Genomic DNA, 72089 nt, shown 5'->3' on the forward strand with positions numbered 1-72089 from the left:
CTTAAATTTTTTTTGGCAGGCATCCCAGCCCTGGGTGTCACTGGGATTAACTTTTCACCTAGATATATTGTCACTGGGATTAACTTTTCACCTAGATATATCTCCACCTCTAGAATGGCTGGTAACGTTCTCTGTGGCATGGTTAAAATAAAAGGGTTTCTTTCAGTCTGTGTTCAGGGGAGTTGTAGCACTGTGACCTTTAACAAATTGCTTTACTTCTTCATAACTTGGTTTCTTCAGCAATAAAACAAGATAATGCCTGTTTCTCTCCTATGTTAGAAGGATACTATGAAGATAAATGAAAGAGTCTTTGTAAAGTGCTTTAAATTTGTAGAAAGAAAAACACTATACAGATTTAAGGTATGTTTACACACACACACACACACACACACACACACACACACACATACACACACACATATGTGAAATCCTCAGTCATAAATTATATTGCCGGTACACCTTATATCAAAATAGCTTCCTGACTCTAGATTTCTGTATTTACCAGCTGCTGTTATGTGTCTCTTGCTAGCCCTCCTAAGGGTTTTTTATGCCCATTAACTTGGCATGTAGATCATCACTTTTATGGGTGGATGGATAAGTTGTAATCTACCAACTCTATAGTTTTTTTGTTTTTCTTTTAGGTGAGAGCAGGAATAATTGAAGCTGTCCACTTCAAGAAGAGCACCCTTACTCTTCTACAAATTTCATTATAACTTTGCTCTCTGTCAACGGTTCACTTTCTAAACTGTGACAACATATACATGTCAGCTTGCTCACTTCTCAATGTTGCATAGATGCTCGTTGATATTTCACATAAGACAATGGCTATTCAGAGCCATCTGGTCCAAAAAAAACTGTGGCCTACTAGTTTTCCTAGGCCCATTAAAAGTTTAGATTATATAGTCTCAACTGGACCCTCACTACAGCAAGACAATTGTTTTACATCAAATATTAGAATCACAACCTACTCTTTACAGAAGCTTTTGCAACTTTTTTTTTTTTAAATCTCTGCTCAAATGTGTCACAACTCTCCCCTGTCAGTTTAGGAATGAATAAATGCATCTAAGAATAATTTACAGAAATGATAATTAAATACATGAAAAAATAAGTAAATCACCAAGTGAAATAGTAAGGAGGGAGATCATAAGAGCATGGGACACAGAAAGTTATCAGGTATGACCTGAATACAGATCCAGGAAAAGGAAATTGAGAGGTTAGTGATCAAATATGTAGGGGAAGGATCAGCAACAGTTTAAAAAAATAGAATGAAGAGAGTCTCAAAGAGAACAGGACTATTAAACATGTTAAAGGCTGAAGCGAGGACAAGAGGAATGAAGATGGAACATAGGCCAGTTGTGCATTTAAGATATATACATGTATATATATATATATATATATACATATATATATATATATATATATATATATATATATATGTGTGTGTGTATATATATATATATATATATATATATATACATATATATATATCTCAACAACTGTGGAAAGAGCAGTTTTAGTTGAATGATGAGGTCAGAAATCAAACTGTAGAGAGATAACAGAAAAGTAACAGGAAAAGTGGAAGCAGCTATTGTAGATGGTCTCCTCAAGTTTAGCAACAAAAGAGAGGAAAGACATAGAATTATAGATGTAAGCAGTGATCAAGTAAGATTTTTTTCCTAAGATGAAGGAGATATGGACATGTATTTATAGACAGAATGCAAGCAGACAGCGAAGGAGAGATTGAAGATAAGCAAGAAAATGAGAATAATAAAGGGGATAATCTGTTGGAGAAACGGGATAAAATAGAATAACTTGCACATGTAGATGGGATTGCCTTAGTAAGGAGAAGGGCCAACTTTTCACATAAGAAAAAAAGTGAAAAAGGATATAATACCAAGAGGTATCTGAGCGAAGTGAAATGATGTGAGGAAAAGAGGGAACTCTCAGTGAATAGTCAAAAAAACCAAATTTGCCAGTCAAACATAAAACAAGGTTCTCAGCTTGGAGTGGTCTCCTCACCCAAGTCACTCACTTCATCACTAACTCCAGGTATTTTCACTGGCGTCCCCATTCTTGGAACTCTCTCCTCCTCCTCTTTGCTTCCCGAATTTCCTGGCTTCCTTCAAGTCTCAACTAGAGTACCAGCTTCCAAAAGGAGCCTTTTTCAGTTCTTCTTCATCATAACGACCTCCCTTCGTAGATTATCCCCAAGATACTCTGTAGATATCTAGCTTATACATAACTGCATGCTGTCTCCCCCATTAGAGTGTGAGCTTCTTGAAAGGAAAGATTGTTTTTTAAAGATGTTTTTGTTCTTTTTTCTCTTTCTTCTTGTTCCAGTGATATATTGCCTGGAACATATTAGGTGCTTAAGAACTTGTTGACTTGATCTAATTTGAAGTCAAACAGAATAAATCTGATTCATTTCCTACATGACAGTCCTTCAAATATTTGAACATAGCTATCATCCCTTCCCCCATCCAACAACACTGAGACTAAATATTCTGGGTTAAATATTCGCATTTCTTGCCATTGTTCCTCATGGGACTAGGATTCAAGTCTCTTTTCCATACTGGTTATGACACTCTCCAACATATCCTTCCTAAATTTTGCTGCCCAGAACTGAACACAAAACTCCAGATCAGATCTAAAGAAGACTGAGATTTTCACCCCCCTTGTTTCCAGAAGCTATACCCTGCTTAATAAAGCCCAAGATCACCTTAGCTCACATTGCTCATATTGATTTTGTAGTCCTCTAAAACTCACAGACTTTTTTTTTTTTTCAGAACGGCTGCTCTGTCTAAACATACTTTACCTGCAAAAGGATAGGTTTGGACTAGAATTATCTTTAAGATTCCTTCCCGTCATGAATCCTGTAATCCAGGTGGAGCAAAATGCACATTCAGGCAAAGAGATAGAAAAGCTTAAAATGTGATCAGGGAGACAATGAGCAAATCAGATTAAATCTGAGTGGGAAATTTATACAGGGAATTAATAAGAGATAAGTACAGGACAGGTATTGTAGAGGGACTAGAAGAGCAGAATATGTTGCCTGAACTTTATTTTATAAACACTAGGGAACTCTTGGAGACTTTAACAGGATCAAAGCGGTATGCTGCACACAAGATATCTTAATGAATGTTTGCCCAATGATTGAATGGCATATTTTAGGATGATCATCTTGGCTCACTCGTGGAGGATGGGTTATAATAAGGAGAGCAGTTCGAAGGCTATTACAAGCAATTCCTATATTAATGAATATCTGTATGCTATTTCAACTTGAATGATATGTGACATTCACCTTTAGATAAGGTGCAACCACAAAATACTTAACCTTTAAGGGACTTATCTTAGTGAAGCCATATGCTTTAGTGTCACGGTTATATCACTACTCAATAAATTCATTATGGAATAAATTACCAGTTAAAACAGTGACCTTTAATCTAAGTAATAAGCAGTTCCTCCTTAACAAACAGTTCGTCCTTAACAGCTCATGTTATGAATATATTCCAAGAAATTCAAGGAATGAGGAATGCACCAAGTCCCTCAGTTGCCTCAAAGCTTTCTTTACTTATTCCACACATCTTTAATAGAAGCAGTGTCATACTGTTTGCATCCCCCCATTGTCTTCCACATTTTGATGTATTCGCCTCAACACCTGAAGAAAATTATTTTTTCTTCCAAATTGGAAAGTTTTTTTTTTAAAGGATCTTTTTTTTTTTTGGCGGGGGGGGGGGGGGATATGGTGGAGTTGTTTTCATTCCATATTTTCATATTTTATCCCAGCTCGGAAAATATTTTTCATCAGCTTATCTGGCGAAATCTTCCAGTCCCACCCCCAACCCTGGCCTTTAGATCTGTGATTCTTGAGGAAAAGAAATTTAAAAAGAAAAACAAAATCTCCTGAACATCCCTTATTTTGTTGTTTTAAGCACTCAGCGGGGAAGGAGGGTTCAGGGAGGATACTGAGGAGGAGGGTTAACTACCTCTTACAACTAACGAGAGCAGCTCAGGCACTATTTCCTGCAAAACAAGTCCCTATGTCTAACCTTGCTGAAGAATTTCTACCTCCTTTTAGTCATCACCCTGAAATCCCTCCTTTTCCCAACTATACAAATCTCTCGTCTTTCCCTCTCCTAACGTCAGTTTTTTTCCTGTTTTTTTTTTTTTTTGTTTTTCTCATTCCAATTTTATAATTGCCAGAACCCCCCAACCCCTTTCCCCCCACCGCTTCACGCTCACCCTTTTATGCCCTCCCTCACTTCTCATTCATAAATGATACCCCTTCTTCATACTATAAGGACAACATTCGGTCAGGATGAACTTAGAAATGCAGGAGATTGTCGGTAGCTGTAAGCCTCCTCGGCTTCCCCCGACTGCCTCTCAGGAGAATGACACTCCCCAAACATTCTCTCCCAGTCAAACTACCCTCTTCCTTTTCCACTCCTCCCAGAAGAGCTGCTGCTGCGGTGGCAGCCTGCGATTCCCCGCGGGAAGACGTCCTGTAAGAAGAGCAGCAGCTGGGAAACAGCTGGACCAGAGAGAAGGCTCGGAGCATTAGGATCCTGGGAGCTGGCCAGCCGGCCCCGCCCCTAGGTCCGCCTTGGCAATGCTGCTGCTTTCTCTTCGGTCTCCCTCGCCCCTTCTCCCGTCCCTCCAGCCTTCACTCCCTGCCTTTCTTTGGCTCTTTCAACTCTGAGCTCAGCCCAGGGAGCCACAAGCGGAGACGCAAACGAGGTGGCGGTGGAGGCGAGCAGCCTGGAGGGCAGCGCTCGCCTTCAGGGAAAACCCGACTCCCTGTGCTGGAAACCGTGATCTAGAGGCAAGAGTCAGGAGAAACTGCCAAGCGACGGAGGCGGCGGCAGCCAGAGGGCATCTCCTAGGATCTGCCTTTTCCAAATACCGGAGCACAACGCAGGGGAATTGTTGGATTTCTCCAAAGTGGGCTGGAAGGCTTGTAAGGGTCTCCATTTGGGGAGTCCCTGTAGCTGTTGTGGGTTTTTCCCTGTCTTCCCACCCTCTCTCTGGAAGCAGTTTTAGCAGAGTGGGGTGACTGGATCCGTGTGGGCTAAGGGGGATGGGATAGCATGACGTATGGGACAGAAACGAAACCCAGACGTTTGGAAAAAAGGCTAGCGAAGCGTCGGGGTCCCAAGCTCTCGAACCCTCTTCACATTTATGGCGCCCAAGATTGAACCGGTCCCTCCTGCGTCCTGCAGACAGTCTGGGATGCTTGCGATGCCCAGGAAAGGAAATTGATGGTGCCCTTCAGTTCCTCTGAAATGAGTTTGCTTTGACTTCCCTTCCCCCAATCTCCAGGAACTCAGTGCTGTCTGGGATACTCCCATCCTGACCTGCCTAAGGTAAGATGATTTTGAGGAAGGATCACTTTCCTTTCCTCCACTCCCATCCTTGGAAAAAGATAACAAAGAGGCTTTTTTTTTCCCCGGGAAGAATTTTAAATGTAAGAGACAGGATGGTTCAGGAAACTCTTCGTGTAAATGACTTTTGCAGTGTAGAGACTTGTTGGCGACTGAAACTTGGTTAAGTTCTCCACCCCCCAAGAAAGGCAAAGGGAGATATTTCTTTCACACTGGTTTATAGTACCCTCTCGTGGTCATCCAGCAGTATACATGGTAAGCCTACAGGTGAGGGGAATGAAATGTTCCCATGTCTGTGACTGCTCACAACATTGTTGAGAGGGGGGGGAGGGAGAGGGGGAGAGAGAGAGAGAGAGAGAGAGAGAGAGAGAGAGAGAGAGAGAGAGAGAGAGAGAGAGAGAGAGAGAGAGAGAGAGAGAGAGAGAAGAGACGAGAGAGAGAGAGAGAGAGAGAGAGAGAGAGAGAGAGAGAGAGAGAGAGAGAGAGAGAAATAACTTGTTTATTAAGAAGAGGGCAGCTTTGGAGTTGTTTGGGGCCATAAAACAGCACTACTGTAAACCATTAGCTAATATTTAGTTACCTGAACTTTCATTTTATTTACCATTCAGTTTGATATATTTAGCAAATCTCTAGTACTGAGAACCTAGTCCATATAAGCATTCTGCTAGGAATTGTGTGCCCCTGAGGGGGTAAGGAAGAAGAATGAGATAAGGAATATACCACACCAATTATTTCATTTCAATAATTTCATTTTACTTTTATATGGAGACTCTGTAAATTATAGTCAATCACAACAATCCAGCTACAATATTAATTGGATCAGACAATTTTATAGATTACAAGCAGGTATCAGCTAACTTACTGCATACCTATTGTGTATATGGGAGGAAGATTATTATGAGTGGATGCATTATAATGTAAAACCGGGGTAGAATTCCAGTAGCAACATTTTAAAAGCATACATATTGAAATTATTCTTAAATTTCTCAGAAGCTATTCCCTGGAATGAATTCATTGAAAAAGAAAATTGTAATTTTTTTCAACATATAATTGCATATATTTCCAATGTATTTGTAGCTTCAGAAAACATTTTTGTTTTGTTTCTTCCCTCAGAAAGGATTGCCGTGCACCAGGAAGAGAAAAGAAAAAAAAAGAAAAATAGCTACTTTATTGAAAGAAATTCTTTCTCTCTCCTTTGGTTGATTGGCTTCATGATGGGCAGAGGAGAGATTCCCAGGTGACTGAAGAGAAAAAAAAAATGTTATGGTTTCCAGGTTGTAACATACTGATACAGAAAATTTTAATAAAAGAAGACATAAAAATGCATGATTTTTGTCATAATATATGGACAACAACAGATCTTCAGACAGCAGTCAACAGAGGCTAGAAAACCTGCAGTTATGCCAACTAAGAAGGACTTGTGAAAATCATTCAGAGCTGTTTGTTTCTCTGAAAGTGGGAGAAGAGAGATTTCATAGGATGAAAGCTATAAAATCAGGAAGGAAAGGAGCAGTAATTCCAAGTAGCAAGTTCACTATAGGAAATTCAGTACTTTACTTGAATTGGTGAAAAAGGAAAAAAAAAATCAAATTAGCATCATTAATGGAATAATGGCTTCAAAATTGTACTTTGGAACACTTTTATTATTTTCTTTTTTTAAAAGTATGTGCTTTCAGCTAGTTATACAAATTCAAGTCTTGTGGCATAGAGGAAGTAATTAACTCTTTATATATGTTGTTGCAAGATTTAATGACTTTAAGGTTCCTTGAGTTTTAGTGGTACTATAACTGTGTCGGGCACACAGATAGAGAATATAAGTTCTCACTTCTCCGGACTTCACTTACTTTGGATGAGTTTTGCATCAGCTGAATCTCACAGCAGAAGATTTAATTTTTTTTTTATCAAGGCCTTAAATGTGCATTTTTGTAGTCAGATCAGTCAATGTAATGAGCAATATGCTTGACATGTATGCCTGAAGGAGAGAAACAGCCTAATGGATCATGGCGCTAATGTTTACAAGACATTTCTTATTTCTGTTACTGTTAGTGATGTTTGTTCATGCCAGTTTTGAAGAATCTATAAGCAATTATTCTGAATGGGCTGGTTTTGCAGATGATATTGATCAATATAAGACACAGCAAGTTCACGATTTCAATTACAACCAAAAACTGAAAAAAGGGAGTTTCCATCCAAGTTTATATTTTGATGCTAGAGACATCCAAGCACTGAGGCAAAAGTCTCGCACAAGCCATTTGCATCTTTTTAGAGTTATCAGAAGTGCAGTTACAGTGATGCTGTCCAATCCAACTTACTACCTACCTCCACCCAAGCATGCTGATTTTGCTGCAAAGTGGAATGAAATTTATGGTAATAATCTCCCTCCCCTAGCATTCTATTGTTTGTTGTGCCCAGATGACAAAGCTGCCTTTGAATTTGTCTTAGAATACATGGATAGGATGGCTGGCTACAAAGACTGGCTAGTTGAGAATGCTCCAGGGGATGAGGTGCCACTTGGCCACTCCTTAACAGGTTTTGCCACTGCCTTTGACTTCCTATACAATGTAATTGATAATCACAGGAGACAAAAGTACCTGGACAAGATATGGGCTGTCACTGAGGAAATGTATGAATATTCTAAGGTTCGTGCATGGGGGAAAACAACTTCTCCACAACCATCAAGCCACAAATATGTTGGCACTACTCACTGGTGCCCTGGTGACTGGAGTGGATAAAGGATCTCAAGCAAATATATGGAAACAGGTGGTAGTGGATGTGATGGAAAAGACCATGTTTCTGCTTAACCACATTGTGGATGGCTCTTTGGATGAAGGTGTAGCCTATGGAAGTTATACTGCCAAGTCTGTCACACAGTATGTTTTCCTGGCCCAGCGTCACTTTAATATCAATAATCTTGAGAACAACTGGTTAAAAATGCACTTTTGGTTTTATTTTGCTACACTCTTACCAGGTTTTCAGAGAACTGTGGGTATAGCAGATTCCAACTACAACTGGTTTTATGGGCCAGAGAGCCAGCTAGTATTCTTGGATAAGTTTGTGTTAAAGAATGGAGCTGGCAATTGGCTAGCTCAGCAAATTAGAAAGCACCGACCTAAAGATGGTCCAATGGTTCCTTCCACTGCCCAGCGGTGGAGTACTCTTCACACTGAATATATCTGGTATGATCCAGAGCTCACTCCACAACCTCCTGCTGACTATGGTACTGCTAAATTGCATGTATTCCCTAACTGGGGGGTAGTCACTTATGGAGCTGGCCTGCCAAACACACAAACCAACACTTTTGTGTCTTTTAAATCTGGGAAACTGGGTGGTCGAGCAGTCTATGACATAGTTCACTTTCAGCCATATTCCTGGATTGATGGCTGGCGAAGCTTCAACCCAGGTCATGAACACCCTGACCAAAACTCTTTTACTTTTGCTCCAAATGGGCAAGTATTTGTTTCTGAGGCCCTCTATGGGCCCAAATTAAGCCACCTCAATAATGTTCTTGTGTTTGCCCCATCACCCTCAAGCCAATGCAATCAGCCTTGGGAGGGCCAGCTTGGGGAATGTGCCCAGTGGCTCAGGTGGGCAAGTGAAGAAGTTGGTGATGCTTCTGGAGAAATTATAACAGCCTCCCAGCAAGGGGAAATGATGTTTGTGAGTGGGGAAGCTGTAACTGCTTATTCTTCTACTATGAAACTTAAAAGTGTGTATCGTGCTTTGCTTCTCTTAAATTCCCAAACCTTGCTCGTTGTGGATCACATTGAGAAGGAAGAGGAATCTCCAATTAATTCCGTCAGTGCCTTTTTTCATAATCTGGATATTGATTTTAAATATGTCCCATACAAGTTTATGAACCAGTATAATGGAGCCATGATGGATGTCTGGGATGCCCATTATAAAATGTTTTGGTTTGATGATCATGGCAATAGTCCCATAGCAACAATACAGGAAGCTGAACAAGCTGCTGAGTTCAAGAAACGCTGGACTCAGTATGTAAATGTGACATTTCAAATGGAAACCACCATAAGCAGAATTGCTTATGTGTTTCATGGACCCTATGTCAATGTTTCCAACTGTAGATTTATTGATAATTCTAAATCTGGACTTCAGATTTCACTAAATGTCAACAACAGTGACCATGTTGTTTCCATTGTAACAGATTACCGAAATCTCAAGATCCGGTTCAATTATCTGGGATTCGGTGGCTTTGCTAATGTAGCAGATCGAGACCAAATTATCCATTTTGGTTTAGGCACTGAAACTAGAGAAATGCCAATAAGGAATAGTAGTGTTGCTTTTCCCTTTGGTTTTAAAATTAATATGATAGTGGGGTTGATTCTGGGTGTGAGTTTGATGATTTTAGCCTTTCAGTGGAGATTTTACCTTTCATTTAGTAAACTAATGCGTTGGATCTTAATCATGGTTATAACACTGTGGTTCATTGAATTGCTGGATGTGTGGAGTACTTGTACACAGCCTATCTGTGCCAAATGGAGCAATGACATGATGAGCACAGAGGCCAAGACAAGCAAGAGAACCAAGCATTCTGAAGGACACCCCGTTGCTCTGCCAGATGTTGTCATTACCTCACTCCCTAGTTCAGGAGCTGAAATCCTAAAGCAGCTCTTTTTCAACAGCACTGACTTTCTGTACATTAGAGTCCCTACAACCTACCTTGATATCCCTGAGACTGAATTTGAAATAGATTCATTTGTAGATGCCTGTGAATGGAGGGTGTCAGATATCCAGGGTGGTCATTTCCGTTTGCTCAGAGGCTGGCTTCAATCTTTAGTCCAGGACACAAAACTTCATTTACAAAACATTCATCTGCATGAACCCAGTAGAAATAAACTCACTCAATACTCTACAGTTAACAAAGACAAAAAAAGAAAATTAAAAAGGAGAGAGTCTTTGCTGGAACAAAGAAGTAGAATAAAAGGCACTTTAGAAAGAGATGCTGAATACATTAGAGACCTAAGGAGACACCTTGTCTTTTACCCAAGTGCACGTCCTGTACTCAGTTTAAGCAGTGGAAGCTGGACATTAAAGCTTCATTTCTTTCAAGAAGTTATAGGGCCTTCCATGAGGGCATTGTATATTGTAAGGGACCCTCGGGCATGGATCCACTCAATGCTGTACAATAGCAAACCAAGCCTTTATTCCTTAAAGAATGTACCTGAGCACTTAGCCATGCTCTTTAAGGTACAAAGACATAAAGACAGATGCAACTTGAATTCAGGCTATGCTTTTGAATATGAGTCATTGAGGAAAGAGTTATCAGATCCCAAATCAAGTCCAGTGTCCTTACTGGCTCATTTATGGCTAGCAAACACAGCAGCAGCACTGAGAATCAATAAGGATTTGCTGCCAATCAACTATCAGTTGGTCAGGTTTGAAGATATTGTGAATTTCCCACAGAAGACAACTGAAAGAATTTTTGCCTTTCTTGGTATTCCTTTGTCTCCTGCTAGTTTAAACCAAATATTGTTTGCTACTTCCACAAACCTTTTTTATCTTCCTTATGAAGGGGAAATATCACCAACTAATATTAATATTTGGAAACAAAACATGCCTACTGGAGAAATTAAGCTGATTGAGGACATCTGCTGGACAATTATGGATCTTCTAGGATATCCAAAGTTTACGGACTGAATGCTGCAGGTCGGCAGTCATTTGCACTAATGATTTCCAACCCAACTTGTGGATAAGAATTAGAAGAGTTTGTTTATTCTTGTAAAGTATGTATGTGTGTGTGTGTGTGTGTGTGTGTGTGTGTGTGTGTGTACAGTCTGTTACTTGCACAGAGAGATTATTTTAAAAACAGACACCATATTTGGCCTCACAAGATTTATTTTTTACTTTAAAACAACTTTTGCTGCCTTTGTGTCAGAAACTTGACCAGCTAAATATTTTTTTTTATTTGTTTTGTTTTGAAGGGGTGATTGGGTGGGGGTGGGGAGATGTAAGGGAAGAGAAAAATGGGAGATTCAAAAAGATTTCTTCAGTTCTAATACAGATCCTCTATCCCTGGATCTCAGAAATTCCTAGAATCCTTGGTGTTGCTGCTTTACCCAAACTTTACTTACTTTCAAGATGGGCTAGAAAAAAAAATCCTCACCTTCTTTCAAAGGGCCCTCTGATGTGTTTGTCATACACAATAGAGCATATTCTCCTCTTACTGCTTCTAAGATTTAACGAGTGGGGAGGTAGTGAAAGCTTCAATTAGATATGACTGGATGCCATTGTCAAGTTTTACAGTCGTATAAACTAATGTGCTTTAGAAAGATGGGAAAGTAGTCACAAGAAATGTCCCCTTAGACTTTGTCTCAGAAGTAATAGGAATTGTTAGCTTTTGAACAATAGATATGATGGCTATGACCTTCTGATTGTTACATTTTAGAATTACTATTGAGTCAAAATGCCCTTGTTATTTTCTTTGCCTCCTGAAAATCACAAATATTCTTTGTTACATCTTATCATTCCTGCTTTCTCTGATATCATGGGTCCAAATGAGTAGCACTATCTATTTGAACTACTATCCTTGTCTCTTTCAATGCTCACTTTTGCACGAGTCCAATTTAGATTTAGAATCAGTTTTTTTGTGGGTTAATATAACACTTGAGTAATTGATTTCATCCATAATAATTATTTTATTTTTTTCCCTTTAAATACACAGTGATATTTTGTCAGTGTGTCTTTCTAATGGTAACATCATTTTAAAACTGCCTAACTTATCTTGCTCAGCATTCTTTTGAACATGTGTACATACTGTAAATGTCTGCAGATGTGCAAATCAAATTGGAGATGATGTCAGAGACATCTGTTTCCTTTGCCATCTGCATTTTATTACAAATGTAGTCATCATGAAATATGCTTCATTTTATTTTTGTAGGATTTGAAGTCAGAATGTTGTGCTATTATAATATGCTGGTGGAGTAATTACAGTGTACTGGATGAAAACCATTAGGTAATGTCAAGACGATGAGAATTTCTGTACAGATTGCAACCCTTTCCTGATGTTTAAATCTGTGGTTTTCCCCAAGCCTTGCAACACTTGTGACCCAGATAAAAGTGACTTTTTCTCAGTCTTTTGTTATTATGTCAAAATGTGCCTCCAGCGTGATAAAGCTGTTGATATTGTTGCATTCCAGCTCAACTTAACTTGAGTGTTGTTTTTCTTTGATTATAGAAAGGTTGAACAGAAGGTGGTTCTCCACTTCCTTTCTGAAAATTTGCCCAACAAAATGTCAAACTAAGTAAAAATTATACCATTTTTTTAATGAGGTTTAGCAGTCATTGGACTGGGCTTGAAACAGTTTATGCCAAAAGAAGATTTTATCCAACTCAGTATTATGATTAGGCATGCCCTTTTGATTTTCTTATGGGTAGGGTAAAAATCAGTGTCAAATAAAGTAAAATATGTGAATAAAGTCTTTGTTCAGTCTTCTGGAGACCTGAACTCTAACTAGTTGTTTGATACTGACCAAGTAACTCAACCTTTCCATGCCTAATTCCTTACCTGTGGAAGGTGAGCTTTGCATTAAATGACTTCTAATGTCTCTTCCAGGTATAATATTTAGTGATTCAATAATCATAGACTTTTCTACCACCTGAAAACAATTGATTTTGTTTCTTGCCTCTCTGTACTCTTAAATAACTGTGGAACATAATCCCATGCTGAAGATAGAGGTTTATATATATATATATATATATATGTATATATTTAGTTAAAATATTGTCTTCAAAATGGAAAAAACAAAACAAAACAAAACAAAAAAACAATGTCCCAGGGACTGTGCTAAGTGACCTGCAGATATTACTTCTTTTGATCAACAAATCCAGTAAGGTAGGTGCTACTATTATCCCCATTATACAGTTCAGGAAGCTGAGGCAATCAGAAATTAAGTGATATGTCCAGCTAGGGTCACACACTGGTTGTTTTCTGAAGCCAGATTTGAATTCCTTCTTCCCTATTCTAGGACCTGCTCTTTATCCACTGAAAAAGCTAGCTGCCATCAGTTTTGTTTGCAGTGACTTTCAGGTATGTTTTGAATATTGTTTGTTTTTTGACTGTTATCTCTGGAACTTCTCAGTCATTTCTTCTTGCTCATAGCCAATCATAAGGTAGTAGATTTAGAACTGAACAGAACCTTATAGATCACTGAGTCTACACTCTTCACTCTACAAATAAGGGCACTGAGTCATAGGGAGGTTTAAATGACTTCCCCAGGTCACACAATTGCTACCTCTCAGAGGCAGGATTTGAACTCAGAGCCTCTGGCTCCAAATCTAAAGTCTTTTCCTGCACCACTCAAGGAAAAATGTATCCTTATTGAAAAAGAATGGCAGTCCTTAGGGGTTGTAAAGTATGAATTTATTGACTAACATAGGCTGAGAGTAAGCAGGTTAGACAAAAACAAGAAACTTGCACATTAGTCACCTCAGATCGTAAACCCAAATGCCTGCCTCCCAATATTGAGTAATTTTCCTAGCCCTTATACTAGCCCCGACCTTGTCTCAGATTCAAGCTGATGTTAGTGTTTTCCTTTCCTTCCACACCAGATGGCCCTTGCCCTGACTGCCACGAGATGAAAAATCACACAATGATCAAAGAAGGAGGTTTATAGAAAAGGGAGGAGATGCAGTTTTCACCAAGACCTCTTCATATCCTCTACTAAAACTAAAATTCTGTTCCTTGAAGTCGTATATTTTAAGGTAGGAGAAATCTATGAAGGTCTAGTCCAATTCCCTCATTTTTACAAATGACAAAACTGAGATCCAAAGAGGTTAATTATTCAAAGTCACCCAGAGAGAGAGAGAGGAATCCAGAGTACTGCTTCCAAAGTCTTTTCTGCGTTACCACATACCTCTTAACAAAAACTGTCATAAGAGAACAAAGAATCACTTGAAAAGCCTAAGGGTATTTATCCTATGGAAAAGAAGACTCAGGGCAATATAGTCTGTTTCAAGCATTTAATGGGCTGTTCTGGGAAGCAGAGATTAGGCTTTTGGTTTTTTTGTTTTTTTTTTGTTTTTTTTTTTTTCTGTTTGTCCCTGGATGACAGAACCAGGAGAAACAGATAACGACTATGAAGAGATATAATTTTAGGTTTGATGTCAGGGGAGAAAAAACATCCGAAAGAGTAGATCTAAAAGTGAAATGAGCAACCACTTTGAGAAATGGTGAGTTTGCCATCTACACAGTGTTTCAAGCAGGAGCTGGATGACCAATTTTTGCTATTGAGTATTCCTTTGGGGTATTTGGTGGATCAGAAAGCTACTGAGGTCTCTTCTGACTCTCATATTCTGTGATTCTTGTGAACACAGCATCTTTTCATTTTCTACTTTTATATAGAGTTTTACACTTCGTAGCTTGCTTTTTTCACACTAATCCTATAAGTAGTGTAAAATGCATTATCAGGGTATTAAAGAAATTGAAGCTGTGGGTCTGGGAGATTTAAGTTATTTGCCCAGAGTCACTCAGTTAAACGGTTAAAAAAAAAAAAAAAGATTCAGAAGCAGTTGTTTTTTTTACTCAAATGCTATGCCCTTTGTAGTACAACACAATAATTCTTTAAAAACCTAACAAAATTAGAAATATCCTAAAAAATTCACAGAGGAAAACTACCTATGTCAAAAGGATATATAGAAAGAAGCTATGTTTTTCCCAGGGAACTGGAATTTAAGGTATGTTGGTCGGGGGCATAGAAGTCTAGAACCAACTAATTTAATTTTGAGCTCTCTGGGATCTCAAGCACCTACCTACAAGGGGATATAGACAGACAAACAGTGTGTATGTGTGTGTGTGTGTGTGTGTGTGTGTGTGTGTGTAGGTATGTATATGCATGTATGCATATATATAGTGTGTGTGTATACACACATTGTGTTTATATGTGTATATATGTATACATGTGTATATATACATATAAACATACATATCTATATACAAACGTGTGTATGTATGCATATATATGTGTATGTGTGTGTGTATCACAAAACATAAAAGAGCAGCAGAAGAGGATAAAATGCCTTAATGAAGTGAATTTCTAAAGTGTCAGATTCTCTTTTGTACCTACAATTTCTGAATCCTTTTAAGTATTTTGTAAGATGGGACAGTAGATAATGATAGGGAAAAGAGAGGCAGATTTTATTCTACTTTCAGAGAGAGAGAGAGAGAGAGAGAGAACAACTTTGCACTAAATGACCTTTAGGTGTCTTCTAGGTATATTATTCAATGACACGTCCACATATATACATACAAATATGAATATTTAACATAATATACAAATACATGTGTATATGCACGTATTTCATTGTGCATATATATGTGTATATATATGTATATATATACACATCATGTCTATCTATACCTATACGATGCATATCTACACTAATTATGCCTGTATCTATATTTATATTATTCTTTGTCTATCAAAGTAGTAAAAGAACCATGAGAAATATCAGAAAAACACATCACAATGCCCATGTAGAAAGGCTTGTAAATAGTAAAAAGTAAATGTAAAGAATCTATGCGTATGCACATGGGTTTGTGTGCACCCACTATGTACACATGTGCACATCTAAGAATTTTATGTGCACGTAATTGTATGTGTAAATACACATGTATGTATTCTTCATATTTATTTTGCTTTGTACATATAAACTCTTCTCCCACAATATACACACACTCACACACACACACACACACACACACACTTTGTAATATATTCATTGGGATGGGACAGGTGACCACACATGAAGACAAATAAATACAGAACATATTCCAAAAAATTGTGAATAAATTTAGAGGAAGAATATGAATAATGAAAATCCAGAAATTTCAAGCAGCCTAATCTAGTAGGGAGAAAAATGCAAATATATATAATCATGGAAAATAGCACAAGAGAAGTACATTGTAGTTGTTCAGCAATTTCAGTCCTGTTTCACTTTACATGAACTCCTTTGGGGTTTTCTTGGAAAATATACAGGAGTGCTTTACCATTTATTTCTCCAACTCATTTTACAGATGAGGAACTGAGCCAAATAGGGTTAAGCAATTTGCCCAGTATCACATAGCTACTAAGTATCTGAGCCCAGATTTGAACTCATGAAAATGAATCTTCCTGATTCCAAGTCTAGTGTTCTAGCCACTGTGCAAAAAGTGGATTGGATAGTCAAAAATCAAAGTTCCTGGGAGGCCTAAGGGAGTAAATCAATACTAACCAGGTAACAAACTATTAAGGTCAATGACTATTTGTCATTAAGGACAAATAAGAGTTGAATTAGAATCAAAAACTCTGCTAAAATCCTGGTTGACTACTTACCATTATCAGACAGTCAGCAAATAACTGTTTCTCTGAAATTCGGCTTTCTTATCTGTAACACAAAGGAGGTTGGAATACTACAATACTGAAGATAGTATTTAACAGATCTCTTTCACATATGTAGATAATGTACTTGAAAAGGAGAGAAAACATACAAAATATTGAGTAGCTCCAAATATAAGGGTCAGAGACATCTATTATTAAAGAAGCATTTGCTGCTATGCTCCAGGTATTGTGGTAAATTCTAAAGTTAGATGAAACCTTTATCTTCAGGAGGACTCCATAGATAGAAAATACATGCAGTAAACTATTTACTATCCTGGACTTTGTGTGAACTAACAACTCACATTCCCGAAGCAAGGCTAGTTTCATCTTCCAGTTGGAATTCTAGGGATAACTTTGAAAGATAGAATAATTTTTTTCAGTGTTGTTGGCACAAGCCCTCATTCTAGTGTGTTCTCAATATCATTTTGAGAGAATCATTAACAAATTAACAATAATTAGCTTTCAAAATGATATTTACTGAAAATAGACAAGAACAGAAGTGAAAACATTTATCTTGGGAGCATACTCTCCTGTATATATGTAGGTTTCTGGGCAATGGAAACTAGCCTAGTCCTTTCTATTCTTAGTCCTTTCACTCTGAGATTATCTCCATTTTATTTTATCTACATCTTGTTTTTGAATAGCAGCTTGCATGTTGGTTTCTCCTTTTGAAAGTGACTTATTAAGATCAGGTGCTGTATATTTTTTTTCCTTTCTTTGTATTGCCAATACCCAGCACAGAGTAGACACTTAAATGCTTGTTGATGACTTTATTGTGCAGAGGTTGAATTTGAGAGCTAGGAGAGAGAACAATTAGAAGGTTATTGCAGTAGTCCAGGTGAAAATGATGAGGGCCTGAATTAGAGGGATTTTCATGTGAGTACAGAGAAGGGGACTGGTTTGAGAGCTATAGGGAGATAGAGTTAAATAGATTTGTTGACTGATTGCATAAGTGAAGAGAGAGAGAAAAAGAGAAAGAGAGAGAGAGAGAGAGAGAGAGAGAGAGAGAGAGAGAGAGAGAGAGAGAGAGAGAGAGAGAGAGAGAGAGAGAGAGAGAAAGTCCAAAGATATTTGAGTTGTGAACTTGTTTCACTGGAAGAATGGTGGTGCTCTGGAGAAAAATAGGAAGTTATGAAGAGGAAAAGGTTAGTTAAGAGATTATTTTTTTTGGACATGTTGAGTTAGAGATATCTATGGGGTATCAAGGTGTATCGCCAAGATATGCCAGCATAGTTCTCAATCACAAAATTTAAAAGACTGTCCATATAGAAGGCAGAAGAAAAACATTTATTTAAACACCAGAAAGCCACATCTGAGAACCAGAAAGCAAACTCCATCATGGTGACAAAAACGTTAATAAACATGATCACAGCAAAGGGCAAAGTCATTCTCAAACCTTCCCTTCCCCAGCCAAGGCCTTCTCACCATCAACTGTCACAATGTGTCAGTTGGGCCTGTGTCAGTTGACCTTCATTCTTTTCCCTCTGACCTGACCCCACTCACTCACTTCCTCTTGGTTCAGTTCCACCCTTCTTGTTTCACCTCTTCAGCAAGCTCGTCCCACCACATGTGACCCAGGCTTCCAGGCGATCCAAACAGACCACATGGGCCTATTAATTAATGAGAAAGATCATTCCATTTAAATTACTATTATATTTGACCCCAAGATCTTTCATATTCATTACACAGGTCAGTAGGGCAACTGGTATCACAAGCCCCCCATCATTCTCTCTCAAAAAATGGGGCCCAAAATCTTTGGATAGAGAGTGACAGTCTCTGTTTCCACAACCACTTCCTCCTGAGATGGATGTAAAGCTGTCCCTGCTCCAAGATGTCCCATTTGAGAGATCAGTTTGTTAGCTGTCATCTGGAGTTTGGTTAACTTCAGGTCCAGAGATGACACATCACTGTCATGGATAGGAGATGACATCTGGCTTAAGGCATCAGACATCTGTAGGTGGAGGGCACTAAGCCTATAGGAAACAAATATAGTAAACAAGTTTAACAGGTGAAAAGACAAAAAACAAACAAACAAAATAAGGAAACAATAACCAGAAGCAGGTTAGATATAGGATCAGCTGTGGCTCTGGAGTCCATAAAGCCACTATCACAGCCTCAATCATGGCAGAATATGTGAGTTAAGGGTACAACTTGGTAATCATCCTCTCCCGAATAAACAATAGTTACAATATTATCTTTCCCTTGTGTTATATTTTCTGTAGCCTCTGGAACATCGTCTAACTTCTGTTTTACTCATACTTTAGCTCCTGATTTTATTCTATCAGTAGAACTCAATCCTTTAGTTCCTCTGTTAGTTATTTCAGAAAGAGGGTAAGTTTTCATTAATGGTCTTGTTTCACAAGGAATAATAATCACTTGAACTATTCTATCATTTTTACAAAACTGTATGGGTTCATCACCTAAATTTTGGAATGTTACAAGAATTTCTCCTTCATAATTCAAACCTATCACTCCAGCCAATACATATATTCCTCGAGCTATTAATCCTAATCTAAGCTGGGATTTGTCCAACTTCCTATTCTCCTTGAAGGTGAGACAAACTTGAGTACAAGGGTTCAGCAGGATCTGTAGGGGCATTTCTTACTTCTCTATTTCGTCTAATATCAAGTTCTTTTTCTTGGTACATTCTGTGTAGCTCATTAGTTGGAATATCATCTACGCTTCTAAAATCTACTTCTGCTCTCAACAGAGCAGTAAACAATTCTCTCTCTCTAGCAATGTTGTCTTTTTCTCAGTCTGCTAAGTCACCTAACTGTGAAATCTTGTCCAGCACCTCTGAAAGAGGGTGCCCTATTTCCTCCATTATTAGAGTCAAAATCAAGTGCTTGAAAGTAGGAGAAACTGTCTTCACTATTTTATTCATATGCTAAACTCCAAAGGGAGTATCATAGTATGCATCTGCATTTCTGTTCATTATGGCAGTCTTCATTATCTCCTCCTTTAACTTTCTTATATAGTCTCTAAGTGAATACCAGGGTCTGTCTCCACTAGGCCACATAGCACCAGCAGGATACTGTGTACTGCAGCCTTCTTCGGCCAAAGCTAATTAGCTGTATTGTTACCTCCTTGCATGTTGTAATCTCCAAAAGTTTGCTGTACAAAGGATTCTGATTAATACCTATAAATTTCAGGCAATAGAAGGAATCAGTAGCAATTCCTTCAGCTCCATCATCACTAATTCTCACCATCCAAGATATTAACGATTCTCCCATCCTTTGGGTGAACTGACTCAAAATTCTGTGACCTCCTGCTGCATAAAATCCTCAATTATTTTCTTAAACACTGATTTACCTCCTTGGTTCTCCTGTTTCTGCCTCACTATTGAGCGTGCTTCTGACTGAGAAACTTCTTCCTTTAAAATTATTCCACTTCCTCTGTCACTGTGGCAACTAGGCTGGGTCTGTCCAAAGGTCAGAGGCACATTCCTTTTTTTAGCCTTCAGTTTCTTCTGAGCCTTTCCTTCTACTTGAGACCCCCCCCCCCCCAGACTGCTCTTGTACTCTTTTTACAGCTGAATTTTTTCCTTAAGCTGCTCATCTCTGTTTCTACACATAATATGTTAAGCCATTAGTAAAATCCAGCCTCTCCTTTTACCCCTGCCAAGTCCTTTCCTGGTCTTATTGGCATTCCTTGTAAACACCTTTCCAAATCTCCAGGTTCCTCCTCCTGTAACCTCTCTTCCCAGTTTTCACAGGGTCCAGTGCTTTTAGCCCACTCCTTTGCTAGTGAGGAAAACAGTAAATTCTCCCATTCTGGGATATTAATGTCTTCCTTTAAAATATTTCTGCCTCCAAATAGAGATTTTTTTACTTTGCGATGCTGTTTGTGATGCCAAGGCAATATTCCCAGCAGTAGTGGTGACTATAAATATGCCAGCATAGTTCTCCATCGCAAAATATAAAGAAGGCAGAAGAAAAATATTTATTTAAACACCAGAAAGCCAAATCCCAGGACCAGAAATCAAACTCCATCATGGTGACAAAGAAGTAAATAAACATGATCACAGAAGAGGGAAAAGCTATTCTCAAACCTCCCCTTCCTCAGCCAGGGCTTTCTCACTCTCAGCTGTCTCAATGTGTCAGTTGGCCTGTGTTCTTTCACTTCTGACCTGACCCCACTCACCCTTCCTGTTCAGCCTCTTCAGCAAGCTCCTCCCACCATATGTGACCCAGGCTTCTAGGCTGTCCAAACAGATCATATGGGCCTATTAATTAATGAGAAAGATCTTTCCATTTAAATTACTATTACACAAGGTCAAAATATTCATCAGATAGTTGGCAATGAAGCTTTAATACTAGTTTAAGAAAGAAACAATGACTGAATTTATAGATCTGAGAGTCATCCACTTAAGAGTTGGTATTTGACCCCATGGGAACTAATCAGGTCACCAAGGGCAAAAATACTGAGAGATAATAGAATAGAAATAGAGCCTTTGGGTACATCCACAGTTAAGTGATCATAAATACTACGATCCAGAAAATACTAAGGCACAATCAAGAAGACAGAAGGAAAAAGATAAGATAGCATTGCTATGAAAACCCAGAGAGGACAGACTCTCCTGAAGTAGAGGGTAGAGAAATGTGACAGATGCTGTCATAGAGTGATAATTGATACACTGAGACAAGAAGAACAACAATTAAAGAAGAAAAAAATATTGTCAATTAAGATTAATCATTAATAACTTCAGAGTAAAAATTTCATTTGAATGATGAAATTGCAAACAAGATTGCAAGGGGTTAAGAAATGAAAAGAGAATCAGTGAAGGCAAAAATAGTGTAGACAACTTTAGGAAAGGATATCCTGAATAGGTGATTGTATCAAGTAAGGATATAATATTAGAATAACCTTTTGTAGAAAGTTTCAGAACCATGGAGTTAGAACCCAATCTTTACTAATGAAAGTTTGCAAAGTGTTTTTCCTCTTTAATTTTTTGAACCTAAAATTCTGTTAGGTAGATATTATAGCTGTTATTGATGTCATTTTTACAAGAGAAGAGCCTAAGACTCAGTGTTTTATTGATTTATACCCTGGTTACATAGATAAGTTCAGTTAAGTTAGAGATGAGATTCAAATCAGGTCTTCTTGATTTAAGTCTAAAACTAGATTCAGTATATTTCCCATAAAAATCTTAAAAACATTATAAAACATATGCTTATGAATAGAAGACAACTTTTAAGCATATTTTGTGCCACAGCTATTCTCCCTACTGAGTGATGAATCAAGAGTCTTTTTATCTGTCTAATTGCAATAGAAGATGCCCAACATTTTAAATATGTATAACTTTACTTTCAAACAAGAGCAGAACTGAATTCCAGGGCTGCAAGACCTCTCCCCTACTCCACCCCCAAACCCTTGCCACTAACTAAGAAGAAAAAAATGATGACACTGTACCTAAGAGCGTTCTGGGGCTGAGAGATTTCACACATACAAATTTACCAGTCCCTTTCCTCTGCATCTGTAGGAGTAAGCACCCCAACATATGAACGGGGGGGTGGGGGAGCGCTATTATCACAGGTTATTGAATCTGCATTCATAAAATGGAAAGGCAACTTTTGAGGGGTTAACAATCACTTTAATCAAACACATGTATCACTCTTTTAACCAAGCACATACATCATTCATTGGGAGTCAGCACCCTGAAAGTCAAAGAAAACACAGTGAAATCAAAACATGAACAGACATGACTTCCTCTGCCTGAATTGAGCAGACAATGGAACCCAGTGGTCTGACCATTATTATCAGAGAGGGAAGCATGACATCTGGGTTTTCAAAGAGGGACTGGGGAGGGCGGGGGGTGGAGGTGGGGTAAGGGGTCTTTAAGGACTTCCTAGAGTTCTCATCTGGCACTCAAACCTTTTTGCAAAAAAGGAAGCCCCAAAGTAAAACCTCAACTCAGAGTATTTATACTTTTTTTAAAGTCAAAGGATATCACAATCTTTTGACCCAGTGCCTCAATAGAAAAAAAAAACAAAACAAAAAGTACTTGAGACCCTTCTACAAAACAACTCCCCTATTCAAGCTTCCCACAATGGGCAGGCCCACCAATGGGTGGGAAAGATCTTTAATCACATTAAAATAATTAACAATACAAATACATACACTGTTTTTAGTTAAAGTATCTGGTTTCTGTACTTTACTCCTTGTAAAGACTCTTCATTGATAAAGACAAGATTCAATCAAAGGCACATGATTATACTAAAACAAAAAGAGCAAAAGATCCTATTTTGATTGCCATCACAGCATCTCACCAGCATTTTTGTTGACCATATTGCTGAGGCCTGCTGTTTGATTACTTCAGCTTTTTAGTCACCTGGGTCATCTGCCTCAGTGCCCAGACCTTTTTAGACACTTACAATTGGTAAATATTATATTCATCAGGGACAACTTTTTCTTAATATTTGTAAATATGTTCATGAATGAATACATTTGGGTAGTCTGAATTCATTTATTGATAAGTCTTCTTCTAAGAATGAAATGCTAAGGAAGCAAAAGAATCTTCTGAAGTTTTTAACAATGATTACTTCTTATTGGACCCTGGACAGAAACACATACACACATGCATAAACACACACACACACACACACACACACACACACACGCACGGACAATTTTTCAAAGAGGCAGGAGAGGTAAAGATAGCACAGTTGAGCAAATAAACAGCTGTTACCTGAAATTCTCAGTTGTCAAGGAAGCAATTTGTTTTCCTGGTGGAAAATGTAATTGAATTATCTGTTGTTATGACAAACACAGAGGTTTTAACATTAACAAGTCCAGTATACAATGTTGAGGAAAACCTACTGTTCTGTGGTTAGACTTTTAAAAGCATTTTCTCTATCAGAAACATATAGGATATAAAAACTGGAAGGGTGGCATATTGGAATATTTTAAAGCAAAGGACCAGGATTTGAAATTGATTCTGCCTGTTAACCACTTATGTGACCTTTTCTAAATCACATTGCACATTTGATGCTCAATTTCTTCATCTTTAAAATAAAGAGTTGAACTCCATAACCTCTAAATTCTACCTAGCTCTAAATCTATGGTCTTGTGATCCCTTTTAAATGTAAGAATCTTAGAAGAAAATGTCAAAATAAAATACATATTTTAATGTTTTCAAGGTATTATATTTAAGGTGATTATCTCTAGAACTGTCCATGTGATCATCTTTAACATGTGTATTTAAGGTACTCAGAACTGTATTGGGAAGCTTTAATTTGTACAAATTAGATTAAACATCAATTCAATCTACACAATGCTAAAGCATCAGGTGTGAAATGTATTAATAATGTTGGTTTTCACAGTAGCATACCCAAAACAATTAAATGACTGAAGGAAGACACACACATACATGTATCTATGTACCTATTTTTTTCCAGTTAATTGGAGTGTATTCATCTTTATGAAGATGTATTTGTGTAGAAACTACTTTTTTACATCTTTGTAAAGTAGCAAAACAGATAAAACAACTCAAAGCAAACAAGAGCCTCCCCCCCCAGGAGTCTTTTATTTTATTCTTCATAGCCCATCAATATGAATGAAGAGACCAACAAAAATGTGGTACAGACACAAAAAAATGGGGAAAAATGCATCACCAGATGTGAATGCTGTTTCCAATGTTAAGTATAAATGTAAGATATGAAAAGGGGTGACTCACATTTCCTGAGAATGTATTAACTTCAGAATGCACAGATGACTGTCATGTTATTTAGGAGCTAGCTTCAAAGAGTAAAGAGGATGACATCAGAATAGAACAATCCAGCTGCCACATGACCCATGAAAATTCACCCACATTGTAGGATTATACCAAAAACACATTTATGTTTTCTTTTTTATCTTCTGTTTAAGTGGGCATGCAGTAACCATTAGCTGTCTATGATTAAATACAGACAGTCTCTGATGATAATTTCCTAAATAAAAAGAAAATGGATAGTCTGTCATGAATTAGAACTCCAAAGCCACTGGTCAGCTCAATGGGAATAACAACAACAAACCAGGTAGACTTGTGATTTTTCATCTTGAAGACAACAACAAATCTTACTAGTGTGGTTTTAAGTTTTATTTGCTAATTGGGTCTCTTGGCATCATAGACAACAAAGTAGAGAAGACTACTAGGTCAACCTATATAATCCTTTGTTTCAGTTAGTTATACAGAACATTTCTCCTAAAAACTCTGTGAGATCCATTGTACATTGAGGGAAGCTACAGTTCAGAAAAGTGATTTGGCCAGAGTCATGCAGTAACTGTTAAAACTAAGATTCAAGCTTAGGCTTTCTGGCTCAAAGGCCAAGGCAATTTCCCCTTACCATGGTTTCCATTGTTTAATTCGATGATTATTCATGGCCCAAGAGCAAAGTTCCTCAGCATTGACACTAATTTGTTAGTAAATATCAGTAAAATTTGAATGGAGAGAATCATTAAGCTATCATTGTGAACAAAATGTAGAAAAACATGATTAATTCACATCTCTTCATTTCATTGCTTGTCCTATAACATTGCATTTTTATCACCTTGCCTGATACTTTGCACTTAATAAATGCTGTTTCGTTAGTCAACAAATTAATGAGAATAATTAGCATTAAACAGTTAAGGTATACCAATTGCTTTACATATATTATCTCATTTGATCCTTTCAACAATCCTGAGAGACAAGTGCTAGCATTACCTCCATTTTAGAGATGAGGAAACTACCTAGGTTGAAAGTAATAAAGTGTCTTGTCCAGGGTTATATACCTAGTAAAAGTAGGTGAATGCACTTTCTTCATCATTCTAATATTTGCTGAACTCAATTTTTCTTTATTATAGACTTTTAAGAGGAATGTGATAGTTTCCGCCTGCTTGTAAAATTTATAAAATTGGATGTATATGTATGTATGCATGGCATTTATATATGTGTTCATACATATATGTGTATTTGTGTATGTACATACATACATATGCACACAGCATAATATATGTGTATATATGTACAAACCTATAAATATAAGTATGCATATGTATTTATATGTGTGTGTGTATGTGTGTGTGAGAGAGAGAAAGAGAGAGAGAATATCTATGAATGTACTGTGTATATTTGTATATCTCACAGGTCTCAAAAGGTTTCCCAAAAATTTTTGTGCAGTTCTAATCCTGCTTAATACTACACAAAGACTTTTGGCACACCCTATATAAATAGATGAACACAAACCAATATAAGATTGTGAAGTATATGCATATATATATATGTATATATTCATGCACATATGTATGTAATATGGGCATATGTTTAATATATGACTTATACAGACATATGATATACATTATATTTGCATATCATATGTATATAACAGATCTATTCATATATGTGTGTACACACACACACATACACATATATATACACACATATACATATACATACACAAAGAGATAGGTAAATAGATGACAAATAGATAAAGCTAAGATTGGCTGGTCTTCTATACTTTAAAGTCTTCAAGCATTGTGTAGGATCCTGAGAGACTGCCTCTTTCCTAGGTTCACAAAGAAAGCATATATCAAATATAGTATGGAATTCAGGTCTTCCTTATCCAGGGCTCAACTCTATACTCTGCTTCTTTGATCGTATTTAAAGAAAAAACAAAATATCATCTCTGGAAAGGATGTTAAAGGTAATCACACTCAAAATCCTCTTTTAACAGATGAGGAAGATGAAGTTCATAGAAATAGTTAATTATTGATTGTATCCTTTGTTATTCTGGGTTCCTGTTGGTATGGCACATGATTATCAACTAGAAAGGAAGCAAGTTCCTTTAACATTAATTATGTTAATGATCCTCATTTGTGTTTTAGCAGTACCTGAAGACTTCCCTGTTTCTTAAATTCGAGTGTTGAAATCTGTCTTCATTATCATAACTTCTCATGTGTCAGCTTTATATTGAGCCCCACACCTAATTTTAAAGATGAGGAAAATGAGGCCTAGAAAGGTTTCAGGTTAAGTGATTTGTCTAAGACAGTAGAATTAGTGAACAGCAGAGCTGGGATCTAAATTCAGTTCCTGTAACTCTGTCTTCAGCACTCCACTATTATACCTTACTCTCTTTGTGAAGATCATTAAAACCAAATAGCTTTTCTGTAATTCTTGACATAAATGTTGATAACTTCTCCCAAGCAAAGAATAACTCAATTAGTACTTCAAATAAAATATATAGCTTGTGGGAAAAGGAGATTGAAGTTTATTGTTAGGGTAGACTCCTTGATGTTGTGACTCTGATATTTACTTGGCCAGTCAGTACTGTAGTATAAGTAGCCAAGATATTTTATCCCTTTAAAGTCTACAGCTCTGATCATATGGTCATATTTTACAGGTAAGAAGACTGAGACTCAGGTAGCATAATTAATTAGTTCATGGTTATAGAGCTGGTAAATGTCAAACCCAGGCCTTCTGACTCAAAATTTAATGCTGTCTTCACCTTCATCAACACTAAATCATATCTTTCATTGTATTTTTAGATCTTAGCATAGTGCCTAGCACTAGATAGTCTTATGTAGATGCTTTTTTCATTATTATTTCATTTAGGGTTATTCTTTCCACTTTGCTATCCCATGGTTTAACAAGGCTTGATTGTAATGACTTAGTCTAAAAGATACCATTTTTTTTCTACATCCATGAGAAGACATTAACTGTGATGTTAAATAAAACTCTTTTTAAGTAGAATTTTTGACTGGCAAAGGTCATAGAAAAGGCACCTTTTGTAAGGCATCATTTTCACTGTAGAAAATCTTGGTATGTCAAAAAAAATTCATGCTTACATGAGAAAGAAAATAGTATGAAGAAAACCAAATGAAAAATAATAACAATCAGTTGGAAATTGCTCTATGGAATTTGGTGCAAAATACAAATAATACTTGGTCACTTAATTCTAATGGATTGATATGTTGAAAAAAAGTCATGATTTCTCATAATAGCTGAAGCACAAAACATTAAATCTTTGAATTATATTACTATATTAGATGAAGGAGAGTAAAGTGTAAGAAGAGTAGAAAGTGAGGAACATGTGAGGATATGAAATGCTTTAAAAGACAGAGAATTTTAAATATGTTTGTAGAGGTAATAGGAACCACTCAAAGTTTTTTGAATATTGTGATGATGTGGTCACACCTGTGTTTTAGAAAGATCAGCTTGACAGTTGAGTAGAAGATGGCCTAGTGTAGGGAGAGATAAGTTGGGGAGACCAACTATAAGGATATTGCAATAGTCCATGCATGAGGTGCTGAAGACTTGCACTAGTGTCAAAGGAGAGAAGAGGGAGACACTAGAATTCTGTGAAGGTAAAATCACAAGGACTTGAAAACAGCATTTATACTATGAAAAAAATGAAGAGTCAAGGTTGGCATTTGGGTAACAAGCCTGGGTGACTGGGACAGTGGTGGTGTCCTCAAGAGTAATAGCAAAATTAGGAAAGGTATAGGTATTGGGAAGAAAGATGGTGTTTCTGATTTGTGGAGTTTAAGAAGTCTAAGGGACTTCTGGTTTGAAATATCCACAAAGCCATTGGAGATGGGAAATTGGAGGTCAGGAATGAGAATTGGACTTAAAATAGATATGAAAATCACAGGAGTTGATAAAATAATCAAATGAAATTATATAGAAGAAGAAGACAAAAAGAGTACTTCACAGACCCTTGGGGGGCATATGTAGTTATGGGAAATAACCAGGAGGAAGTCACAGCAAAGAATGAGATGTAGTCAGATAGGTAGCAGGGAAAGCAGGGGAGAGCAGTTTCAAGAAAACATAGAGAGAAGAGTGCATGAAGAAGATTGTGATTGATAATATTAAAGGCTACAAATGAGGACTGAGAAAAGGACATTAAAAAATTAGAGCAATTGAGAGGTTATTAACTTTGGAGAGAACAGTTTTAGTCAAACAATAAGATTAGAAACCAGACTGCAAAGAATTTTGAAGAGTGAGACAAAAGGAAGTGGAGGCAGCAAGTGTAGATGGCTTCCCCTAGAGTTTCAATCACCATGACATTTGAAAATCCCAGGGCACTTCTAGGGCACAGTGGGGCATTATAAGATTAATGAAGAATTCTATAGAATATATGTATATATATGTAATCAATAAAATTTGAAAACTAAAACATTTCTGAGAGTAAAACATTCATTGGTAAATTTTTCTATAGAGACAATATGTAGAGTAAAATATAAAAATTGCAGTGGCAAAAGTTAAAATAGGTTGAAAAATTATTTATCTGACAAGTCAATACAGAAGAAGAATCAAGCAAACTTAGCTTTTGTTATTATGTATACATTAAAATCAGGCATTAACCTTAGGTGTGTACAGCATATTGCAATAAGGGTGTAAACCTCTGGGAGTGGAGAGGTGAGGAGGAGAATTAAGGTGTATGTTATGCATTATATGTGTGCATGCAGGTATGCATGTATGTGTATGTATGTATGCATATGTATATGTGTACAGATATAACTATAGATACATACTACCCAATCATAGAGGATTTTATTTTTATTCATGAAACTAAACTACCTAGAAAGGGGTGCCCATTTTCACAGCAGGAGCTGAAGCTACGCATTACTTTTGCAGTTTAAGTATCTTTGAAAAAGACTGGGTGACAGCCACCACCATGGCAAAGGTGCTTTTGAATAACTGCCCCAAATCCCTCCTTCCTCCCTCCCCCCCACCACCCTATTTCAAATTTCTCCAGATTCATAAAGACATTTTAGGATGAACTCTTACTAAAAGTGCAGAAAACTTTCTAATTGGCTTCCATTCTTCATACAAACAGAAAATCTCTTCCCCTTTTGCATTAGCCTTCCTTCACTCAGGCCTAAACTACACACTTAACAGATTTAGATACAGTTCATAGTTAATATTCATGAACGTTAATGGCATTCTTAAATGATTTTAAAAATTGACCACTTAAAACAAAGTTTCTAATGGCATACTGTTCCATTCTTTCCCTACCACCTTCTGCCCCACTGCCCTACTTATAGGAAAGGAGGGGGAAAATAGTTTGAGTATGGGCTTCCTTCAGGAAAGCTGGTGTTGAGAAGTAGGAGGGGGGACAGAAATTATAAGCTCTTCACTTCTCTTCCTGGTCTCTCTCTGCTGTGGTCACCACCTTTCTTCTTCCACTATAGCTTCTACTGTTTCCTGCTTTAGTCAGCAGCAGACCCAGTATGTCCATCCCTAGTTCTTTGTCAGAACCAGAAGAGTGAACCAGAGAATGACCATAATTAATCTTTTTCCAAGTATCCCTAATGGATGTTCCATGGGAAAAATCTCCTTCCAGATGAAAAGCCCCTGGACACTGGGAGAGCCCTAGATTTTCCTATTTCTCTGTTTATATTCTAACCAGAGGAGGCCCTTCAACGTCTCAGGAGCAATTTCCCTAGAGGAGGAATTACATGACTAAGATTACTTGATAAAGGAAAAACATATATAATTTACTTTTAAAATAGAAATTTAAAAATGAGACAAAAACTAAAAGAAAATTTACTACATTAAAATTGTACCTATGCATTCCTGGAATACCCTACTTGCATGCCTGTGGGTGTGTTAATGTATTTTTGCTTAATTTGAAAATCTTCCTGACCCATTAATAGGCCCAGGTGACCTGCTTAAATCACATGGAAGCCTAAGACACATGTGGTGGGAGGAGCTTGTTGAACCCAGTGGGAAAGGATAAGTGGAGCAGAGTGGGAGGAAGTTGGTGAGAGCAGTTAGAGTGGAGGGAGAGAGAGAGGACACAGATGAGCAGACAGGTAGGGTTGTGAGTGTTCACTTGTGAAAAACCCTGGGGTGGGAGGAGGGAGGTGGAGGGTTGGGAATGGTTTTGTCCCCTGCAGTGAGCATGTGTATTGATTTCTTGGTTACTATGATGGATTTGGCTTTGTGGTGTTTGAATAAATGTTTTTCTTCTGCCTTCTATAGGGAGAGCTTGTTATATTTTGCGATTCAGAACTATGCTGGCATATTCATAGTGGCCATCAGTCCTGTGAATATTGCCTTGGGGATACAATGGGACTGACTGTATTTGTTTCTATTTTTTGTTTGTTTTGTCACGTAAATTTTTTGGTAGTTTGAAGACATTGATTGGTATTATTTATCCTCTTTTTTTGAAATAGACAACATATTAGAACAAAAAAAAAATCTCATTTTATCCTTCCATCTGCTTTCCCTTATTTTTGGCATTAATGTGTTTACTCAGTTTGAATTTGGAAAAGTCAGAAAATCCTAAGAGGTATTGATAATTTTTTTTTTTTTAATTTTCTGGTTCTTAAAGCAAATATGTGATTGCTAACCTTTCTGCTTCAGGCAGATGTGAGTTTTTATCTATTTGGACCAGGATGAAAGCAATAAAGATGACAACTCATTTTTATTGATAAAATGAAATTTAATTTCTCAACTACTAAACATGTGCCATTTTTTCAAAGAAAGACTTTTAATATTCATATTAACCAATATTTTGCAACATCTTTTCTATAACTAAAAATTCTCTTTTCTCTGTGAAAATATGAGTTTGAATAAGTTCATTATGTAACTTGGTAATAAGCCTATTATCAGTGAAATTTACAACAAATGTTTTTTCCTACTTTTTCCTTTTAAATCTTAACTTTATTAGATTCATTTATAAAAAACCTTTTAAATTTTATAGAATCAAAATTATCCATCTTCTTATCTATGATACATTCTATTCCTTGCTTGGTCACAAACTTTTTTCCTACTCATGGATCTGATGGAATTTTTCTTCCTTTTTTCTTTTATCTGTTTATATGATGTGACCTTTCCTATTTAGGTCATGTAACAACTTGGAGTTTGCTTTGTTTTGGAGATGAGAGGCTGATCTAAATAATTTTTTTCTATACTGCTATTTAATTTTCCTAGTATTCTTATTCAAATACTCAATCCTTATTCAAACAGCTGGATTCTTTGTGTTTATCAAACAGTATGATATTAGATACTTTTTCTTTTATGTGTTATGTACTAATATTTTCTTCTGTTTAGTCTCTACTTTTTATCAGTACTAAATTGTTTTAATAATTACTGTTTTTTACTACAATTTAAAATCTAGAAGTACTACTGTCTCTTTGCTCCAATTTCTTCTCATTTATTCCTCTTGAGAATCTTCATCTTTTTTTTCTTCATATCAAATTTGCTATTTTTTTGGATCAAAACAGTAATCAATTTAATTGGTTTGATATGGTATTGAATAAGTCCTTTAAATAATAGTCATTTTTTATTATATTGGCTCTTTATACCCAGGAAAATTTAATAATTTGCCCCCAACTTTTATGTCTATATTTCTTTAAACAGCTATTACAGCTATATTTATGTAGTTCTTGGGTGTATCTTAGAAGGTAGACTTTCATATATTTTATATATTCTGTAGTAATTTTTAGGTAGAAGTTATCTGTCCCAACTGCAGTTTCATTGGTATTATATAGGTGTATTGATAACTTGTGGATTTATCTTAAATCCTACAAGTTTGTTATAACTAATAATTTACATTGGATGAACTCATGAATATGTACAACAACTTCTCTGAGAGCAATTTGGAATTGTATACAAATAGTATTTTAGTAGTGTGTTAAAGTGTATCATTTGACATAGCTATACCACTGCTAGGCTTATACTCAAAAGAGATAAAAAACAGAAGGGTTATTTATACACTATATGTGGGTATGTGTGTCTGTGTATGCATATATAGCTGTGTCTGTGCATAAACTTATATATGTGTGTGTGTGTGTGTGTGTGTGTGTGTATTGTAGTTTGTTTTTTTAATGCCAAAAAAATGGGAAATTAAGAGCACATCCTAAAGCTGAGCATTGATTGATTAATGTCATGCAATGCTATTGTGCTGTGAGTATTGATGAAATAGAACGATTTCAAAGAAATATCAAAATACTTCTATGAATGAACACAAAGTGGTAATACCAGCAGAACAACGTATATTTAACATCAATATTAAGTGAAAAATTGTAATATATTTAAAAATGACAAAGAATGAAATCAGTAGCACCAGGAGAATAACTTACACAACGATAATATTATTGTGTAATCAAGCAAATTTGAAAGCTCAATTTAACGACTGTTCATGATTCCAGAGCAGAAATGATGAAGCTTGAAATCCATTAAAAAGTGATAATGGATTTAGCATGCAGAATCACACACACATACACACACATTCATGCACACTGTATTGTTACTTTTAATTAATTATTTTACTTTGTTAGTAGAGACCTTTCACAGTTGGGAGCAGTGTATAACTGTGTATGGATATACATAGAAAAACAAATCATAATAATAAAACTCAAAGTGTTAAAGAAACAAAGATCAAACAAAGATTACTAGTTCAGTAATCACTTAGCAAATACTTCTTGACTGACTACCACATTTCCCAATAAATTTATGATAGATATATATGACAATGTGTATTTTTGTGAGTTTATGTTTATATAAGAAAATATATACACACATCTGTTATATATGAGTGGGATAGGTTTAGTGAAGACTTCTCAGATTGTAATTCTTCTCCCAGGGGTGAGGTAAGACTGAGAGGCTTAAGGTTACTATATTTTTAGAACAGAATAATTCCATATAAGGATATAAAACTGTGTAGTACATTAGGGTCTCAATGATTGGATAAAGTTTACCTAATCCTTCAATATCTTCATTTCAAAAGGGATTGGTTAGATTTTGTGTCTAGAATGTAAGATCATATTCTCAGCTAATGAGAATAATGGCCAGTGGGGGGGGGGGGGGAGGGACTTGCGTTAGAGTCTATGTAAATTACTGCCCATTTCTTTGTCTTCAGCTTTCCTACTCCTACAGGTTGTCTCCGCTTCTCGAGAATCGAATAAATCTCTTTTCTGTCATCACTTTGAGAGGCCTCTGAGTAATTGATTTATGTAGGGACCTGAGCCATCCCACACATGTATATATGCATATGTACACCATACATTCATATGTGGGCATATATTTTATAATACACATTTGTATGAATGCATGAATATATGCAAATATGGATAGGGAACAAGTGAGTGATTTTGACTCTCTCAACCAATGCACCTTGACACCTTCTCTGCAACTTATAGGATTAGAAAACTCCTTTGAGCCATCAAAAGTTAAGTGAACTTTCCCAGGATCACAGTATCAATAAATGTGAAGGGCAGGCCTTAAATTTGAGTCTTCTTGGGTATAAGGTATAAGGTTTGCTGTCTATCTGCTACACCATATGCATGTGTGTGTTTTATATACATATCAGAATATACCCAAGAGTAAATTATGTCTTCAGCTGCAACAAGATAAAATTTCAATTCAAACCATGAGAAAGAACATGATCTCACTAAAGGAGAGTCCACTTTGAGCAGTTTCTGGTGCTGCAGACATTGAAAGTTATGGAATATTGTGGGGCTGTCCTTCCTAACAAGTCCTTGGCTCTGGGCGTCAGTCCAACAACATTCAAAAACTGAAGCTGCCCTTCTGTCCTGATCCTTCATGATGACCCCTTCAAATACATGTCCAACAAAATTTAAATAAATCCCTTTTCCACTCATATATATTGCAGTTTAGTATCTTTTCCTCAATCATGAGTCATTTCCTCTTACTTGTATTCAGCACACCATCTTCAAGGTACCACATGCTAAATAAATGAAGGTGTTACACAAATACGTATGATCACGTACACTCATATTTGTATAGATATATAAACAAATACACCCATGTATTGTGTGTGTATATATACATGCATATATATATATGAGTGTGTGTGTATTTATACATGTGTGTATGCACACACATTTACGTATTGGCTAGCTTGATCTCTTTGATTGTCTATCTAAACACAGGCACAATCTTCACAGAAAATATTGTCTAGAGGATGTAATATGATAGAACTACTCAATATTTGACTCATTTAAACTTTAAACTTCTGCAAAATGCCTTTAAAGCATGCAATTACTAGAAAAAATATACATAGTTTAGAGGGCAATAAAAAAAAACCCTCAAGAAAAATTAAGTTTAAAAAAAAAAGTGTTCTGCAGTCTGTATTTAGATCTCATCAGGTCTTTGTCTGGGATGGATTGGATTTTTCATCATAAGTCCTTCAGAGTTGCCTTGGATCTTTGTATTGCTGAGAATAGCTAAGTCAATCACAGCTGATCATTTTACAATATTACTGTTATTTTGTACACAGTACATTTCACTTTGCATTAGCTCATGTAAGTCCAGTTTTTTTTTTCTTTCCTGGGAGCATCCTGATCATCATTTCTTATACTGCAATAATATTCCATCATAATCACATATCACAACTTGTTCAGCCATTCCCCAATTGATAGACTTCCCCTCATATTTTAATTCTTCACCCCCAGGAAAGAGCTGCTATAAATATCTTTGTACATATAGGTACTTTTCCTTTTCCCTTTTTATTTATTTTGGGGGGATGCAGACCTAACAGAGGTATTGACAGGTAAAAAGTTATGCATGGTTTTACAGTCCCTTGTGCATAGTTCCAATCACTCTATGGAATGACTGAATCAGTTCACAACTCCACCAACAGTATTTAATGTTTCATTTTTCCCACATTCCCTCCAATATTTGTCATTAATCTCTTCGTCCTATTAGCCAATCTCATAAGTAAGAAGTAGTACCTCAGAGTTGTTTTATTTGAATTTCTTCTATGAATAGTGAGTTGGATCAGGTTTTTTTGTATGACTATAGATAATTTTGATTACTTTACTTGAAAATTGATCATATTTTTGATATGTATATATGTATGTGTGTACATATGTATACATAGATATACATTATATGTGTAAACACACATGTATATATACATATAAATTGAGGAATTACTTTTTTTTATAAATTTGACTCAAGTTTCTATATGTTTGAGAAATGAGGCCTTTATCAGAGAAACTTGCTTCAAATTTTTTTCACAGTTATTGTATTTTCCTCTATCCTATCCCCCCATTTATTCCATTCTCTTTCTCCTTTCACCCTGTCCCTCTTCAAAAGTGTTTTGCTTCTGACTGTCCCCTTCCTCAATCTTCCCTCCTTTCTATCACCCCCTTTTTCCTTATCCCCTTCTCTTCCTACTTTCCTGTAGAGAAACAGAAATTTCTATACCCAATTGATTGTGTATGCTGTTCTCCCTTTGAGCCAGTTCTGTTGAGAATTAGATTCACTCACTCCTGCTCACTTCCTCCCTTTTCCTCTGCATTGTATAAACTTCTTCTTGACTCTTTTATATTAGATAATTTATCCCATTCAACCTCTCTCATTCTCTTTTTTCTAGTACATTTCTTTCTCATGCCTTAATATTATTTTTAATCATCATCCCTTCATTTTCAACTCACACCTGTGTCCTCTGTTTCTATATATGCCTTTTAGCTACCTTAATAGTGAGAAAGATCTCATGAGTTACAAATATCATCTTCCCGTGAAGGAATGTAAACAGTTTAAAATTATTAAGACCTTTATGATTTCCTTTTCCTGTTTGTCTTGTTATGCTTCTCTTGAGTCTTGTATTTGGAAGTCAAGTTTTCTATTCAGCTCTTGTCTTTTCATTGAGAATGCTTGAAAGTTTCTCTATCTCATTGAATATCCATTTTTCCCCCTAAGGATTTTATACATACACACACACACACATACATACACACGTATATATGTGTGTGTGTGTGCATATATACATAGAGAGTGGACACAGGGTGAGCTAAATATGAAGGGAGAATACCTAAAAAATAAAATTTACTGTTGAGTGGAATATACTATAAGTAAGAGAACTGCAGAGGTGGAATGTAGCAAATCATCTCACATAAAAGAGGCAAGAAAGAGCTTTTACAATGGAGGGTAAGGGGGAGGGAGATGAAAGGAAATAACTGAGCCTCCATCTCATGGGATTTGACATAAGAAGGGAATAACATGCACGCAATTGGTCATGGAAACCAACTTTTCCCTGCAGGAAGGTGGAAGGGAAGGGATAGGAGAGGGAAAACAAAAGAAGGGACAGCAAATTACGGAAAGAGATAATCACAAGTAAGCACTATTGTGGGGGGACTGGTCAAAAGACAGAATAGAATAAATAGAAAGCAGGACAGAGCACAGGGAAATATGGTGAGTTTTTTGCAACATTATTATTATGAAAAATGCTTTGCATGGTTACACATGTATGACCTCTATCTAATTGCTTGCTTTCTCAATGAATGTGGGTGGGAAGGAAGTAAAGGACAGAATATGAAACTCAAAACTTTAAAAATGAATGTTAAAGATGCCTTGGAGTGTGGAGCCAACATGACAGAGTAGAAAGATGAACCTGCTGTATCTCTTCCCCCATAGTCCACAAAATACCTGTAAAAATGACTCTAAACAAATTTTAGAGCAGCAAAAGCCGCAAAACAATGGAGTGAAAGAGATATTCAGCCCAAGATAGCCTGAAAGGCCAATAGGAACGGTCTATCACTCCAGGATCAGAGCCCAGCCTTGGCCAAGAGGCACAGACAAATCTGGAGCAGGCTTCAGGGTACAGAATCATGGGTAGCAGCTGTGGTTCCTAGATTTCTCAACCCACAAATGCAAAAGATAGCTTCAAAAGTCACTAAGAAAACTCTTTCACCTAGGTGAGAAGGGAACATGATCTGACCCCAGCCTTGGCCCCAGGATAGGAGCAACCACTGACTCAGCAGCTGGAGGAATCAAACAGCCAATCTGGGTCTCAATCCTGAATTGTGATCCTGGGCTGAGGAGGAGCACTGGTGGGGTGGAACTAGTGCAGGCTTGGAGAGGGAATTCCACTCTCAGTTCCAGGATAGAAAAGAATGCTTGTTGCTCCCAGTTCAGAGCACACCTCTCCCTTGATTGTGCCACCTTGGAGTAACTGGGAACTTACAGGTCCCTAAAGTATAGCCTTCACTTGATAAAGGACTCAAAAGTCAAGTAACTGACTGGGAAAGTACCCAAAAAAGGGAAAAAAATAAGATCATAGAAGGTTACTTCCCTGGTAAAAAGGTATTTTCTTCAATCCTTTTGGATGAAGAAGAAAAAAGCATACTATCAGAGGAAGGCATAAAAGTCAAGGCTTCTGCATCTGAAACCTCCAAAACAGTATGCAATGGTGTAAGACTATGGAGGAGCTCAAAAATAATTTTGAAAATCAAGTGAGAGAGGCGGAGGAAAATTTGGGAAGAGAAATGAGAGCAATACAAGAAAATCATGAAAAGCAAGTCAACAGCTTGCTAAAGGAGACTCAAAAAAATGTTGAAGAAAATAACACCTTTAAAAATCAACTAAGTCAAGTGACAAAAGAGATCCAAAAAGCCAGTAAGAGAAGAATGCTTTAAAAAGCAGGATTAGCCGAATGGAAAAGAGGTTCAAAAGCTCACTGAAAAAACTAGGTCTTTAAAAATGAAAATGGAGCAGATGGAATTAATGCCTTTATGAGAAATCAAGAAATTATAAAACAAAACCAAAAGAATGAAAAAATAGGAGACAATGTGAAATATCTCAGGGGAAAAGGAATTGACCTGGAAAATAGATCCAGGAGAGACAATTTAAAAATTATTGGTCTACCTGAAAAACGTGATCAAAAAAAGAGCCTAGACATCATCTTCCAAGAAATTATCAAGGAAATCTATCCTGATATTCTAGAACGAGAGGGTAAAATAGAAATGGAAAGAATTCACTGATCACCTCCTGAAAGCAATCCCAAAAGGAAAACTTCTAGGAATATTGTAGCCAAATTTCAGAGTCCCCAGGTCAAGGAAAAATATTGAAAGCAGCCAGAAAGAAACAATTCAAGTATTGTGGAAATAAGATCAGGATAACACAGGATTTAGGAGCTTCTACACTAAGAGATGGACAGGCTTGGAATATGATATTTCAGAGGTCAAAGGGAATAGGACTGCAACCAAGAATCACCTACACAGCAAAACTGAGTATAATACTTGAAGGGAAAAAAATGTAATTTCAATGAAATAGAGAACTTCCAAGTATTCTTGTCGAAAAGACTAGAGTTGAATAGAAAATTTGACTTTCAAGTACATGAACAAAGAGAAATATGAAAAGGTAAACTGTTGGGATTGGAAGCTCAATTCCGTGTGGATGGTCTCGGGCAGGTAAAAGTGGGACTTCTAAATCTTAGAGTCTTACGAGGCCCTCCATGAACAGCGGGGGTTCGAGAAGGTCAGACTGAGCTAGCTCGCCTAGCTCGGGTATTTCCGCCTCTCCCCAGGAGAAACGTGATGGGTGGAGTCTCCCTGCCCTCGAGGTCGTCCCGGATTGGAGCACACCTAGTTACCTAACAGCACAGTATTGAGATGCAAACTGTGTGGCTGAAGGTTAAGTAGGATTGAGGAAGCCGGAAAGCTCTCTTAACACGTGTGGAGCCTAAGAGGACAGTAGGGCTCCGCTTTTTCTTCTTTCCTCTCTCCCCTCCCCCTCTCTCCCCGCTTGTACTTCTACTTCCAATCCCTTAAGCTTAGCCTCCTTAGGAAATCTCCCCCTCTTCCTCCTAAGGAAGACCTCCCTGCACTTGTAACCCAGACCCTGAAATAAAGCTCAACCCCTGTTCGACTCTGGAACGTCCTTTCTCTCATACGTGCATCTGGCGTGGCCAGCCGAAGACCTCGGAGGTGAGGTAGGAAAGACTCGGGTAGCCCAATACAGGCCTCTAGGCTTGGCAGTTGGCACCCCAACAGGGATTGGGAGCGTAGATAATCCTGGGTGTTTTTGGGGTACACCCGGAAGGGGCTGTGAAAGAAGCGAGTCCCGAATCCTAGATTCGGAAGGAGAGAAAGTGGAGAGAAGCTTCCCACACCCCTGGGAAAAGGGCAGGGATCGATTGCCAGTAATAAAGCCAGAGGAACAGGAGGTCTGGGCTGAGAAACTTCACAGGGAAGGCAGGGAGGCGGGGGTCACAATAGAGTTAAACGACCTCCGAGAATTTTGTAAGGAAGGGCCGGAGAGGCCAGGGCGGGATTGGAATAAGAGTGGAAGCGGAGAGAAGGGAGGGGAGGACCTTGGCGAGCAGAAAGGCGAGCAGAAAGTTAAGGAGCGTAAAGAAAAAATAGACATTTTATATAGTTCATTAGTTAGAATTCCGTTATTCTTCCAAAATCTAGCCCTGCTCACAAGAGAGCAGCAAACAACTCTTTTCTTGGCAATCCACTCTGACCTTGAATCTACTGACTATTCATTCTTCTCTCTTGAGAAAACCTATCTTTTTCACTAATTCTCACCATCCAAGGTACCAATGATTCTCCCATCTTTTGAGTGAACCAACTGAAAACATATATGACCTCCTGTTGAGCAAAATCCTCAATTACCTCCCCAAACACTGTGGGGGCCTCCTGATTCCCCTGCTTCCTTTTTAATACTGGCCAAACCTTCCCTCCTTACTTGTTTCATTCTTTTCCCACACATCCTCCTGGCCTGTGTTTAAGCCTGAATCAAGCCCAGCCTATGCAAGGGCTGCATTCACTTTCCTATTAATTTTTCACATCTTTTGGGACAAACCAACAACATCCCTCTCTTCTACCACATGAAACTCTCCAACTTCCTCTCCAAAAGGACAGCTGCAACACTGTAAGACAAAAAATCTTTCCTGAAAATCAGCCAACTCCTTTTCCATTCGAGACCTCTCCTCCAGCAGCCCTTCTCTGCATTTACATACAATTCCATAGCCTGTTAGAAAGGCCCAGTCTCTCCTACATATCCCTGCCATTTCTTTCCCTGTCCATTGTTAATCCCTGCAAACATCTTTCTAAGTCTCTGGATTCTCCCTTCTGTAGCGTCAATTCCCAATTTCACAAAGCCCTGTGCCTTTAGCCCATTTTCTTTCTAGGGAAGAACAAAAATCGACCCTGGGATGTCTTCCTCTGTCTCCTCTGCCTTTTTCTCTCCAAGTAAAGGTCTGATATTTTGTGATCCCATCCATGTCACCATTTGTAGTGCCAATGCAATATTCACAGCACTCATGGCAGCTATGAATATCAAGGTGCAATTCAGAATTGCAAAATACTACATATTCTCCACATGGAAAGCCAAACCAAGACATTTATTCAGACCCAAATCCATCACAGAAACAAAAGTCTGTACACAATAACAATGCAGAGGACAACACCATCTCTAAGCCTTCCCCCTGCTGGGCTTCCCAGAAAACAGTTCCATTACACTCGTCACAAGTAGGTTTTCTTAAACAAATCGCAATCACAAAATCACTGATGCTATTCAGGAGCCTGAATCCTTCCTAGTTCTGACTGCTCTCAACACTAACTTCCTCTCAGCTCTGCTCTGGCTCTGCTTCTTCCTGCTCTACCCATTCAGCAACTCTTCCCACCACAGGCTTCCTGTGGTTTAATGGACCTATTAATGAAAAGGAAAGATTTTTCAGTTCAAATTACCATTACATTAACTCCTTATATCCTGCCAATGGGACTGATCCCTCAAAATCTGAAAGATTAAAATTTTCAAATTTTATCAAATGGATTGGGTAATCATTTGGTAAGGGAGTGGATGATCAATCTGGACCTCTATCGCCCCCACCTCTGTACATGCAGACATGCTTACACACACACACACATATACATACACATATGTGTTTGTCCTTCATTGCCAAAGAAGACCATGCCATCAGAGAATGATGACATGACTTGCACTTGACTTTGTTTTGAGTGAGGGAGGGCTGTGCAGGTCACCAGCCTCACTTCTCCTCCAGAGCCATTTGAATCCACTGACCAGATACTCATCAGGATGACTGAAGATGACCCAGGATGAGGTAATTGGGGTTAAGTGACTTGCCCAAGGTCACACACCTAGTGAGTGTAAAGTATCTGAGGCGAAATTTGAACTCAGGTCCTCTGACTCCTGCATTGGTGCTCCATCCACAGCACCACCTAGCTGCCCTGTACATACACACATATACTATATATGCATATAAACGATATATGTGCTTGTGTTGATATACACACATATTTTATGAGTACATACACATATATGTATATACACACATATATGATATCTATATGCATATATATGTCTACATGAACATGTATGTTTGGTTTATCTTGGTAGATTAACAAGAGAATATTGGGAAAGAAAGATTATAGATATTTCATCAGGAAAACCCTTTCATGCTTATGGGCAAATAACAATATAAAAATAAAAATTTTAATTTAAAATTAAAAATTCACCAGAATTGTCCAATTGTATTTGCCCATTAATGTTCTTTTGGTGCTTGTTGATCATTGAATTATCAACAAATATTTGATTTTTTAAACCAAATATATAATTACATTCTCCTGATATTTGTAGTTTTATAAGAACTAAACAAAAGGAGCTAAAATAGGATAAAAAAATCATTAAATATCTTATGGAACTTTGCTCTCTTGAAAATAGTTGAATGGGCCTATGATTTTTCCCAAGCCAACCATAAAAGCTGAAATACTGAGTGTCATTTTTGTGAGTCTCATTTTTGCTCTAAGATAGGAATAAAATGTTCATATATATGTATATATGTATATATATACATATATATCTGTGTGTAAACATATGTATATACATATACACATATACATACATACACAAATATGTATTGTGTGCTCACCTTTTCGAGGAGGACCATAACATCAGAGAAATTATGATGTGACTTGCACTTGACTTTGTTTGAGTGAAGGAGGGCTGTGCAAGGTCACCAGCCTCACTTTCTCCTCCTGAGCCAACTGGATCCAGTGAGCAGAAAGTCATCAGGATGTCTGGAGATGGCCCAGTATATAATGGCAGACCTTGGCCTTAAAAGGCCTAAAGGCTAAGGCCTCTTCAGGTAATCACTTAAAGTGGAGTCATGCCCATTCAGTGAAGAGGCCTCTTTAAGAAGGAGCCAGGGGATGGTTCCTTTAAATAGGAAAGAAAAAATAAAATCAATCAAGCTTAGAGGGGCCTCAGTATCCTCAGGGTTATTTTAAAGAGAAACAGTTACTATTGATACTCACTGTAAGCAGGAGCGTCCCAAAAACTGCCACTGAGTGGAGTTTGAGTATAAGGGGAAAGGGAAGGGAACAGAAGGGAAGGGAAGGAAGGTAGGAAGAAAGAAAGAAAGAAAGAAAGAAAGAAAGAAAGAGAGAGAGAGAGAAAGAGAGAGAAGGAAGGAAGGAAGGAAGGAAGGAAGGAAGGAAGGAAGGAAGGAAGGAAGGAAGGAAGGAAGGAAGGAAATAAAACTACCTAGTAAACCCCAAGTTTACTGGCCAGTTTCTAGTCATCAAAATTTAACTTCTTTTGGAGAAGAGAAGGAAGGGATGAGGAAAAGGTAGAGAGAGAGGATGAGCTGAGTTACCCAGCTAGCTGAGTCCACATTCAAGCAGCTCTCCCTATTCACAGACTACATTCATCCTTTGTTTTTGAATAGGACCATGACATTAGAGAAATGATGACATGACTTTCAGATTCCTCCAAAGTACCAATATATTAAGAAGTGAGTTATAGCTATCTTAGCTGTTCTTCCAAAATGACAAATTTGCACCTATGTGTTGGAGTTGCAACCTACAGTATTTTAACTTTTCTTCTTTGCTGTCAAAGACTCTGTCACCTTTCCTTTTCTATATAATAAAATGTATAGCTGACCATGATTGCTGTTTGGCATTGATGCAGGCAGAGGAAACTCCACAGAATGTGAAAGGTGAAATTTGTCTCTTTTTCAACTAGCATATCCTTTCTCCAGTCTTTTCCTTGCCTGGTGTTAGCATCAATGTTTAAGTTATGCAATCTCTCTTTTCTTTTCCATTGTTAAAATGGAAAAGTATTGCCTAAATGATGACATAGCAACTCTGCTTCCTGACTCCTCTCCAGTATTAAAGAGATTCTCAAGGACTGGGGACAGGCAGGCTTCATTACACCTGTGATTCTCCACACTCTGGGCCCTACCTTCTGACTTTCCAGAGTGGCATAGGCAGATTTGGGGATGAAGTATGGATAGATCAGAAGTTACCTAGGTCACTTCTGGTATGGGATATACCCAGGAAAGCTCAGAAACATCCAAGACTTTCAAAGAAGAGGCTAAACACCGCCTCTCCACCATGTCCTACAGAAGCTCAAGATACTTTTACATGGAACACTGAGAATTGTATGCCAAGATAACCTATGAGGCCCCAGGGGAACACTTTCAGTGGGAACTCTTGATATTTTATAATATCATAATTTGTAATCTTCCTGTAGGGATAGCATAGTTTCCTGTCCTGTTTCCTGTCCCTCCTCATCTCTCTAGGAAATAACTTCTTCTGGAAGCCAGGAATCAGTAGACGTCAATACACTGATAGCATTTAATAAAGGAGACATTGGACCTCAAAAAAAATATGGCCAATATGAACTGTTGTAAAAATAATAATAACTTTCACTTTCATGGATATTTGAACTTTAGTAGTGCCTAGAATAATTGTCTGATATACAGTAAGTGCTTGCTAAATGTTTGTTGACAAATTATTAGTATGTATAAAATTATTAATTGTGGAATTCCTGGACTAAAAAGAGGTAGGGGAAACTTTTCTCTTGGGAAGGGGAGCCCTGAAATAATATTATATTAGCAGCTGTTTCCACTGAATGGGCAACAACACAAGTCTTTAATACTTGAATGAATTGGTATGTGTGCTTTTTGTGAGATCTTATAAGAATGAATATGAAATGTAGTGAATGAACTTTCCAGTCCTGCCCAATATGCTTCAGATTATTACCATTTCTATTCAAATAATGATTGCAAAAAAATTCTGAACTCATAAAATTAAATTTTGGTCAGAATTCGTTTTGATAGTTTCATTTTGCTTAACAGCAAGACAGAATATCAGAAGGCAGTGGTTAATTGATGACTAAAACTCATACTGAGTTATTACTGTTTTCTGTCTTCTGTGTTTGAAGATGTTATTAATGCATGTGTCATGGGCTGTATCCTTCAAATACCATGTAAGAAGAAGTTTAGGTTGAATCAGTCAAAAATGCATTATTACTTAGATGTACTTGTTACATTTTCAAACTATGTGCCATGATGAACTCACAGGGATGCTATGGGATATAAAAAGTTTTTGATCTATTTGGAAGTACTAAGTACTTCAGGCTATGGGAGGATTCATTTTAAGGATCAATTGTTATTCCTCCTTCATACACTGTGACTAACCCAATTGCTTTTGCCATTACACATTTCTTGGATAATACATATCCCCCAACCCCCAAGCCAATTTGCTTACTATTGACCATATACTCTGATTTTGTACCCTGTCCTTTGGTGCTTGAGATACAATTTTGATTCTTTGAAGATCATGGTGTTTTACGATTCTCAACAGCATTACATCACCAGGAGAATCATTAAAAATGTAGTCATTCAATTTTTCATTCATTTGCTTGTTTACTTATTTATCTATCTAGGCAAGGACAAGGTTGGGGTCATTAAAAATGTTAAGGAAGTGTCCAAATGCAATGCAACCTGCCCTTCTCCTGTTATTCACTTGTATATCCAGGCCATTGTCTGCCTGCTATACCTGGCCAAGAGATAGCATATATGTATGTGTGTGTATATATATATATATATATATATATATATATATATATATATATATATATATATATGGACTAAGTCAATCAACTGTACCTCTACTCGTGTGTTAGTCTTTTCAACAGGGAAACCTTCATCTATCTGGTATTATCTATCAGTATTTGTGAAGCAGATCTCATTTAAATGGTTTTGGAACCCACTGGGGAAACTGCATTATTTTAGGGCTTTGCATAGCCTGCACAATATCATATATGAAAAGGAGAACTGGAAGAATCACATTATCTAAAATAGAACCCACTTATGTTTGAAAAGACAGTGTCAGTCATCTTTGGTAACCATATGTTGGCAGCTAGGTGGCACAATGGATGGAGCATTGAGCCTAGATTCAGAAAGATATGAGTTCAAATGTAGCCTCAGACACTTACTAGCTGCGTGAGCCTAGGCAAATCATCTAACCCTTATTTGCATCAGTTCCTCTTCTGTAACAAGGGGACACACTAGAGAAGGAAATGGCAAATCACTCTGGTATCTTTGCCAAGAAAACCTCATGAACTTTGTCATGTACAGTCAGACATAACTGAACAAAAACTGTGACAAAAAAGGATATGTTTACTCTGTGGTTGCATGTACCAAGGAATCTTTTGTTATATTAAGATATGATTATTAGACTCCTCTTTGGAGCTTAGCCTTTAAGACTTCTTCTCTGTTCAGTCCAGTATAAATATGTTTTTAAATAACTAATGAAAACAAAACAATAAATTCTTAAATACTTGATTGTGCACACACATACACATATATGTGTATGCATGCATATATACAGATATCCATGCAAATATACATATATATGCATATATGCATGCACATGTATATATATGCATATATGTGTGTGCATGTATGTGTGTATCTATATGTATATGTGTGTGAATGTATATACATATACATATATATACATATACATATATATACATATACATATATATATACATATACATATATATACATATACATATATATACATATACATATATATGTATATATATATATACATATATATATTTGATTAGAGGTGTAACTCCAGCACAAACTGCTACAAACCTTCAAAGCTTGGGATAACAGACAAAATTGCAATTCTATTGTAATACATACATCACAAGAGTTAGAGAAAGACCCTCAACCCTGTGGGAAGATTCTATATGGAGGATTTGAAAGAGTGGGATAGGGAGGTAGAAGATATGGAAAACAGGATTATGTGGCATTTATGGGTTCAGATCTCCATCATATTAGTGAAATCATCATTCTATCAAAATATCCAAGTAACTTCCTTTATACTTGAAAGACCTAGTAATCCAGTAATATCTTAGTCTTGGTACTCTACCTCATCAAAACCCTTTCCCTTTCTGATGAGAGGGTAGGGCAATGAACTCCTAACCTGTATTTCAGGTCATTTTTCTTCTGTCTGAAATATTTTAGGACTTCTTTGATTGAATTTCCTACAATGTCCCTGTGTTAGGTATTTTCCTTAACCTTTTCACCTTTCTTTTGTGGGGTATTTTCTCTTCGATGAGTTCCGGCATTATGGGTTTGTTTGTTTGTTTGTTTAATGACTTAGCATGTGACTTAACACAGTGCCTGGTACATAGTAGACACTTAAATGTTTGCTGATTATTGATTATACATGGAACAGTGCCTTGCCCACAGTCAGCACTTTAAAAAAAAAAAGAGAAAATGATCCGTATTTTACTATATTTTAACATCCCCTCTCTCCATTCAATATCCAGGCACATAGTGAAGGGGAAAGGAGTGAGAGAAGAAAGTGAAAGACAGTAGAGAACTGCTTGCATTAACTGGATTGAGGCAAACTAAGGAAACCTGCATTGATGAACAGATATGATTTAGAATTAGCATATCAAAGCATTCACTTAGACAGTGCTGGTCTTACTTAACATTGCAATTACACTGCTTGTAGATATATTCAATCCGATTCAGTTCAAGAAACATTTATTAAACAGTTTCTATGTGTAAGATGTATACTTATAATACATACTTTTAAAGTGTTTGAGAAGAATTTATTCCACTGGAATCTTCTTTACAATGTTTATTCACTTAATAGATTTATTTTGTTCATTGATGGTGCAAAGATAAACTTAAGCTAGTACCATGTCTGATGGATCACAAAATTTAAGCTGGTAAAGTGTGAACTAAAGAGGTTTGAGGTACCTGACATGATTTATTATTCACTAACATTCTGAAATACCTTATCATATTCTAGCCATGTCTTCCTTTTAATAGTATTCTGATACTAAAAAAAGAAATCAAATGCAATTCTACTCATTGATTTCACTTCAACTTTTTAAAAATAGGGCTAATTTCAATTTCACACACATTTCCCACATTATTTTATGGAAAGAAAAGTCTTATCTTTTTGTATCTGGTTCTCAGAAAAAAGTGTCATATTATCTAATGAAATAATCAGTTTATGAAATGCTTTAGTTGATCTGTTTTCTTAGCTTTTCTTCTTAGTATACTGCACCTAAATGTGTTAGGGACTTCCAAAGTTGAAGTTTTCAGGTGATAACAATTTAATATATTTTTGGACTTTAATAAGGGTCAATGCCTGAACTAATCAATCAAACTCCTTTGGTTTGCTCTAAGAATACCCTTTCCTGTGTCAGCAGCTTCAAAGACCTGTTTATGACAGGATACCTGCAACCAGAGTGGTGGAATTCTTTTTATCTTGATATGCAGAGACAGAGAAAAACAGACATCCTGAGATTGTAATTTCCACCTGATGCTACCTGGTCAATTGTCTTATCTCAAGTGTGTTTACAACTTATTCAACTAAGAAAATTCCTTTCTCCTGACATAGTTAAACACTAATAGAAACCATAAATTTGAAGGATACAGACATTCTGGGTTGTCCTAAAACATATTTAAACCTGGTCATTCTTGTGTCAGTCAGTTAGAACTTAGATTTTAGCTTCTTGTCCGAGTTCACTAGCTTAGACTCAAAGGGAGTAACAATATGCATTGACATATCAACCAGCCTGTTTGCCTCCTTTAACCAAATTTTCAGGTCGACATAGAATACAGAGCAAATCTGTTTTTTTTTTTTCTAGTCATTTAGTTATTTAAATATCTAGCCATGACCACAAGCTCAAGTCACCACTTCCTCATACAAACCCTTAGGCCTTTTCCAAAGACCTCGCTATAGTTTAGAGTGAATACTATTTATACATTCATATTTTTCTTCAGTTGATAGATTTCACCTAATCAGCCACTAATATAATGACTCTTCTATAAACAACTAAGGACTCTATTATTTGGTATATAGTACATATAAGATTGCAAAAACCTATTTGGGTCTCCTCTCTAGACATATGAGTAGAAGGGGAGTAAAGATGGGAAAACAAACCTGCATGGTGACAACCATTTACCAAAGGTTTGGTCCAAACAAACAAACAGAATCAGTTTCCTCTTAACTGCAGGTTTGTTGAAAAAACAAATGGAATGGAGTTTATCTTACCAAAGGTTTGATGAAGGAACAAACAGAATCAGGCTATACATGTGCCTTATTTATTCTTACTCACTCAGAGAACCATTCATGCATGGGAGTCAGAAAATAATTCTGAACTCTCCAAAGGAACCATTCGTAGGAACATTTATACCTTCAGTCAGTAACTTCTTTGCTCAGTCAAGATGTCAGCCAAAATTAAAGTTCCAATATATTTAACTATATACTATGTAAAATTATAAGGCAAGAGAAGTGTCAGTGTGAATTGAAATCATAGTTCCAGGATATCTGTGTTTCTTCTATCATAACATACCATATCATATCATAACATAATATAACATAACATAACATAACATAACATACAATGTGCTGCTTTTACTGAAGATAGTAGCTAACAAAGGGGAGTCACGGAAGTTAAGGGAAGATAATGGAAATGTTCAGTGGACCTGGTCTTTGGTCAGAGAATGTTCCCAGTCAGCAAAGTCTAGCAGGAGAGGTTTTGGACTTACTTTGTAAAGCATGTCTGTTATACTAAATAGGGTTTCCTTTTCTGGTTGGTTAGTTCAGGTTTTAGACTTTTTCAGATGATTGGGGGCATTCAAATGATCTCAGAGATTCTCAATAGTCATATTCCTAGCCTTCCATGCAAAAATGCTAGCTAGAGTTTAGAGCATAATCAGATAGTTTTAGTCACCTAAGACAATGAGCAAGTATTTCTATAGTGCCATGATGATACTACGTGGGCACAAAGATTTAAGAATTGTCTAAAAAGAGAAAAAGTATTTGTGAGACAATGGAAACATAGCAAGCACATTCTGATGTACATTTTATAGGATGGATGGAAATGATCTGTATAATAGCCTAGAGGATTTGTTTACCCATTTCCTTCTAACTTTTTCCTTTTAAGAAGGGATTAGGTTGTAGATAAGTGAACAGGAGCTGGATTTCCTGTTCATCATGCAGACATGTGGGAAAATAGGTTATTTGGGTGGAAACTATCACCTTTGCATGAGTTATAAAGAGTGCTAGAAGGTTATGGCAGAGGCTATGTACCCTGAAATTTCATCAGACAATGGTAAATATTGCTGGAAACCAATGCTGTGGATGAGACCCACAACCTAGAGAAGAAAAGAGGGAAAAATCTTGCAAGCTGATTTCCATGGAATATGCCTTTAATTCTTGCTGCTGGGGTAGCTGAGGCTAGTCAATCACTTGAACTTAGGAGTTTTGTGCTGCATTGGGTCTAAAGTCATTTGGGTATTTGCATTAAATTCAGAAAAAATCATGGTGAACCACCAGGAGTTGAAGGTTCACCAGGCTACTTAGGAAAGGTGAAATTAGCCAGGTCAGAAAAAAACAAACCAACAACTACAACAAAAACAAACAGCAGACAAAATCCTTCATGACAACCAGTATTGAGGTAAAGCCTGTAAATGTCCGTTGAATTTCCATTTTGGGTGAGATAAGGAATCCCAGTCAAAAAAAGATGAAAGGAAAGGAAGGAAGGAAGGAAGGAAGGAAGGAAGGAAGGAAGGAAGGAAGGAAGGAAGGAAGGAAGGAAGGAAGGAAGGAAGGAAGGAAGGAAAGAAGAAAGAGGGAGGGCAGGAGGAAGAGAAGAGAGAGTAGGGGGTGAAGAAAGGAGCTCTACCTGATTCAGAGTAGTGTTTAGTGTTGTGGAATTAAATAATCATTCATTTCTTACTGTCCTCAACCAAGTACATGAGTGAAAAAAAACTTATTTATGGACAATCACTGGCTTCAAAGTCTCTGAGAAGATATGTCTCTTACTGGAACAAATGTTGTCCCTATTTTGATGACCCAAAGTTAAATCAGTAGGTGACCTTCTTTGTCCAGGCATTGCAGACTGCCTTGTGTCTTGAAGAGAAAATTAACATGAATTTTGAAAAGGGAATAAGACTTATACTATTTTGTTGTTTTCAGTAATTAAGATTAGTGGTTTTAGATATCTATTAAAACTGCCTCTAATCTGTTGTTGTTGTAGTGGGTGGTGGTTTTATTTTGTTGGTTGGTTGATATTTCTGGTAGGCTTTGTTCATCTTCAACATGAAGAGGTTGTACATTTAGGGAATCTTGTATGATATACTAGTTTCTTATACTGAAAGGAAAGAAGGAAGGAAGGAAGGAAGGAAGGAAGGAAGGAAGGAAGGAAGGAAGGAAGGAAGGAAGGAAGAAAGGAAGGAAGGAAGGAAGGAAGGAAGGAAGGAAGGAAGGAAGGAAGGAAGGAAGGAAGGAAGGGAGGGAGGGAGGGAGGGAGGGAGGGAGGGAGAAATGAAAAGAGGAATAAAAGAAAAAAATAAAAAGCATGCAGAATAGAGACTCCATTGCTTTAGACTTGAACCTACTAGAAATCCTATCAACTGTTGAGTAAGGTGTAGTAGGCTGGCTTCCCTTTTTCCATGCTTTTTTTTTTTATTATAAAGAGCTTGGGTCTCAATCTTTTACCAGAGATTTCCAAAACAAAGGTTGTGGGCAGAACAGCTATGATTTTGAGTAATTCTTCATTCTAACCCCTTGCTTAGTACAAACCTTTCTAGTGATGCTGCAGGCTTGAATCCATGTATTTGGTGGAAGTAGAGAATAACAATCCTCAGTCTCTAAATCTGTTCTCTGTCCACTATAGCATGTTGCCTCTGGGCTGAGTGCAGAAGAGGAACAACATCTGATAGGGAATATAGATTTTTCATTCCCTCACCAAGTAATAAAATGATACACTACATTCTGTAGACTTGCAGATGGCAGCAAATGAGACGATTTGGGCTACTTACTCTGGAGAGCGCTTCTATTATAATGCCCCAATTTTCACCTGTGTGTCATACAAACAAAAGAATAAAAATAAAGAAAGGAAGAAAGGAAGAAAAAAAGGAAGGAAGGAAGCATGGAGGAAAGAAAAGAAGAAGAAAGAAAGAAACAAAGAAAGAAGAAAAGAAGTGGTTGGTAGTGTTCATTGTCAGTGACAGAACTACTATGGTGCCACTTAGAAGAAACACTAGGAATATACAAAGAAGATACAGATTTTGCAAAGAATAAGTACAGAAATGAAGAGACAGGCTGGAATGATTTTGTGATCTTCAGAAAATGCTATTAGGAAGGGCAAACCATCATCAATGTTATAAGGCTATGGCCCCTGAAGGCATATAATGGAATATTGACTATATCACTACTGATCTGATTAGGTATTCAGTGACATAACTGCAGACAAAGGCAAGATGGCTCATTTGAAGTTGATAGCCAATGATAAAACCAGCCATGGCAAGTTACTTCCATTATAAAAGACAACTAAAAGATAGGTCTTTGAGTGGGACAATGCTTCTGAAAAGGATTTCCCTTGAGGTTTTAAATGAAACATTTGTCCTCTTCTGGGAATGTGTTTTAGAGATACAAGGAAGGGCCAGGGAAACTATGACTGAGAATGCTGGGCAGATGACAGATATAGGCCTAGAATGACTTGTTTCCTGTATTGACTGAAATAGATGACTATAAAGACCCTTTCAACTCTAATATTCTATGTCTAAGATTCTACAATTCAAAATACTCAATTCTCCCTTGGCCAAGGTGATTATTGAGTGTGTTTATACAGTGTGAAAATCCAGTAATTAAATCTGAAGCTATGCTGATGTTACGAGTAATTGAGTGGAAACCAACTGGCAGGCAGGAACTAAAAGAATATAATTAGACAATGCAGGAAGGAACATACATTGGAAATAGATCATAGCAGTGGTGAATTTGGAACTAAAGGATCTAGGAACAAATTCTAGCTCTGTTTTGCCTGTTTGGCCTTGGGCACATTTCTTCTTTCTGCAACTCAGTTCCTAATCTATATATGTAAAATAAAGATGTTGCATTTAATCAGGGGTTTATAAGCTTTTTTTCCTATCATAGATCCCTTTGGTAATCTGGTAAAGCCCATGGAGCCCTTCTCAGAATGTTTTTAAATGAATAAAATAAGATACATAATTATTTATACTAAAATGGAGAAATAGTAATGGTAGTAGCAGCAACAGCAGTATTAATTGTTGCTCATGTTGTTGTTAACAGTCAGGGACTCCAGTTTAAGAACTCCTACACCATGCTAATTGAAAGTTCACTTGCAGCTCCAAATCTCTGATAATGGCACTGATAAGAAACGATTCCAAGTAACTTAATTCAGCTTTTTCTTTTCTTTTCTGAAAATGTGGCTCTGCAACTCTCTTTATTTCTATTAGCAACGAATAAAAAAAGGTCACTGACATTTCACTTTACTTAGGACAAGATGCCCTAAATAGGCCGTCTTGGTTGATCATAGTGGGACTTCCATTGCAGTCTTGCTTATTTTGTGTCTAGGAAATCAACATTTGTCTCCTCAGTATTAGAGCCTTCCTGGGGTAAAACATTCTGACTTTCCTAAAATACTGTCTGATTCTAGGCACAGATATTAAAGAAATGAATGGTTCTATACAGTTGCAATAAATATGTTCTGAAAAATTTCTTTAAAATCATTTTTTGGCAAAACAAATTACATTTAAAATACCTTATTTTAGGTGGGGGAAGGAAACCTAAAGAAAACTACACAAGAAACTTTTTAGCAGATATGAGACAGTATAGTGTCATGGTATGAAACTCAAATAGGAAGGGATTCTTTTGAATCCGTATTGAGTCTAGGGTCCTGGGTTTGAATCCTGTCTCTTCTCCTTGCTACCCATGTCACCGTTGGTAAGTCACTTTACCTTTCTAAATTGAGGGCCTCCTTTTTCCTCATTTGTGAAAGGAAAGGTTTGTACTAGAGAACATCTCAAGGCTCTTCTATCTCTTCATCTATCATCCTATCTTACTCTGAATTTGAGCATATCAGTGAATATCTTTAGGGCTTAACTTTCCTTATTTGCAAAATTAGGGAGTTGGACTAGATTACCAACTCTAGAAATCTTTTCTCCTCTAGAAATCCTCTGCCTTTTTAGTAAGTGGATACTCCATTTGTAATATAAATAATCATATTATTTATCTAGTTTGCCACATGAATGATGGATTTCTATTTTGTCTGTTTAGTGAATTCATAATGTTATACAGCAGGTTTTGTGGAGAAGGGGATATGACTTTGTTAGCTTACAGTCACACAATCCCCTCAGATTCACTATCACTGGGCCATATTTAATTTCATTTTCTAAAGTCAAAAGATGGGGGCAAAACTCTGGCTCTAAGGTATTGACACAATGCTGCTGTTGGTCCTTTGTCCTGGGAGAGAACCATGATGTCACTGAGACAATGAAATGAGTAGAGGAAGAGAGAGAGAGAGAGAGAGAGAGGAAGAGAGAGAGAGAGAGAGAGAGAGAGAGAGAGAGAGAGAGAGAGAGAGAGAGAGAGAGAGAGAGAGAGAGAGAAGAAGATAAAAGAAAGAAGCCAAACAAAAAAGTACTTTCTTTGAAGCAAATTTATGTCATTTTTTTCCTCAAATAGGTTTACTAGTCCATTTTATTAGTACTTATTTTGCATCAGCAGATTTGATAATTTTATTGAATTTCATTTTAAATATGTATTTTTAAATTTTAAGCAACCAGGTGTGTATATAGATGGGATTATTGTATTCCTTCCCTTATGATGAAGTTTGGGGAACAAACTTTTCTTCAGTATTTTATACCTGCACAAATATTAGGATTTTTCCCTCTCTATTTCCTGTTTGAACTTTGATCTAGGGCCAGAAGCTTAAAATGACAAAATGTTATAAAGAAAGAATATTTTAAGGTTTTTCAGCTATAGCGCATTATGTAGCATGGGGGAAAAATCCAATCATTTATGCCAAGAAGAGTCAGATAAAATAATAAATTAGGAAATTATATCATTAGGGCTTGAGGAAAAGAATTCAGATCCCATAAATTACCTAAAATGTGCTTAGAGAATAATTTAATAATCCATATGTTATACTGGAATTTAACTACAGAAAAAAATAATTTAAATGATTTTGAGTGGTAGTGGATTGTAAACATTACTTCTAATCTTATTATTTGTATAAGGAATTGAGACTCAGAGGAGTTCAGGGACTTGCCCAAAGAGGAAATCTGGAACTAGAACTTAGATCTACCTAATTCCTGTTCCAGGTAGCTTTCAACTCAACACATTAGTAATACATTTATTCCATCTCATAAAATAATTTGTTGAAAAGTTTAGGAGCCATACTGTGATAAGCAGTCTGGTAGATTAGATGGGGTGCTGAACTTGGAGTCAGGAACAGATGGAGTTACCAGATCATGGACAAGACATATGACCAGAGAAAAGTAAGTGTGAGGGAGCTTAGAAGTCATCTTGTCCTTATTTAACAAAGGAGAAAACTAAGTTTAGAGAGGTTAAGTGACTCACAGATCTGCCAGGTAGTAAAGGACAGAGCTAAGAGTCACTTGTTCTTTCTGGCCTTGATTTCCTCACTGATAGGGGAAAAGACTACCTCAGATCATATGATCATATGTAAGGATCATATGATATAAATCAAATATATAAATCATTTTACAAACTTTGAAGCTATATATAAATGTGAATTATATCAGAATTAATAATCACAATAAGTATCAATATCATTAATACTAATACAACAATTAATTCTGCTATGCTTTCTGATTCTTTTGGGGGAGATGAATTCATGCCTCTAACATTTACAATTGTTATCCTTAATTGTGTGCTTCTTTCCATCCTTTCCCCTCTGTATTCCTAGCTCCTTCTTTACCCATATGAAGAAGGGGTTGATTGACACTTGTGCTCTAATGAGTGAAACAGATTGTTCTCCGTTCCTTGAATGTCTTTTACCTATACACTGCTTCTGTTCCTAGGTTTTTCTCTTTCTTTATTTCTTTTTAATGCTCCCTTCAAATTTCTCCTGTTTTAAATTCAATTTTGTTTTTCTAATGACTATTCCATTTTCTATCCTGCTTTCTCTTTAAGACTTCCTTTATCTCTCTTGTTTTTGTTGCCTTCTATTTTCCCTTCTGAATTTAATTGATTTAGACTTTGTTTATATACTTTCAAGCACTCTATCAGGGCTTAGATATACACCCATTTATTTAAAGATTGAAACAACCATTCTTATGCTCCCAAATCAGCCAATAAACATGCAAAGGGAACTCCTCAAGTGCGGTAGAGTTCATGGGCTAGATTAGCCAGGTAAGGTCCAGAGTCAAGCCCGGGGGACCGAAGATTAGAATCCTATGTTGACTCAATAAAAATTAAATAAGATGTGGTAGTTGCCACTTTAAAGGAGAAGAGAGATTGGAATATATTATTCCAAAAGGGAAGAAATAAAGGTTTACAACCAAGAGCACATTTACCTCTCCGACAAAACTACAGCTCTATAGGAGGAAAAATTAATTTTCAGTGGAATAGAGGAAAAAGCCAGAAAAAAAAGCCAGAAATGAATGGACATTTGAAAATTGAAGTGTAAATTCTAAGAGAAACCTAAAATGGTCCACATATCACTTTAATTGAAAAGGAACTTGTGGAGATCAATTGTTTGCATGTTGATAGATAAATAAGGGACACATATCTTCTTAGAACCCTAATATCTTTAGGTGTCATAGAGATTGGTTAAGATGATTAAGAATTCATGTTATTTTGTATTTTAATGATTTTGGAGGGAAAAAAAATATTTGGCTACAGCTGGATACTAGTCCCTTTCTTACAGGCCTAGTGTTGTGTCCCAAACATACTGGTTTCTTGCTCCTATTCCTTTTGTCCTTTTGTTCTCTGGATAATGGTTGCTATGGCAGCAGCTGCAGAACTTGTTGTAGCAAGAGATCTTTCCTGTATATCGCACCTTATCTGGACAGGTGGAGCAAAGGGGTGCTCACGGGTTCTATTCTACCACTTGTTGTCTCAGAATGGGGGGAAAGCAGAGATGGGGTAAGCTCATATAACTAAAGTAATGAAAAGGAATTATTAGATGAATTGCTGAGCACAAGCTAGTAGATCAGGATGTATTGTCCTGACAGAGTGTGGGAGCTAGGGGCAAAGGAAGTGCCGGGTGCAAGTTAGGAATTAAAGATTAGTCTTCTCTAGCATTAATTTGTTATGATGTTACCTCTGTCTTTGTAGTGTTTTGGTGTGTGAAGATAGCTAAAATTAGTTTAACCTCATATACAAGTATTATTTCAATGAGTTTTGAGAGTTTAGAAGGCTGATAGATAAGTGTCTTGTCTTTCATCTTGTTGGTCACGATACCCAAAAATTTTTCAACCATTTTATTTCAAAACATTATTTGTGTATAAGAGCCTGAGTGCAATAAATAAATATTGCCTTTGTTGTTCAAAAGCTATAACGAAACTTCTGAAAGATATCCAAGTAAAAACAAAGGAATATCAGTAACTAAGAAAGATGAGATCATAAAATCAGGTGCCATGTCAAAAAAAATTGAGGTGTGAAAAATTCAACCAAAGGAGAAATTTTATAAGAAAATTAGGGTATTTGTTCTTCAACTGAATTCTATCTTTCAAAATATACTTTACTTCATTTAAGCAGTTTTCTTTGTGAATGGAGATATACAATATTAAAATGGTAGATGCTAATGTATTCTCTCAAAACTAACATAGTTTTTTAATTCTTTTGTTGATTAGGAATTGTGATAGGAAACCATGGAACCAACAATTTTAAGTAAAACTGAAAGACAAATTTTAATTTCAATCAATTGTTTTGTTTTTATTAAATTGGAACTGCCGCTTCTGAAAATTTGCCGCTTGTGAAAATGAAGTCACAGTTTTTAAATTAGATGCTATATTTGCCTCCCTCCTGTTGTCCTTTTCTCCAAAGAAAATAGCATGTGCATGCATTTTCACAAGTAATGTTTAAACTTTCCTAACATAAACAAATGCAGGCTAAATACTTACTAGAAATTATTATTTTACTCTTATGTATGTTCTGTTTATTGAAATATATGGGGTCAAAAATCCTTAAAATAAAGCTGAAATGAATATCTCTATCAACATTTCATAAAAGAAAACTTTTAATCTCAATGAGGGAAGCCCATTTTTTTTAAAGTGTTCATTCCTTTGTTTCTTATTTATAACTGTGACTGACAAGCATAGTCTGTTCTGCTATCACATGTTAATTACCTGACACATCAATTTTCTCATAGGCCAGTTTATCTGCATCAGACACGCTCTCCTTTTCCCATCAGAATCACTTAGTGAAGCAGTTTAACTTCTTTGCTGTTGCGGTCATTCAGTCATTTCAGTAGTGTCAGACTCTATGTGACCCTATTTGCAGTTTTCTTGGCGAAGATACTAGATGGGTTTGGCATTTCCTTTTCCACATCATTTTACAGATGAGGAACTGAGGCAAAAAAGGTTAAATGACTTTCCCACGCTACATAACCAGGAAGTGTCTGACTCCAGCTTTGAATTCAGGAAGAGAGTCTTCCTGACTGCAGACCTGGTGTTCTCTACTCTGCCATCTAGCTGCAGTTGAACTCAAAGTGTCTGCTTTTCCTGAGCATAGCCTTCTTTTAATATCACAGATTTTGTCTTTTTCCAAGCTCTAGCCATAGATCACTCCCACTATCTGCTTTCTTTGCTCCTATTTTTACATAACAGGGAAGTAGGAGGAAAAGAGGCTAAGAGAAAGGAGAAGATAAGAAGGAGGATAGAATAAGGAAGGCAGTGGTCAGAACAAAACATACTTTTGAGGAAGGACAAAGGGAAAAGGAAAGTATAAGTAGAAGAGAATAGGACAGAAAGAAATATACCAGTTAGTAATCATAACTGTGAATGCAGTAGCTCACTCATAAAATGGAAGAGAATATCAGAATAGATAAGAAAACAGACTCCAACAATATGTTGTTTACAAAAGAAACAAGTGAAAGAGAAAGACACATAGAAAGTTAAAATAAGGTGTTGGGACAGAATATGTTATATGTCAGCTGAAGTGACAAAGACAAGAGTAGCAATCATGATCTCACACAAAATAAAAGCACAAATAGAACTAACTGGAAGAGAAAATAAGACAAATCACATTTTGCTAAAAGAAATGTTCGCACTGAATTAACAACAATACTAAATACGTAGGTACTAAATGACAATTTATCCAAATTCTTGAAGGAAAAATTAAATGAATCACAGGATGATATAGCCAGTAAAACTATGCTAGTGGAGGGCCTTAATTTACTCCTCTTAAACTTGGATAGATCTAAACCCCCCAAAAAAATACATAAGAAAGCAGTTTAGGTGACAGAATTTTAGAAAAGTTAACATTTAGATCACAAAAGAGTATTTAATAAAAAAGAGTATATTTTTATTTGCTGTAAATGGCACCTTCACAAAAACTATGTTTTAGTGCACAAAAACCTCACAAACAAATGTGGGAAAGCACAAGTATTAAATGAACCTTTTTGGTGACTATAGTAATCTTGTTGAGTACAGAGCCTTTGAAGCACAAATGAAAATTAATTGGAAATTAAATAATCTAATTTTAAAGAATGAGTGAATCAAAGAATAAATCATAGAAAATCAACAATTTAATTAAAGAATACAAAAATGCAACAATATACCAAAATATTTTGGATACTGCTAAGACAGAACTTAGGGGAATATTTATTGCTCTAAATGCTTGCAAAAGAGAGAAAGAAAAGATGAATTAGGTATGAAACAACAACAAAAAAACCTACAAAAAATATAAATAGGAGAAACTAAAAATCTTCCATTAAACACCAAAACAAAAATCCTGAAAAATCAAAGGAAATATCAATGAAACTGAAAGTAAAATACCTTTGAACTAATAACAAAACTAGAATCTGATTTTGTAGCTAATGTGCTTAAACAAAGAAAGAATAAATCAAATTACTGGTATCAAAACTGAAAAAGTGAATGTACAACCAACAAAAATGAGATGAAAACAATGACTAGGAACTATTTTGCCCAATTATATACCAATAAAACATATGATCTAAATGATGTGGATGGATATCTACAAAATATATACTGCCAGATTAACAAAAGAGTAAATATAATATTCATAATCCTATTTTTGAAAAAGTAATTGAAATGGGCTCACTGGGGAGCACAGTAGGACAAGACCAGATGGATTTACAAGATAGTTCTACCCAACACTTAAGGAAAAATAAGTTAAGTTGGAGTCCCACTAAATTCTTCTCCCACACAAATATGGTTTTGATACCTAAACCAGGAAGACCAAAAAAAAAGAATATAAAGGAAACTAAAAAATCATTTCCCTAGTGAATATTTTGCCAAAAAAAAAAATAAATGAAACACTAGCAAACAGATTATGATAATATATCTCAAAGATTATATACTACGACAAGGTGAGATTTATACCAGGAATTCAAGGCTGTTTTAATATTAGGAAAAATATAAGTATAACTGAATATATCAATAAGAAAAACAAGAAAAGTCATATGTTTATTTCAATAGATGCAGAAAAGCTTTTGAGAAAACACACCACACATTCCTGTTAAAAATACTAGAAATCACAGAAATAAATTACATTTTTCTTAAAATAATAAATAGTTTCCGTATAAAAATAAGAGTAAGCATTATCTTAATAAGATTAAGGGTGAAGCAAGAATGCCCATTATTAACATTGTTGTTAAGGAAAACAAAATGATGGACAGCTATCCCTCTCTCATCGTCTGCTTGTGAAAAGTATTCTTGCTCCCAATTATTTTTCCTTTTTTTCTTATTACATTTCTTCTTAGTCCAATATTTATTCTATGATAATATTTTTGAATCCAAACTCTGTCAGTCATGAAGTTAGTTGTTTTATCCTTAGTTTTATATCGTCTGCCAATTTCATAGGTATGGCATCTCTATTGTTATTTAAGCAACTGATAAAAATGGAAAATAGCTCAAGGAACAATCCCCTTGGGACAGCATAATGGAAATCTTTTTCCAAGTGACATTAAGTCTTTTGAGAGAACTCTTCAAATTTAACTATGAATCAATTCTGAATCAATCTAGTTATACACTTGTTTAGTTCACATCACTCAAATTTTTCACAAAAACATTGTATGAAAGTTTTGTGGATTACTTTACCAAAATCTAGGTAAACTATACTTACAACATTCCTATGATTAAATAGTCTAGATTTTTTTGTTTTATTTGTACACACATGAGAGATTGCAGGAAAGATTGGTCTAAACCTAGAGGTGAACCAGAGCTGAATATTTCCTGCCACTACTCAGAACTTCCAAACTAAAGAAATCCAACTTCCAAACCGAATAAGCCCTCTTTTCTTGTCGACACCATCCCCACACTCCTCCAGCTGGGGTTACAGTCATGTACTATCACATGCAGCGTCTCTTAATGTGCAATGCTATGCAACTGCTGCAGATCAGACCTTTTTTCTTTAGAATATTGAATACCTTTCAGAACTATAATCTAGTCATGGATCTCATTCTACTAATTCTCAGTGATACCTTGTGTTAAGATCTTCCTTGTTAACATTTTCCAGGAATGTCTGAATCTAATTTTTACAGATAATAAATCATTTAAAAATTAAGTAACTTCTGACATATATATATATATATATATATATATATATATATATATATATATATATATATATATATATATATATATATATATGAAGGGTGATACCATAAGCAAATTAGGAGAGTATGGAATAGTTTAGCTGTCAGATTTATGGTTAAGAGAAAAATTTAAGACCAAAGAATATATAGAGAGCATCACAACATGTAAAATGTCTAATTTTGATTATATAAAAATTTTAAAAAAAAGTTTTGCACAAACAAAACCAATACAAGCAAAATAATACAGAAAGCAGAAAACTGGGGGAGGGGAGAGGGGAATTTTGTAATAAGTATGTCTGATAAAGTCTTCATTTCACAAGTATATAAAGAAGTGAGACAGATTTATAAAAAAAGAAGTCATTCCCCAATTGATAAATGGTTAAAGTATATGAACAGGAAATTTTCAGACAAAGAAATCATATCTGTATGTACATATATATCTATATCTATCTATCTACTCATATGAAAAAGTTCTAAATCATTACTCATCAGAGAAATGCAAATTAAAACAACTTTGAGCTATAGCCCCATGCCTATCAGAGTGGCTAATATGAGAGAAAAAAAGGAAAATATGAGATGTTGGAGGGGATGTGGGAAAATTGGTACCCTAATGCATTGCTGATGGGGTTGTGACCTGATTCAGCCATTATGGAGAGCAATTCTAAACTATGCTCAAAGGCCTATAAAACTGTGAATACTCTTTGACCCAATAATACTGCTTCTAGGACTGTATCCCAAAGACATCCAAAAAAAAAAAAAAAAGAGGAAAAAGGACCTGTTCTTATGAAGATATTTTATAGCACCTCTTTATGTGGTGGCTAAGAATTGAAAATCAAAGACATGTCCATCAGTTGAGAAACAGTTAAACAGCTATAGTATATAATTACAATGGAATATTATTGTGCTGTAGGAAATGTCAAGCAGGACATTTTCATAAAAACCTGGAAAGACTTATATGAACTGATGCATAGTGAAGTCAAGTGAACAGAACCAGGAGAACATTGCACACAGTAACAGCAATATTGTCTGATGAAGTATTGTGAATGGAAGTTATTAGCAATACAATGGTTGAAGACTATGCCAAAGGAGTAATGATGAAGCATACTATTTACCTTTAGAGAAAGAACTGACATTGATTGATTATAGACGGAAGCATCTTGTTTTTCACTTTCTTTTTTTCATGCTTTTTTTTATTTGAGTTTTCTTATACAAAATTACTGATATGGAAATGTTTATATAATTGCAAATGTATGACCCATATATGGAGGAGGAAACCTAAGTCAGAATCAAAGGTAAGGCCTCTCATCTTCTGCCCTCTAGTAAGTGTCTTACTGGAAGAAAAAAATCGTTGCTACAGCAACCAGAATGACTTCTTAACTTGTTTGAAAATATGTAGCTGACTTTTAGAATTGTAAATTTCGCAGACTAGCAGAACCCTTCTTCCTGAGCAGTATCACTCCGGTTCTAAGTACTTGTGCCACTTAGCGTAAAGCCTAAGATTGATGCATGAATTTAAATTGGTGAAGGTATCAAGGTGAATGCTTGTTTTATTACTTGCTTTAATTGAAATGAGGCCACTTGATTGAATACATCAATCACACTATCAGATGTGTGACTTATATACAGAGCATGTCCAAAAAGTCATAGGGGAAATTTAAACTCTATTAACTTCTGAAGCATAAATGTTGCAACCTTATAAAATAAATTGAATGATTAAATATGTAAATTTCTTTTATACTTATTTACTTTTTGTGAATTTTTAATAGTAAATTTGAATTTTAACAAGATAGGACACTTTGTGATTATGGGAGACAGATTTCGTATATATATATATATATATATATATATATATATATATATATATATATATGTATATGTATATATAAAACTTTCTCAAGCTGGTAGATCAGTAAAGGAAGAATTTTTTTTTCTTCATCACCTCAGTTAACTATTCAGTGTTTTCTGGTTGAATCACTAAAAATAAAACTATTATGTATCCATCTGAACTTCATTTTTTCTTTTTGGATGAACTTACACATAAGGTTACAGATACAGTTTTTTTTTTCAGTCACATTGAACGTTTTCTACGAAATGGGAAAGTGTACCAGAGCAATGTACAGCACAAAACTGGTTATTTTGAATTTCAAACAGAACATATCAATTTTTTTTAAAAAATGTAAATAATCAAACTTCCAGATGAATGATATTTGTAATTTAGTAGCATTTATACTTCTGAAATTATTTAAAGTTAAACTTGCACTGATATTTTTGGAAGACCTTAGATATATGTGTTTATTACTGTATGTGTGTGTTGCACACATTCACAATACATACAGGCACATGTGCACATAGTTTGTACACACGTATTTATGCATATGTACATTATGCATGTGTATGTTCATCCTTCATTGCCGAAGAAGACCATGCCATCAGAGAAACAATGACATGCCTTGCACTTGACTTTGTTTTGAGTGAGAGAGGGCTGTGCAGGTCACCAGTCTCACTTCTCCTCCAGAGCCATCTAAATCCAGAGACCAGATATTCATCAGGATGACTAGAGATGACCCAGGATGAGGCAGTTGGGGTTAAGTGACTTGCCCAAGGTCACACAGCTAGTGAGTGTCAAGTGTCTGAGGTGAGATTTGAACTCAGGTCCTCCTGACTCCTGCACTGGTGCTCTATCCACTGCACCACCTAGTTGCCCCATTATTCATGTATGTAACATATGTGTGTATATGTATATACATGCATGTATGTGTGTGTACGTATGAAATTAGGAGCTGTTTGGAAAGGTTTTGGCAAGGGGAGTATAATCTTCCAGAAAGTAAGATATCCAAACTGACTAGATTTAAATTTAGCTAGCCCACAGCTTTATATCATACGGAGGCAGCATGGCAGAAAACAAAGAATACTGCACTTGATAGTCAGAAATAATTCCTGTTCCTGCCACTAACTAGTTGCATGTACAATAAATGTACATTTGTGCAAATGTACAACAAATCAAAATACTCTGAGCCTCACTTTCTTCCTCTCTAAAATGATACTAGTGACACCATCTCACAAGATTATTTTTTAAGTACAAATGAGATTATTCATACAAATAACTCACCAAAACTTAAAGGTCTTTACAACATTCATATATCCATGCCATTATATGTAAAGGGATAGCTGTCTAGTAATGGCATCTAAAATAAGAAAAAAAATAACTTCTCAGACAAATTATACCAAAATTATTTTCATTTTTATTTTCATTCAAACTATGACCTTTTCATGATTAAGTCACAGAGAAATGTGCATTAATTTACAATTTTTTTCTTCAAGGAAACCTATTAATAATATTACATTCAAAATACCCATCATCCTAATTGAGGTTATAGTAGATTTTGTTTTATTAGCTTATAAATCATAATTTTATTTTCATATTTATAGTACAACAATTTGTCCTCAAGTAATTATTAGTATGAATGTAGAAATTATACTCAACTAACGTTTATTAAACACCTACTATGTGTAAGAAAGGTAAGAAAGTGTGGCCTTATGGAACACTGAACTCGGAGTCAGGAAAATATATCCCCAAATACCTACATTGATAATTATTTACTTTGTATTTTATTTTTTTTAACTTCTCTGAGCTTCAGCCAAACTATCTTAGAATTACCCACTAAATAATAAACAAGTTAGTTTCATTTTTGTGGACTGTTCCAAACACTGATTTAATCAGAGATCTTAGACACATTGATGTGTTGATTATATATGTATGTATGTGTATATATATGTATATATATAAGTGTATATATGTGTATATGTATATGTGTATATGCAAAGCATTGAAATGTAATGGGATTGCTAAGGTGAGCAAGACATCATTTGCACTCTTAAGGATCTCACAGTCTAGAAGAGGAGATACGCTGTGTATATGAATAAATACGACCAGGCAGATTTTGATGAGTGGTATATGAGGCATTTAAGCAAAAGGTTATGTACTTTAGGGAGAGATTCTGCCTAAATGTGAGCATCAAGGAACATTTCCAAAGAGCTGAAACATTTGACCTGACCTTTGAAAGAATGGAGGAGATTTCATCAGCTTCAGCTAGGATGATTAAGAAAATAATTAAAGAATTTTGTTTTACTCATTACTGAGCCAGTGGAAGGAATAATATTTTCCTTTATTCTGTTTCTGATGAGCCTGACCATAGACCCAAATGTCAACATCATTTATTCATGCATGAGTTCATGTATTCATCTAATAAATCATTCAACCACAAGAACCATTGGCATAGCAGGATACCTTGGATTAGATGTTCAAACTTGCAATCAGGGGATGGGCAGTAGCTCTGCATTCAGGAAAGTAAAATCCCTGTAATTGGAAAATGTTTAATCAAATAAATGCAAGCACAACATGAAATATATAATGCTAATTTGTGATTTTCTAAGTCAATGTATAGCTGAACTTATCTATTTCTATTTGAGTTTGACACCATCACATCCTGGTTTAGTCCACACCCTGATTCTATCATTCAGGTAATCATCTCTACTTGTGAAGCAATTTAGGAACTGCTTCTGCACCCTCTGCTTTCACAGCAATAACAAACTATGAAAAATTAACAAATGAAACTTCTTACCACCCAAGTCGTGGGCACCATCAAACTGTTCAGCATCAGTTGATATGGTTTTATCAGCGAAAAGAAGACTAAAGAAGATGTATGTCACTAGCCCTGCAATTGCACCTTAAGGATTATGGTGCTTCTCATACCCCCTACTTACAGTTAATATCTTCTATATGTCTAGTCTCCTTTTATTATAATGTGAGCTTCTGGACATCAGTCTTTCCTTGTTGTTGTTTTTGTATCCTCAACACTTAGCTCATGATTGGCACATAGTAAACACTTCATAAATTTTTTGCATTAATTAATTAATGTATTCATTTGTCCCTTTGTTCCTTCTTTCCTTCCTTTCTTCTTTCTTTAATTAAACATATCTATTGAGTACCAGCTACATACAAAAAAAATCATGTTAAGTATAATATAGATTTAAAATATGTGAGGTATGTTTCCTCACCTCAAGACCCTTATGCTGTAATAATGTATATAAGACATCTACACAAACACTAATAAATATTAGTTCATGACAGTCCTATACATTAATTTTTCATTCTGTCCAAACTGCCCTAAAAACTTTTCTCTGAGCTCCACATTACAACTCTGTCTCTGATTTTGTACAAGCTGTCCCTTCAGCTTGGAATGTCCTATTTCTCCTTGTCCACTTCTTAGAATCCTTGGCATAATTCAAGGCTTCCACTCAAGGTTATAATGATATTCCATGATATTTTTAAACAATATCTGCTCCCTTTGCAAATTACATCATGCTTATTGATATGTGTACCTGTTATTCCCCTGCTATGAAATGCAAAGTACTTAAAGGGAAAAATTATTTCATTTCTCTCTTGTTATGCTCACTATCAACATAATTCTTGGCACACAGTAAGCCTTAAATTGAATTGAAATAAAAAGCTATATGGAAGATCCAAACTGATGTGAGTGCAAAAGGAGTAAGGAATTATATTTCACCAAGGTTATTGAGAAAGACATGATTGAATAGTTGATAATGAGGTGGGTCTCAAATGAGATAGGATTTTGAAAGAGGAGAGGGAAGGTTACTCCATGTACAAAAATTAGCAAGAACAAAGCAGGAAAATAACTGCATATTAAGAAAGGGTTATGTATCTTGTTTTGACTGGAAAGTAAAAGGGGATGACTGGAATATTAGTCAAAGATAATTTCATTTTATTCAGTATATAATGTTAACCCATTAAAGATTTTTGACAAGAGAGAAGTAATCAGAGTTGTACTTTAGAAAGGTTAATATTGAATCCATATCAAGGATTTGTTAAAACAGGGAGAAACTGTAAGCAATAAGGCCATTTAGGAAGGTCTTTCACTGATCTAGGAATAATGAAGAAATGTAAGACTGGTAATGTAAGCAATGAAGACTAGTATCATGGTTTTGGCCGCATTTATTGTAAAACATGGTAATGACCTATTGAAAAAGGAATAGTTTGGTCAGCCAAGTTTTACCTGTGCAAAGACAGAAGTATTATAAGATTGATTTGTATTTTATTAAATTGATAAATTTTTGCTAATATGTTTGTTTTTGTTCTTGTTATTGAGTAGATACCACCCATGAAATTTAATTTGGGCTAATTATTGGTAGAGAAAAGACCAAACACCAAGGTAATTATACTACTCAAGGAATTCTAGTTTATATTCACCTATCTCTGTAGTTAGTCATTCATTTCTTCAGCATCTGTGATGTTTCTAAATTTCATTTTTAACATTTGAAAATAAATTTCAAATTCTCTACTTCCCTCCAATACCTCCCTCCTTCATTGAGAAGGTGAACAATGTTATGTCATTTAGAAATGTGGAATCATGCAAAGCATATTTTCATATTAGCCAAGTTAAAAAAAAGGAATAAAAATAAGTAAAAAATTATGATTCAATCTGAACTCAGAACTCATGTGTTCTCTCTCTGGAGGTAGAGAGCATTTATTTTTTATCATAGGTCCTTTGGAATTGTCTTGGTTCATTGTATTGATCAGTAGAACTGAGTCTTTCATTTCCTAAAATCAAAGTTATCTACTTTACATACCATTATCCTTTATATTTCTTTTTTGGTCATAAACTTTTTCTTTATTTGTTGATCTGATGGATATTTTTTTCTACATCTACTACTTTATTTATGATATCACCTTTTATGTCTAAATCATTTACTCATTTTGATCTCATTTTGACATATGGTTTGCCTGTGCATGGTTTTTGCCAAACTGCTTTCCAATTTTCCCAGTAAGTTTTGTCATTTACCAAGTCCTTGTCCTAAAAGTTTGGATCTTTTGATTTGTCAAACACTAGATTACTATGACCATTTACTACCATATATTATGTACAGAAAAGAGCCATAATTTTGTTTTCTCATTGCCTACTTTTACTCTTTCAATTTCTTTACTTTGTCTTACAACTATAGCTAACATTTGTTTTCTTTTTTAAATTAATTAATTTTTAATTTTCAACATTCACTTCCACAAGATTTTGAGTTCCAGATTTTCTCCCCATATGTTGCTTCTGTCCACTCCAACGAAGGGTGCTTTCTGCTTACTCCTTCCCCCAAACTTTCTTCCCTTCTATCATACCCCTCCCTTTTCTTACCCCCTTCCCCTCTATTTTTCTGCAGGGCAAGATAAATTTCTATACACCATTGCCTATATGTCTTATTTCCCAGTTGCATATAAAAACAATTTTTAACATTTCTATTTAAAACTTTGTGTTCCAGTTTCTCTCCCTTCCTCATTCCCTTCCCACTCCCTTGAGAAGACAACCCATTCCATATAGTCTACACATGTGTAGTCATGCAAAAATTTCCATAACAGTCATGTTGTGAAAGATTAACTATATTTCCCTCCATCTTATACTTCCCCCTATTCATTCTATTCTTTGTTTTGACCCTGTCTCTCCTAAAAAATGTGTTCACTTCTAAATACCCCTTCCTCCCATTTGCCCTCCCTTCTATCATCCCCTCAACCCCTGCTTAACCACTTCGCCCCTACTTTCCTGTAGTGCAATAAAGATTTTCATACGAAATTGAGTGTGCATGTTATTCCCTCCTTAAGCCAAATTTGATGAGGGTAAGTTTCACTCTTTCCCTCTCACCTCCCCCCTTTTCTCTTCCATTGAAAAAGGTTGTTGTTTTTTTTTTTTGCTTCTTTCATGTAAGAGATAATTTGACCATTCTAATTCTTTTCTCTTTCTCTCAATATATTTCTCTCTCACACTTTAATTTTGTGGGTTTTTTAGATATCATCCCTTATATTCAACTCACTCACCCTGTGCCCTCTGTCTAGAAATGTAACCACTCTAACTACACTAATAGTGAGACAAGTCTCAAGAGTTGCAAATATTGTCTTTCAATGAAAGAAGAATGTAAAAGGTTTCACTTTAGTAAGTCCATTATGATTTCCTTTCCTGTTTACCTTTTCATACTTCTCTTGATTCTTGTGTTTACAAGTCAAATATTCTATTCAGCTCTGGTCTTTTAAACAAGAATGTTTGAAAGTCCTCTATTTCATTGAATGACCAATTTTTCCCCTGAAGTATTTATACTCAGTTTTGCTGGGTAGGTGATTCTTGGTTTTAATCCTAGCTCTTTTGATTTGTGGAATATCTTATTTCAGGTCCTTTGATCCCCTAATACAGAAGCTGCTAGATCTTGTCTTATCCAAATTGTGCTTCCACAATACTTGAATTATTTCTGGATGCTTGCAATATTTTCTACTTCACCTGAGAACTCTGGAATTTGGCTACAATATTCCTAGGAGTTTTCCTTTTGGGATCTCTTTTAAGAGGCAATCTCTGGATTTTTTCAATATACACTTTACACTTCTAGAATATCAGGGCAGTTTTTCTTGATAATGTCTTGAAAGACAATGGCTAGGCTTCCTTTTTCTGGTCATAGCTTTCAGGTAGTCCAAAACTTAAATTTTCTCTCCTGTATCTATTTTCCAGGTCAGTTGTTTTTCCAATGAGATATTTAACATTGCTATTTTTTTCATTCCTTTGCTTTTATTTGATAATTTCTTGATTTTTCATAAAGTCATCACCTTCCACCTGCTACGTTTTACTCTTTAAGGAATTATTTTCTTCAATGAGCTTTTGGAACTCCTTTTCCATCTGGCCAGTTCTGCTTTTTGGGGCATTCTTCTCCTCATTGGCTTTTCGCATCTCTTTTGCCATTTGGGTTAGTCTATTTTGGAGGTATTATTTTCTTCAGAATTTTGGAGGTCCCCTTTAGCAAGCACTTGGCTCATTTTTCATGATTTTCTTGTATCACTCTCATTTCTCTTCACATTTTTTTCCTCTACTCTTATTTTCTTTTGAAAATCTCTACTGAGCTCTTCCACAGCCTGAGACCAATTCATTTTTTTTCTTGGAGGCTTTGAATGTTGTAACGTTAATAAGATTAAATAATTAAGGGGAGTTTATTAGGGGAGATTTGTAGGAAAGCATTTGTTAATGAAACTCTGCTTCTTAAGGGTTGTGGTGCCCTCTGGCTCTGAAAAGTGTATAAATTATCTGAGATGAGGTTTTACTTTGGGGCTCACACATTGAAAGTGTCTGTTTTAGACAGATGAAATTCTGGGTAGCTGTTGAGGAGTATCCCCACTTTGAAAATGCAGATACATGTTGGCTGTTCTCTCTCTGGTTATTATATATTTATGGCCAGACAGTTATCTGTCTGTTGATCTGTGTGATATATGTATTGCTTGTGGTCAGACAGTTGGAAGCTTCCTGTTGATCTTTGTTTCATTGTTTGTATTTTCTCTGAAGTTCATGATGCTGCCTTTCCCCCTGAACTAAGTAAATGATTCATGTGCTTGATTAAAGTATTTGTTGACCCCTCAAAAGTTGCCTTTCCTTTTAGAAAAGCAGACCCAAGAACCTGTGACAGCAGGTCTTCCTGTGTATGTCAAAGTCCTTGATTTTGCAGATGTAAGAGCTTTGACTTTGTTTTCTTCTTCTGTTTGCATATTTTGGTCTTCCCTGTCATCAAACTAAGATTTCATAGTCTGATTTTTTTTTTCTGGTTTTTGCTCATTTCCCCTACCATTTACTCTATTTTGAGTTCTTTGTCTAGGTAATTCTCTGCTTCCAGTGGGAGTGGGTGGTGTACTGTCACTCATTTGATGGCCCCCACAACACGTGGGCCTACAGCTCAAAAAACTGCAGCTGTTGCTGCTGCCACTGCCTGTACCCCTGATGCTGTCACTGTTGCAGGCTCCTTTGCCTCCTCTGCTGCCCTGAGGCTGGAAACAAGTCTTTTTTTCTCTCACCTTCCAATTTGTCCTCAGTATTTTGGGGTTGTTAAGTCTGGAAACTACCACAGGTGCCAGAGATTCAGTCCCCTTAGACTTGCTCAGGTAGAATCTGTACTAGGGCTGTCCACACTGGACTTAGGTATCAAAACCATATTTACGTCATGAAACAAATTTAGCAGAACTCTTTCTTTATGTATTTTATCAAATATTTTATGTAGTATTGTTATTTATTGTTCCTTAAATGTCTGGTACCTGGAAATCCATTTGATCCTGGAGATTTTTTTCTTAGGGAGCTAATTTATGACTTGTTCAATTTCTTTTTCTAAGTTTGACTGTGACATTTAAAAAAAGTTTGAGGAATAATTCCTGGATAATTTGATCATTTTATTAATAAAGCCAGCATTTTAATAAATGAACCAATGGCACTCTTGAGTGTCAAAGGTTATCATGGCAGTGGGCTCACAGTCTATGTGCCCTTTGAAAGAGGGGTATCCTGGAGGGTGGCAATCAATTCTGTTTAGTTCTCAATTAATGACAAAATAAGCATTGCAATAAATGATTGAGAGAGACTTCATGTCAGAGAAAGAATATCCAGACACTCATGCCATTCCTAGTCTTGCTCATTCTATTCAAATTATTTGTGCTCCCCACCCCCCCCACCCCCACAAACCTCAACAGAGCACAATGGCTTTCCTAACTGGGAGGGGTCTAAATGATATTTTCAAGAAATTCAATCCAATCTAATTGTCCATAATGTCCTTCAAGAGCCTGGAATTTTAAAATCATATCTTTAGAAAAAGAGGGTAACTCTGCATCTCTCCAATTCATTGGTTATTAGTAATAATTTCTGCCAACGGGATAATTTAAGTGATTTGTAAATATTCATACATTTCACCAAGATTGTC

The 72089-nt window shown here is 36.1% G+C and overlaps 1 protein-coding gene and 1 long non-coding RNA gene across 2 annotated transcripts; one reads left to right on the top strand and one right to left on the bottom strand.

Annotated features, from left to right (window-relative positions):
* Nucleotides 1-4421: 4421 nt before the first annotated feature.
* Nucleotides 4422-12545, top strand: DSEL (dermatan sulfate epimerase like). Its single transcript, XM_072604142.1, is given in 3 exon segments — nucleotides 4422-5363; nucleotides 6495-8032; nucleotides 8034-12545. Coding segments are annotated over 2 exon segments (3654 nt in total). The 5' UTR covers nucleotides 4422-5363; nucleotides 6495-7381; the 3' UTR covers nucleotides 11037-12545.
* A 5474-nt stretch (nucleotides 12546-18019) lies between these two features.
* On the bottom strand, nucleotides 18020-20886 carry LOC140500996 (uncharacterized). Its single transcript, XR_011966007.1, has 2 exons — nucleotides 20066-20886; nucleotides 18020-18726 (listed from the first exon to the last, which is right to left on the bottom strand). It is a non-coding gene; the product is annotated as an uncharacterized lncRNA (long non-coding RNA).
* Nucleotides 20887-72089: the final 51203 nt, after the last annotated feature.

Source organism: Notamacropus eugenii, chromosome 4 (genome assembly GCF_028372415.1).
Source record: "Notamacropus eugenii isolate mMacEug1 chromosome 4, mMacEug1.pri_v2, whole genome shotgun sequence".
In the NCBI taxonomy this organism is placed as follows: domain Eukaryota; kingdom Metazoa; phylum Chordata; class Mammalia; order Diprotodontia; family Macropodidae; genus Notamacropus; species Notamacropus eugenii.